The following is a 72,089-nucleotide window of genomic DNA, read 5'->3' as shown; positions in this document are numbered from 1 at the left end:
TTTCAAACTCCTGACACCAAGCTCGTTCCAGACAGTCCACAGCTTTCTTATACTGCTATGATCACAGCAGTTCAAACGGGTCAAGAAAAGAAACTTCATACAAGAAGATTTACCACAGGACATTCCAGAGCCTCTTAAGAAAGATAAAAACCCAATAGATCAGTATCATTATCATACTGTCCAGAATCATCCTGTCCAGAACCAATCTTCTGACTCCTCTGAGCCAGAAACAGTTGTTGAATCAAACCCATCTGAGTCCAACTCGTCTTCTTCAAACTCATATATAACCTCAAACGGAACCTCAACTGACTCTGAGTCCGAATATGCTGACATTACAGGCATATTAATGGCCACTGAAACTGCAGATCCAGGTGCCTCTACTTCAACACCTATTGTTGAAGATCATCCTTCTGATCAAGCATCTCAAACAGACCCAATGCCACCACCAGTTCATGAAAACCCAACAAAACCATCTTCAGCATCTTGGTTTACATTTGATGACATTCCTTGTCACAAATAGTCTGCCATACTTCAAGAATTTGCTGCATGGATTGATCTCCAAAGTACCAAACCTAATGCTCAACCCCAAGCCACTCTTCATGAATTCATGGCCCGATCCACAGGTTCTCTGCGAGACTGGCTAGAAAGCTTAGGAGAATACCGACAGATCCAATTCATGGAATCCCCAATTGGAACTGCCCTCAATATTATTCATGAAAAATTCATCGGTGAAAAAACTACTTCCACTGATGCAGACAGGAAAGACTATCACCAGATGAAGTGCTGTTCTCTCAAAAGGCACCTTCTAGATGCTCATTACAAAAGAATGAGTATTATATTTTACAAGGTGAATGGATTCAATGAGCCATCTCTTAAACATGTCTTCATAGCCTCTCTTCCTTCTGAATTACAACCAGATCTTCAAAGAAAACTTACAACCACTAATCTGAGCATAGCTGATATCTCTTTGGGAAAGATTTTTCAAATGGCCATGCTATCTCTTGATAAAATTTGTGAGCAAAAAGAATTCTTCAAAGATCTCATGGAAGACAAAAAATCCTTTTCTCAGGCTTGTCACAAACCTTATCTCAAAATCGAGTGTAAGGATGAAAAGAAATGTGTTTGTCCAACCACAAAGAAACGGCATTTCCAGAAACACTTCCACAAGAAATCATCCTCCAAAAAACCTTTTCGGTATTTCAAAAAGAAAGATGTTTCTAAGTGCCGAAAGAAAAAATCCAACCGTTTTTTCGTCTACAAGAAACGCGGTCACTTTGCCCGAAATTTTCCCCATAAATCTGCCAAATTTGTTCGTCTTATCCAACATCTTCAACATTCTTCTCTGTTATCTAAGAATGAGGATGTCGAATCAAATTTTTCAGAACAGTCAGCTCAAGATGACCAGACTGCTTTCCTTATAGCAGAATCCTCTGATTCTGAAGATATTTCCATCATCTCTACAGTTCAAACTGTTAATCATGTTTCCACCATTCCTAGACCTTCTCTCAAGATGTCCATCATTCCTTATAAATTCCATAAACATGTTCCTGTTATCGGGTTTATTGACACTGGTGCAGACACCAGTATGATTGATCCTTTTGTTCTTCCATCAGACTGTTGGGAACACCATTCCAAACTTTTCAGAGCAGTTAATGGTGAAACTTTTGAAACAACTTTGATTACCAAAAAATCCATTGGTATTCAATTCTTTCCGAATTGTATAATTTGGAAAAAGATTGTAGCCTCCAAACTTCCAGATAAAGATTTACTCATAGGTTTTGACTTTCTCCATTTGGTTAAAAACTTATTCCTCACCAGTTCTGGAGTTCGCTACAAACAAAAGTTCTTACCCTATACAGATATTCTTCGTTTGTATGCCCTTTCAGAAACACCATCTCCATACAGTCATATCTCACAAAAGTTCTTAGAGTTCTGTCCAAAAAACCATTCACAGTTCCACCATCCTTCACCTCTTTGGAAAAATGCACAATGAAGACATAAACCCCACAAAAGCATCACACTCGGGTATGTCTCCTTCAGACCTCCTGCTTGCCAAGCAAGAATGCTCTCAGTTACTCCAACAAGGCCTTATTGAGTCTACTGATTCAGATTGGGCTTGTCAAGCCTTTTATGTTGAAAAACGATCTGAATTAGTTCGTGGAAAAAAGAGATTAGTTATTGATTACCAGCCACTTAATTCTTTTCTTAAAGATGATAAGTTTCCCCTTCCAAAAATCCAGACCCTGTTTGTCCATCTTCAAGGGGCTCGTATCTTCTCTAAGTTCGATTTGAAAGCTTGTTTTTGGCAACTTGGTATTTCACCAGTTGACCGTCACAAAATTGCCTTCTTCATCCCTGATGCCTATTATCAATGTACTGTTATGCCTTTTGGACTTAAAGTCGCTCCCTCCTTATTTCAAAAAGCCATGACAAAAATCTTTAGTCCTATTCTTCATCATGCATTGGTCTACATTGATGATATTTTGTTGTTTTCCTCTGACCATGAGAGCCACCAGAAGCTCCTTTTGGATTTCTTTCACATTGTGCAGGCACATGGCATCATGCTTTCCGAAAAGAAAAGCAACATAGGCAAATAGTCAATTGACTTTCTTAGCATGGTGATTAAAGACGGCCAATATCAGCCTGGTCCACACATTGCAGTTAAATTATTAAAGTTTCCGGACACACATCTCAACAGAAAACTGATATAACAATTCCTCAGGATTGTTAATTATGTCTGTGATTTTATCCCAAAAGTTGCAATTCACACAAGCCAGCTGTCACGCATGCTCAAAAAACAGTGCCCTCCATGGGGCCCTGCTCAGACAGAAGCTGTCAAGCAGCTAAAGGTGATCGCACAATCCCCTCCTCCACTCAGGATTCCCACAAATGGACACCGCATCCTCCAGACTGATGCCAGTGATGATTACTGGAGTGCCATTCTTCTCGAAGAAATCAATGGCGTGCGTCATTTTTGTGCACATACAAGCGGACAATTCAAAGACTCTGAAAAGAATTACCATATGATCTATAAAGAAATGTTGGCAGTCAAGTATGGAATTAAAAAATTCGAATTTCATCTAATCAGCCACACATTTCTTATCAACATGGATAATTCTTCTTTTCCCAGAATCTTTGACTTCAAAAACAAGTTGCTCCATGACAAGCAACTGCTCAATCTCAAAACCTGGTTTGCTAAGTATGACTTCACTGTTCAACACATAAAAGGCAACCAAAACCTCATTCCAGACTTCCTCACACGTCCAGCTATAAATAAACCCTCACTCATTTCCTCAATCCAAACCATTCCAGTCATAGCTATGAATCGCCAACTTCCTTTCAAAGCTCTCAACCAGAGAAACTTTCCCATGAACATCTCTTTTCAATCGGCTTACCAGCTGCAGGATTTTGCAAAGAAATTCCTTTACAGGTTCTTCTTTAATGTTCAAACTAAAAAACCCGATCGTTTTCCTAATCTTTGCATGGAACGCCTGTTTCTCACAGGCCTCACTCTCTCCTCTCTATCCATCTGTGAAGATGAACTTTGGTACATGTGGTGTCTCACCGCCTTGTATGCTACAAAGTTGGTTCTTCCCATCAAACCAGTCCTCACTCACCTTACCACTCCTGAGTTCTCACCGGACCTCCTATGGACTCTCCTTGAATGGTATTCCCCACTCACTTGGTGGCGTAAATAACTCCAGCAGTTGATTACTTTTCATGGATTAGACAAAATGCTAGAACAAGAAGCTAACATGTGGACTACAGTCTTCATTGTCCACAGGGCTTACTTCCAGTACCTAGAAACGTAGGACTACTGGACACAACACATGGCATACGAATGGAGAACTTATCCTCATCCATATACCCTCATTCATGACACATCTGTTACTTCTGTTCTCAAAGCCTACCTTATGGAACTAAACAATGTTCTTTCCCCGGCCACAGACATTCACCACACCTCTATTGGACCATCACACACTCTTGAAATTATTCCCAAAACACAAAGATGTACTCCAGGTTCAAGTTCAAGCCCTCAAGGTGTCCTTGTCATGGAACAACGTCCTGACTATACCAATGTCTTATTCCAAGATGCTCAGGATCCATGGGAAGACTTTCAGTCTCTTCTCCATACTGAAAATCCCCATTATACTGTCACCACTCAAGACTCTCCTGCTGCATCTACATCTCATCACATGACTGAAGCTGATGAAATAAAATACCAGCAAATTGAAGTATACCTCGACCAACGACAAATCTGTCGGCACAAACGACAATACAAAAAAGACACAGGAGACATGTCACCATCTTGTTATCCATCTACTCCATGATAACGACTTATGAACAAGCTTTTGATACACCTATCCATGTGACTCCCGTTTGTCTTTTGTTAAAGTCCTTGTCAGTGTGCTTTACCTTTGTTAAAGTCCTTGTCGGTATGCTTTCCTTTTATTAAAATCCTTGTTAGTGTGCTTTACTTTTGTTAAAGTCCTTGTTGGCGTGCTTTACTTTTGTAAATGTCTTTATTGGTGTGCTTTGCTTTAGAATCATTCGAGAGGTCCTGTTCTCAATGATTTTCTATAAATAGCACCTTCAGCTTCAGTTGAGGGGAGCTCATCAAGAAATAAAATATCCAGTTCTATACATTATGTTTCCCTAAAACTCTCTCTCTCTTCTAGGAATCAAAGCAATTATTTAGATTAATAATGATACGCTCACCTCCAAATTTTCTAAATTGAGTATGCTCTGTACTTGCCTTCAGCCTAAGGATCCTGTGCATCAGAAAGGTCCTGCTTTTATCCTTCAAAACTGATTTTATAAAATGACGATATTTTCTCACAACGTTCACCCTCTTTGAAGGCCCTGCGTGACGAGTTTTCGGGTGGTATCTTGAAAAACTATTTTCAACTATGATTTCGGATTTGGTATTAAATGGATAAGTGTATATCGGCTGGAAACCAGAACTTGCGGGATACTGACCTTAAGAACAGACTTCGTTACGCCAAAAACAAAAAGGAAAAGCATAAAACACACTTTAGACAAGACAAGACCCTTGTCTAATTATTAAAGCAAACTTTAAAAAAGAAAAAGCTAAAGATTCCCATGCGTGTCTGCAATCATAGAGTGGATAGCTAGTGTGATGGAGACACATCGCCAGTTTCTTTCTCATATTGGCGTTTGGCATGATAGATCTATCTTTGATCAAGATAAGCTTCAGCTTGCAGATAGGCTTCTTTATCAGCGTTAGTCATTTCTTTTGGGGCTGATGTAGCAGGAGGGTCTGGGTCTGTAATAGTGTAATGAGAATTTTCAGTATGGAGAAGAGACTGAAAATCTTCCCATGGATCCTGAGCGTCTTGGAATAAGACGTTAGTGTAATCAGGATGTTGTTCCATGACAAAGATTCCTTGAAGACTTGAACTGGAACCTGGAGTACAAGTTTGTGTCTTTGGTACAATTTCTAAGGTGTGTAATGGTCCAACAGAGGTGTGGTGGATGTTTGTGGCAAGTGGTTGAACATTGTTGAGTTCCATTAGGTATGACTTAAGAACAGAGGTAACAGATGTATCATGGATGAGGGTATAAGGATGGGGATAAGTTTTCCATTCATAGGCCATATCTTGTGTCCAGAAGTCTCTTGTTTCTAGGTGCTGGAAGTAAGGTCTATGAATGATGAAGACTGTAGTGAACATGTTGGCTTCTTGTTCTAGCATTCTGTCTAATTCGTGAAAAGTACACAGATTTTTGAGTTGTTTTCGCCACCACGTGAGTGGTGAATACCATTCAAGGAGAGTCCAGAGAAGATCTAACAAGAACTCATGAGTGGTGATATGAGTGAGGACTGGTTTAACAAGAAAAACCAGCTTTGTGGCATACAGGGTTGTGAGACACCATATGTACCATAACTCATCATCGCAGATGGTTAGGGAAGACAGAGTAAGAACTGTGAGAAACATGTTTTCCAGACAGAGGGAAGGAAAACGATCAGGCTTTCTACTTTGAACATTGAAGAAATACCAGTAAAGGAATTTCTTTGCAAAGTCTTGGATCTAGTAGGCTGAGTGAAAAGGAATGTTCATGGGAAAAGTGCTCTGGTTAAGAGCTTTAAAAGGAAGTTGACGATTCATGGCTATAACTGGAATGGTGTCAATGGAAGAAATAAGTGAGGGTTTATTTATAGCCGGACGTGTAAGAAAGTCTGGGATGAGATTTTGTTTGCCTTTAATGTGTTGGATAGTAAAATCATATTTAGCAAACCAGTTTTTTAGGCTGAGCAGTTGTTTGTCAGGGAGCAACTTATTTTTGAAGTCAAAGATTCGAGGAAAATAGGAGTTGTCCATGTTGATAAGGAATTTATGGCTGATTAGATGAAATTCAAACTTTTTGACTCCATACTTGACCGCCAAGATCTTTTTGTAGATCACATGGTAATTCTTTTCAGATTCTTTGAATTGTCCGCTGGAATAGGCACATAAATGAGACACGCCATGTATTTCTTCAAGAAGGATGGCACTCCAGTAATCATCACTGGCGTCTATCTGCAAAATACGTTGTCCAGTTGTGGGGATTCGGAGTGGAGGAGGCGATTGGGCTATCAATTTTAGCTGCTTGACAGCTTCTGTCTGTGTTGGTCCCCATGGAGGGCACTGTTTTTTGAGCATGCGTGACAGCTGGCTTGTGTGGACTGCAACTTTAGGGATGAAATCACAGACATAATTAACAATCCCGAGGAATTGTTGGATATGCTTTTTGTTGAGATGGGTGTCCGGGAACTTTAATAATTCAGTTGTAATGTGTGGACCAGGTTGATAATGGCCATCTTTAATCACCATGCCAAGAAAGTCAATTGATTCTTTTGCTATGCTGCTTTTCTTTTCAGAAAGCATGATTCCGTGTTCCTGCACAATATGAAAGAAATCCAAAAGGAGCTTCTGGTGGCTCTCATGGTTAGAGGAAAATAATAAGATATCATCAATGTATACCAAAGCATGATGAAGGATAGGACTGAAGATTTTTGTCATAGCTTTTTGAAATAATGAAGGAGCGACCTTAAGACCAAAAGGCATAACAGTCCACTGATAATGGGCATCAAGGATGCAAAAGGCAGTTTTGTGACGGTCAACTGGTGAAATACCAAGTTGCCAAAAATAAGCTTTTAAATCAAACTTAGAGAAGATATGAGCCCCTTGAGGATGGACAAACAGGGTCTGGATTTTTGGAAGGGGAAACTTATCATCTTTAAGGAAAGAATTAAGCGGCTGGTAATCAATAACTAACCTCTTTTTACCACGAACTAATTCAGATCTTTTTTCAACATAGAAGGCTTGACAAGCCCAATCTGAATCAGTAGGTTCAATAAGACCTTGCTGAAACAACTGAGAACATTCTTGCTTAGCAAGTAGGAGGTCGGAAGGAGACATACCCAGGTGTGATGCTTTTTTGGGGTTTATGTCTTCGTTGAGTTTGAAAGGAAGGTGAATGAAGAATTGTTCATTTTTCCAAAGAGGTGAAGGATGGCGGAACTATGAATGGTATGGAGATGGTGTTTCGGAAAGTGCATATAGACGAATGTATCTGTAAAAGGCAAGAACATTTGCTTGTAGCGAACTCCAGAACTGGTGAGGAAAAGGTTTTTAACCAAATGAAGAATGTCAAAACCTATAAGTAAATCTTTATCTGGGAGTTTTGATGCTACAATCTTTTCCAAATTATGCAATTCGCAAAGAATTGAATACCAATGGGTTTTTTGGTAACCAAAGTGGTTTCAAAAGTTTCTCCATTAACTGCTCGAAAAAGTTTTGAGTGGTTTTCCCAACAATCAGATGGAAGGACTGAAGGATCAATTATACTCGTATCTACACAAGTGTCAATAAACCCGATGACGGGAACAAGTTTATGAAATTTGGAAGGAAGGATTGACATTTTGAGAAAATGTCTGGGAATGGTGGAAACATGGTTAGGGATGGCAAATATCCAATTATGGATCGATAATATCCTTCCAAATACAAATGCATAATTATCCATGATGGATATATCAATATCTATATCCAGTATTTAATATTGGACATGGATATGGATTTTATCCATAAAGATATGGACATCCATGGATATCCACGGATATCCATGAATATTTTATTTTTATTATATAAAAAATAATAACAAAATAAAATAAAAAATAATTAAAATCAGTATTAGATTCTAATATCAAATAAAAAATAATAAACATAACAAATATCAAAACTATGAATTAAAAAAATTATAATATGAAATTACAAATTAATTTCAAATTAAATACAAAAAGTTCATTCTTCTAACGCATCATTAATCTCCAATCTTCTAACACATCATTAATCTCCAACTAGATCATCATCATTAATCTGCAAATTCAAGCAAAACACAGATAATATTAAATGCACAATGAGCCAAATGAAAAATGAAAGAAGCTTAATAGTGTAAGTTCAGCTAGTTGTGACAGTTACCTACGGATATGATGAGTGTCTGACCAGTATAATTCAGGTTTGCCTTTGCCCAAGGAATTTTTCGAACTGTAACCAACTGATAACAAGAAGCAAATGAGAAAATGACAGAAAAAACTTACCTTGCGCAGGAGACAACGAACTGGCGGACGGACGACGGCGGTGGCAGCGACAACAGAGACGATAGCAGCTGGAACAAGGCAGAAAAGCGCTCAAGAACAGCTGGAAGCTGCAGTTACGGCTGATCAATCATTGGTACAGCGCCGGCGCACCTAAACGGAACCCCCGGACAGCAGCGTCGGAGTCGGGGAAGAGCGTCGATAAGCGAAGACCGGCCGGCAAGCGATGTAATAATCTTAGGTTTTGCTATCTAGACATTTGTTTATTTCATTTTAGTTTTAGGATTTTAAATTTTTAATTTCAAATAAGATATTAATTGGATATTGGATATCCATACCCATCCAAGTTTTACTTGGATATTTTTTTAAAATATCCATATCCATATCCATATCCAAAAAGTTTTGGATGGATATTATCCAATCCAATTGGATTGGATGTATGGATATCCAATTTAAATGGACCAAATTGCCATCCCTAAACATGGTTGACATTTTGAACTGTAGAGATAACTGAAATATCATCAGAATTAGGAGATTCTGCGATAATGAAAACAGTCTGGTCATCTTGTTCTGACTGTCCTGAAAAATTTGATTCAACATCTTCATTCTCAGATAACAGTGAAGAATGTTGAAGATGTTGTATGAGACGAACAGCTTTGGCAGACTTGTGAGGACAGTTCCATGCAAAGTGACCGCGTTTCTTGCAGATGAAACAATGGTTGTGTTTTTTCTTTCTGTATTGAGAAATATCCTTTTTTTCTGAAATATCAGAGAGGTTTTTTAGAGGAGGATTTTTTGTGGAAGTGTTTCTGGAAGTGCTTCTTCTTTTTGGTTGGACAAACACACTTCTTTTCATCTTTGCATTTTATCCTGAGATAGGGCTTTTTACAAGCTTCAGAAAAGGATTTTTTTGTCTTCCATGAGATCTTTGAAAAATTCTTTCTGCTCACAGATCTTGTCGAGACATAGCATGACCATTTGGAAAATCTTTCCCATAGAGATATCCGCTATGCTGAGATTAGTGGCTGTGAGTTTCCTTTGAAGATCAGGTTGTAACTCGGAAGGAAGTGAAGCTATGAAGACATGTTTGAGAGATGGTTCATTGAACCCATTTAGCATGTAAAATAGAACACTCATCCTTTTGTAATGAGATTCTAAAAGATGTCTTTTGAGAGAACAGCATTTCATCTGATGATACTCTTTTCTGTCTGCATCGGTAGACGCTGTTTTCTCACCGATGAATTGTTCATGGATGATATTGAGGGCTGTACCAATTGGGGATTGCATGAATTAGAGCTGTTTGTATTCTCCCAAGCTTTCTAACCAATCTCGCAAAGAACCCGTGGATCGGGCCATAAATTCACGGAGGACAGCTTGAGGTTGAGCATTTGGCTTTATTCCTTGGAGATCAATCCATGCAGCAAATTCTTGAAGTCGAGTAGGCCATTTGTGACGGGGAATGTCATTAAATGTAAACCAAGATGCTGAAGATGGTTTTGTTGAGAGATCAGGAGCTGGTGGAGGCATTGATGGTTCTGGTTCTGTTGGAGATGCTTTATTTTCAGCATCAGAAGAATTGTCTTCAACAATAGGTGTGGCAGTTGAAGTGCTTGGATCTTTAGTTTTGGTGGCCATTAATATGCTTGTAATGTCAGCATATTTGGATTCAGAGTCAATGGAGGTACCGGCTGAGTTTGTGGATGAGGAAGAGGAAGACGGGTTGGACTCTGATGGGTTTGACTCATATATTATTTCTAGCTCCAGAGGAGTCAGAAGATGTGTTTTGGACAGTATGATAATGATTTTGTTCCATTGGGCATTTGTCTTTTTTGGGAGGTTTGGGAGTGGCTTTTGGTGAATCTTCTAGTTGTACCACAGGAACAGATGAAGATGAAGTGGCCTTTGACTTTGGTTCTGAGATCTTGACTTTGGATTTTGATTTTTTGGGTGAAGATGGCTTTGGTTGAGGAGTTGGTTGAAGGTGTGAGAATCCAAAGAACTGATTGTAAACAGGTTGTTGAGGTCTGGATGGTGTATAGAAAGTTGCATAAGATTCAAACATCGGGGGAGGCACTGGTGGGGTTTGTGTTTGAGTAAAAAGGGAAGGTCGAGTCTTTTCAGCATCAATTCTTGTTAATTCAACTTTGAGCTTTCTGATCTCTGCTTCTTTTTTATTAAACTCTAGACCCCAGATGTGGTTGTTGATCATTCTTCTGAGATCGGTGTCTAGCTCAGAGATACGATCTTGTAGATGGATGTACATCTGATCAAGATGATTGCTGATTGAATCAACTTTAGTTTCAGTCTGAGAGACTTGACTGGTAACTCGATCAATTTTCTTACCGAGTTATTGAAGAGTTTGATTATGAGCACTGGCATTTTTGGTTTGCCAGTTTGAAATAGCTTCATACTGTTTTGGCTCTTTAGCTTGCCCAGAGGCCATAACTGGGGATTGGACAAAAGGTTTTGAGATAACTTTAGTTTGTGTGTCTGTCTGTTTTTCAAGTGGAGGGAATGATTCCTCATAAGATTGACTTGAAAACATGAGGCATGATCTTATTGGATGGACAAGAGGTTTAGGATATGTTTTTTCTTGTTCTTTCTCCTCATAACTTCTAATTCGTCATCAATATCCGTATCATCCAAGCAAGGACAATCCGGATTGCACATATGGGATTCAGGAACATCCCATAAGAAATGACCATTGATTATGTCAGGATATACTGGATACCCTTCTGATGAGAAACCATGAATGAGAAGTTTCTTTTCTTGACCAGTTTGAACTGTTGTAATCATAGCAGTATAGGAAAGCCTTGGAGTGTCTGAAACAAGCTTGGTTTCAGGTGTTTGGAAGGATAGTTTGACTTGACCATTTTATCGTCTTTCAAACGTGGCTTCTGTTGTTTGAACTGGTTCAGAGTTTTGGTGGAAATGCTCATAGTTGGTTAACCATTCAAGAGGCATAAGTTTGAGCAATTCTTGTTTCTGAATTTGTTTGGGAATTTGGATGATGGTTGGAATTGTGTCTGTGTCTACAAGGATCATTAAGGCATTAGATGTAGTGTGTGGTGTAGGAAGATCTAGTGCATGATTCTGTAATCAATACATTATTTGGTGATGGAGGGTTGCAATCTTTGATGTGGGTGTTTGCTCTGCTCCTTGGAGCTAGATCTGAACTTTAAGGGTTGTTGGTAGGTTGGGATCTTCGAGAGAGAGGTTGAAATTTGGGTAAAAGGTTAACAAGACACTGCCAGCATGAAGTGTGGTTAGGATGGTTCCTACAACAACATGTTGGTACTGTTTGAACCTGGTGTCGAGGAGAACAATTCTGGCTGTAACAGGTAAGCCTTTTCTGCCATGGAGGGTCAGAATCAATCTAACACTGCCAAGATGGAGATGTGTATACCCTTCTCGTTTCCAAACTGCTACGAGATCTAGGGGTATTTCTAGAGTGACATACTGCTCACTTTGAAAGGCTTGTAAAGCACACTGATCCAGTCTAGAGGACTAAATATATTCTTTTGGTATTGGTCTTTTGGTGGAGATAAGGGTCCGGATACTTCTGGTGAAAGAAGTTTTTTGTTTGTATAGATTGTAAGGACTCGTGATGGGGAACTGAGATTCATTGATTTGGGCAGACTCAGGGATATAGGAATATTCAAAAAGGTTTTCAATTTTGGAGGCTATGTGTTTTGAACATGATTTTGGAAGAGAGAGAGTATAGGAAAGAGAAATATGAGAAGAAGATGATGAAGGAGTTAAGATTGAAGATGAAGTTGTTTCCATGTTTGGTTAATCTTCTTCTAGGAGATCAAATAATATTATTTGACATTACTAATGATACCACCTCTGCGTGGGGTGTGGCTCTGATACCAGTGGGTAGTTGTACGTGGCGTTGTTACACCAGATCTGTAACAGAACAAAGTCTGTCCTAATATACACTTATCCATCAAATACCAAATCCGAAAATCATATACACTTCGCTGAGCACCCGTGTCAAGAAAACCAATGGCTGTGATAGGTTTGTGATATTTAGAAGGGATTATTTAGATTTTGACAAAAGGTATGGGTATGGTACGGTCATGAATGAGAATGGAGGAAGGTTGGACTGTATAAATGGGTTCAAAATTAGAACTGTCTAAATCATTGGATTATGCTGGTAAGACAAAGACTGTATCATCATTTGGCCCTTCTTGTTTAGAGAACAAGTGTTCAACCTGGTCTGTGGTCGGGGAAAATTCTATAGTGGATTCCAGGAGTTCGATAAGCTTTATTTCCTTTTGAGGTTTGACAGGGCAATCTTTGGAAAATGACCTTTCTTTTTGCAAATGAAACATCTACTTTTCTTTCTGTTAGGAAACCCTTTGGAGTGGGATTGCTTTCTTTTGAAAAAGCGAAACTGTTTAGAACGTCGTTTCCTGGAGGGAAATGGGAACAAGCATATCTTAAAGGTTCTTTGTCTTTGATGAGTTCTTGGAAGAATTTCTTTTGTTCACACAATTTGTCAAGACATCCCAGAGAAATCTGGAATAATTTTCCCAATGATAATGTGTCAATGTTGAGCTTGTGAGCAGCTAACTGACGCTGGATCTCTGGTTGTAATTCTTCTGGAAGAGAGGCCAAAAATACATGCCTAAGTGTAGCATCATTGAATCCATTTAGCTTATAGTAAAGACATCTGCTTGTAGTGGTAATGAAGATCTTTTGTGTTGAGAGAACAACATTTTAACTTTTTTGAATTTTTTTGCATGAGCTCTTATGCCGGATTCGACAGGAACTTGAATAAGATTTGAATATGCCTCATCCCATGTGCTTGGGATAGTTTTGTCCTCAATCTCATCATTACCCTCCTCTTCAAGAGGATTTGTCCTCAAATCGTCACCTACATCAAAAGGACTCAAATTAGAAACATTAAAAGTAGCCCTTATATTGTAATCTAGCTTATATAGATTGTCATGATCTGTTCCAAGACTTGGAATGGACCATCCCCTCGAAGTAATAACTTGGATTTCCTTTGTTCCGGAAATCATTCCTTTCACATGTGTACCCACACCCAATGGCTGGGTTCAAAAAATAGCTTGTGTCGCCCTTTGTTGGCTTGTTTAGCATATTGTTCAGTGCTCTGCTCAATGTTGAACTTTGCCAACTCATGTATCTACTTAACAATTTCAGTCTTTTTCTTGCCATCTAAGTTAACACCCTAAAAAATAGTTAATGGAAATAAATCCAATGGGGTTAAAAGATTAAAATCATAAACAATTTCAAACAGTGAATGCTTAGTAACAAAATGAATAGAACGATTATAAGCAAACTCAACATGTGGCAAACAATCTTCCCAGGTTTTGATGTCCCTTTTAATGATAGCCAGCAACAGAGTAGATAAAGTTCTATTTACAACTTTTGTTTCACCATCAATTTAAAGGTGACAAGTAGTTGAAAACAACTTAGTTCCTAACTTAGCCCACAATGTTTTCCAGAAGTAACTTAAACACTTGTATTTGGCATACCATGCAACGTCACAATTTCCTTAAAGAACCGGTCAGCGATATTGGAAACATCATTTGTCTTGTGGCATGGGATTAAATATGTCTTCTTAGAAAATCTATCCACAACCACAAAAATTGAGTCTTTCCCTTGTTTAGACCTATGTAAACCTAGCACAAATCCATCGAAACATCAGTCCAAGACGCACTAGGTATTGACAACGAGGTGTATAAGCCATGGGCCTGTACTTTCGATTTGTCGTGCCTACAGGTGACACATCTACCACAAAATCTCTCAACATCTCATTTCATATGTGGCCAATAAAAGTGTTCCTAGAAAACTGTTAAAGTCTTTACAACTCCAAAATACCCCATTAACCCCCCTCCATATGATTCTCTTACTAACAAATCTCTCAAAGAACAATTAGGCACACAAAATTTATTTTCCTAAAATAAGTAGCTATCATGCCTGAAGTACTTACCAACCACACTCACAAGCTTGGTATTCAACACTAAAATCATGGTCATCAATATAAAATTTCTTAATATTTTATTAAAGTTAGGCAAAGATAATAAGGGAGCATTGGTTAGCTTTTGCTTGATCATTTGAAACACATTCTCTGGTTCTTCTCCTACTTGAATCCAACATCTTTTTTTATTACTTCGGTAAACATTGAGGCCAGTGTACTTTAGTCTTTCACAAACCACTGATAGAAGCTAGCGAGCCTGTGAAAGCTTCTCACATTACTTACGCTTGTAGGACTTGGCCATTCTTAGATTGCCTTGTGCACTCACAACCTGTATACCTTATGCACTCACAACAAATCCTAAAAACACAAGTTTATCGGTGCAAAAAATATACTTCTTCATATTAGCAAACAACTTTTCTTTCCTAAAACAGATTTCAAATGTACTGCATGTTTGTCCAACTTTTTGCCATATATGAGGATATCATCAAATAAACAACAATAAACTTGCCAATAAAAGCTCACAAAACATTATTCATAAGTCTCATAAAAGTGCTTGGAGCATTAGTGTGAGGTACAATTTTCTTAAGTATTAAAATAATAATGATGATAATAATAATATAAGATATTTAATTCTAAGTAACAAGCAATGACTTAAGTGATGATGTAAGAGAAGTTTGTAGAATTTAGTACGATATTTATGAAGGATAATCTCAACCATTGATCAAGAGTTATGGTGGCAAAATCCTAACCATCCATTAGCCTTAAGAAATCCTATAAATGCCCCCCACCCCCTTTCATTTTCAATGCAACCTAAAAATTTCACCCTTTTCTATTCTAAGTCATAACATCCAGAGTAGGGAAATTTTCAATTTAGAAAGGTCTAGAGAAGTCAAGGTCAAAAGGTAAGTAACACTTTAATTGCAACGTAGAGGCAAAATTCTTTTTATAATTAACTTTAGCTTTAACTAATTCTTAATCTTGTGATGGCTACTATGATGTGATTGGTTATGATCTAAATTTTTAAATGGACGACTATGCTGCCTATATTATAATAATTTCTTACTTATTCTTATATTGTCGGCTATGCCGCCTAATCTCTGTATGGACGACACTGTCGTCTATATTAAAGATTATTGTCCTTAAATAAGTTGCATTGGATGCATGCATTTCATGGATTACTTTATGAAGAAGACATTTCAAAAAAATGAATATATGAAAAATGGGTGGTTGTACTACCAGGTGGGAAAGTTTCCAAGGAGGGCAAGCCCTCCAAGCATAGTAAAAGGTAAATCTTTTGGGGAAGGCGATACGTAAAGCCCAAAAGATTAACTAATTAGGCCCAAGGGCATGTTATTTTAAAGAATAAGAATGCTAGCCTTGTGGTACAACATGCCTAGGGCCCTAACAAAGTTGTTTTGTAGTTTCTAAGTTTCTTTTAAAAAACTTAATATGGTCATTTAATGCATAATAATTTATACATCCATCAAAGTATTATCTTACTAGGCATTGGCTCATAAAGTCCTTATGGGCATGTCAAACCTTGGGTTTAAATGTGAGGTACAATTTTCTTAAAAATAGTAGAATTTCTTTTTAAGCTAACAAGCCCCTTGAGTTTATAATATTTAATTTTAAGGAATGATGACATAAGCAATGACATAAGAAATGATGACGTAAGCGATGACATAAGCGATGATGTAAGAAGAAGTGTAGAGAAAGTTAAAGAATTCTAGAATTTAGTAAGTTATTTATGAAGTTTAATCTCAACCATTGATCAAGAGTTATGATGGCAAAATCCTAGCCATCCATTAGCCTTAAGAAATCCTATAAATACCCCCACCACCTCTCATTTTCAATGCAACCTAGAAATTTCATTCCCTTCTATTCTAAGTCATAATAACAAGAGTAGAGGAATCCTTAACTTAGAAAGGTCTAGGAAGTCAAGATCAAGAGGAAAGTAACACTTTAACTGCAATGTAAGGACAAAATTATTTTTATACTTAAGTTTAGTTTTAACAATCCCTTTATATTATGATGGATATTGTAGTGTGATTAGTTATATTCTAAATCTTTATATGGTCGGCCTTGCCGCCTAATATGTGATGCTATGGTTGGCTCTGCCACCTGATATGTGATGCTATGGTCGACTCTGCCACCTAATATGTGATGTCATGGTCAGCTCTGCCGCCTAATATGTGATGTCATGGTCGGCTCTACCGCCTAATATGTGATACTTATACTTAATTATGCTATGGTCGGCTATGCCGCCTATGCATCGAGGAATTTCAAATGTTATAAGTTGCCTTGGATGCATGCATATCATGGACTACATTATGAAGAAGACGTTTCAGAAAATGAATTTATGAAAAATAGGTAGTTGTACTACCAGGTGGCAAAGTTATAAGGAGGCAAGCCCTCAAAGCTAAGTTGAAAGAAATCTTTTGGGGACGGCGATACGTAACGCCCAAAAGATCAACTAATGAGGCCCAAGGGCATATTGTTTAAAGAGTAAAAGTTCCAGCCTTGTAATGCAACATACCTAGGGCCCAAATAAAGTTGTTTTGTATTTTCTAAGTTTATTTTAAGAGCTTAATATAGTCATCCATATGCATCATAATTTATACATGCATCAAAGTGTTATCTTACTGGGCATTAGCTCACTTAGTCCTTACATTGCAGGTAACGATGAGTAGGGCAAGCTGGCTCCAAGTCCTAACCAAGACGAAATGCATAACTGACCTTGGAATTTTATGATGGGCTCAGCTTTGTGTTAATAAAAATAAGTATCTTGGCTTTCTGTAATAATTAAGTTTTTAAATAAACTAAGAAATCTCTATATGACTTACTTTTCTGTAATAAGTTTTGTTGGATTGTGCTAAACTTTTAGAATTCGTATTTATATTAAAAGTAATTGTCTTTTTAAGCATTTTTTTTAAGTAAATAACATAGTGGAGTGTTACAAATTGGTAAGGGGAAGGACAAGGCTCAGCTTTTTAGTTATAATTTGAAATTAAGGTAATTAGAAAAATCTTACATTTGATTGGTCTGACCCGTGGAAACTAGATTAAAAACTCGTTGAGATGTCAAGCGCTAGGGGTAACAGAGGCAGAAGGGCGGAAAGAACTGCAAGGGAGCAATCTACAATTGATCGACTTACAAACATTATGGCACGACTCTTAGAAAGAGAAGTAAGAAGGGATGAACATGGTAAGGCAATGAACAACGCCGGAAGCGAATTTAGAAGATTAAATCCACCCACATTCGAAGGCGGTGTAGATCCTATCACAGCAGACCAATGGTTGCGAACCATGGAAAGAATGATAGAAGTAGCCAAAGTGCCAGAAGAAGAAAAGGTCACCTGTGTCTCCTTTATGCTACGAGGAACGACAGAATACTGGTGGGACTCAATTAAACGAATTCATGATGAAGCAACAATACAATGGGTGGAATTTAAAGAACACTTCTATAACAATTACTTTTCGGAGACTGTTCGCTCAACCAAAAGAAGAGAGTTTGTTTATTTACAACAAGGAAGGATGTCTGTCCTAGAGTACATCCAAAAATTTGATGAGCTCTCTCAATATGCTCCACATATGGTTGCAACTGAAGACTTGAAAAAGGACCACTTTATGCAAGGATTGCATAAAGATCTTGCAAAAGACTTAAAGGTGGCTGGAGTTCGTGATGCTTCCTTCAACGATCTCATCGATCAAGCCTTGGTAATTGAGCAAGTAGATGAAGAAAAGAAGGAAGGAAAACGAAAAAACAAAGGAAGTGTGGACCAGGGGAACTTTGTAAGACAACACACAAATAATAATAAGAGAAAGGGAACGCTAGTGGTCCAAGATCAAAGTAAAAGTAAATGCCAAAAGAATCATCAGAAGGAAGTCCCACAAAAGCCAAAGTGCAATCAATGCGGCAAAACTCACCCTGGGGAATGTCGAGCAAATACCAGAACATGTTTCAAATGTGGAAAGGAAGGACACTTCATTAGGGACTGCCTAGAAAATGGTACGCAACAAGAAAAGGCTAATGCTCGAGTATTCACACTCACCAAGACAGATGCAGAAGGAAACCCCTCAGTAATATCATGTGAACTATCTATCTCCAAAACTCCTGCATATGTGCTAATAGACTCAGGAGCTACACATTCATTTGCCTCACCACCTTCATTAAGAAAATAGAAAATGTCCCTAACATAATAAATAGGCCTTTTAGTGTCATGGTACCATCAGGTGAAATATTAAACTCGGGACAATTAGTTAAGACATGTGAGGTTAGCATTAGTGGTAATACACTATATGTTGACCTAATAATCATCGAGATGCAAGACTATGACGTAATTCTGGGCATGGATTAGCTATCGAAGCACTATGCCAAGATAGATTACAAGAAAAAAGGAGATAACTTTTCGACCACCACAAAAGGAATCATTTACATTTAAAGGAGAATGCAAAGAGAACAAAATGTCTATCATTTCTGCATTAAAAGCAGCCAGACTATTAAATGGAGGATGTTCGGGGTACTTGGCAAGTGTGATCATCAAAACAGAAGAGCAAACACCAAAGTTGGAAGATATTCTAGTGCCACCGGAATGAGAAATTGAATTCAAAATTGATTTGCTACCAGGAACTGCTCCAATTTCAAAGGTGCCCTATACGATGGCCCCATCAGAACTAGAGTTAAAGAGTCAATAGCAAGAAGTATTATACAAAGCTACATACGCCCAAGCCATTCACAATGAGGAGCACCAGTATTATTCGTAAAAAAGAAGGATGGATCAATACGAATGTGCATTGACTATCGAGAACTAAATAAGATGACTATCAAGAACAAGTACCCGCTTCCACGCATTGATGACTTGTTTGATCAGTTGCAAGGAGTAGCAGTATTTTTAAAGATTGATCTACGATCAAGATATCACCAGTTGAGAATCAGGGAAGAAGATATTCATAAAACAGCATTCAAAACACATTATGGACACTATGAGTTCGTCGTTATGCCATTTGGTGGTCTAACTAATGCCCTAGTAGCCTTCATGGACCTCATGAACAAGGTATTTAAAGACTACCTAGACAAATTCATAGTGGTATTCATCGATGATATTTTGGTCTACTCATAATCAAAGGAAGAGCATGCTGAGCATTTAAGGATTACTCTTCAGACCTTGAAAGAGAAGCAATTTTATGCAAAACTCAAAAAATGTGAGATCCCTCGAAGGTGGAAGCTAACTAATGCCAAAGAAGTCATAAGCTTCTTGGGTTTGGCTGGATACTACCGAAGATTTGTGGAAGGTTTCTCGAACATCACAATGCCATTGACCCAATTGACAAAGAAAAATGCCAAGTTTGCATGGATGCTAGAATGTGAGAAAAGCTTTGAAGAACTAAAACAACGGCTGGTCACTGCTCCAATCCTAGCCATTCCTAACAGCTCTAAGGAATTTGTCATCTATAGCGATGCCTCCAAAAATGGCATAGGATGTGTCCTCATGCAAAATAGGAAAGTCATTGCATACGCTTCCAGACAATTGAAGGAATATGAGAAAAATTAACCAACGCATGATTTGGAGTTGGCAGCGGTGGTGCACACATTAAAAATATGGCGTCACTATTTAATGGGGGCGCATTATAAGATTTACACTGATCACAAGAGCCTCAAAGTTAAATATGCGACAACGGCGTTGGCTACAACTTGTCAAGGGTTGCGATTGTGAAATAAACTATCATCCTAGAAAAGCAAACGTGGTAGCAGATGCACTAAGTAGAAAGTCAAGCCTGTCAGCTTTAAGGCATTACAAGATAACATATGCAATGCAGAAATCAAGCTAGTAGCAGGAAAATTAGCCAACATGACACTTCATTCAACTTTATTAGAAAAGATTAAAGAGGGGCAGGAAATTGATTCCTACTTGAAGAACTTGAAGATAGAAGCCAACTCAAAGGATATGTCGTTTAAAAAGTCAGAGAGGGGAATCATCTTGCTCAAGGACAGGATATGTGTGCCAAACAATAAATCATTAAAGCCATTAAAGTTGTAGTACATCGGAGACATTCGTTTGTAATGAAAGTCAAGATCTTTTATTTGCAAAGAACAACACTTCATTTGATGGAATTCACTTTGTGTTTGTTCATTAGCATTGCTTCTCCCAGAAATTGTGCATAAATGATACCAAGAACTTGTCGAATTTCAGCTTGGACCAATTGAAGTTGTCTGTATTGGCCAAGACTTTCGAACCAATCTTTTAAAGATCCAGTAAAATGATAACTGAATTCTTTAAGGACTGTTTGAGTTGTTGCTCCAGTTTTGAGCATCTGAACATCTATCCATGCTGAAAATTCCTAGAATCGAACGGGCCATTTGACTTTGGGGATATCATCAAAGGTAAACCATGGGCCATTTGAAGGTTTAGGAGGATTGTCATGGGAAGGTGTAGTGGGGTTGGTATCTAACTCTGCTTCTTCAACAATTGGTGTTGTTGGAGGAGATGAAGAAGATGGATCATTGGACTATGTAGAGGGTTGAACCATTAACAATTTTGAGATATCAGCCAAATCTTCTTCAGACTCTCGAGAAAGAGAAGATTCTTTTGAAGATTCATCAGAGGATTCTTGATCAGAAGAAGTATCTTCTGATTTAGATAAATGAGAATAAACTTGGGACGAATACTGATGTAAAGGTGTTCAGGTTTAGGAGTTTCTTCTTTCGAAGATTATGGATCTGGGACAGATGGTGGTTGTTGATAAACTGGTGGTGGTTCTGTTGTTTTAGTTTTTGTGGGTTTGGGTTTTTGTTTGGGTGGAGCCGGAGTTGAAGTTTGACTGTACAAAGTATGGGACAGTCCAAAAAATTTTGCACAATCTACCGGCTGACGGGACGAAGTTGGTGTATAAAATGGTTGATAGGTGTTAAAGGTTGGTGTATAGAGAGGCAGGGTAGGAGATTTAGCAAATAAGGAAGGTTGTTGCTTATCTACATCTATTCTGGCCAATTCAGCTTTTAGCTTTCTGATTTCTGCTTCTTTTTGGTTGAATTCTGGATCCCAGTATCTATTTTGAATCATTATCTGAAGTTATAAATTAAGCTGAGAGACTTGATTTTGCAAATTGAGGTAGATTTGTTCAAGTTGATCTGTGATCTTATCAACTTTGGTGTCAGTTTGCTTAACTTGAGACGCAACCCTTTCAATTTTGTCATCAAGGGTTCTGAAAGCCGAATTTTCTGCTCTGACATTCTGTGTTTGCCAGTTTAGGACAGCTTCAAAAGGTCTTGGATCCTCAAGTTGGCCTGTGGGAGTTACTGGAGACGGGACAAAAGGTTTGGTGACAACCTTTGTATGAGGATCTGTGTGCTTTTCTAAAGGTGGAAACTGCTCTTGGTATGAGCTGAATGAAAACATCATGCAAGACTAGATCAGTGCTAGTTGTATACTAGGCTGGTTAGCCTCATGTCTGCATGTCTTTTGTTAATACTCCTTTTGGATGAGCCTCAATTCTTTTTTATAGATTGGCAAAGGAGTTGTATTGTCTGGATCATCTGGAGGCAAAGGAGGCCTTTTTTGGCATGGTTCCATCTTATGACTTTTCTTTTTCCAACGTCTAGGCCGTCTATTAAAGTCATCTTCATCCTCTTCTTCTAGGCACGGACAGTCTGGATCACACATATGGGAACCTGGAACATCCCATAGAAAATGACCATTAATTTTATCCAGGTAAATCGGATATCCATCAAAAGCAAATCCATGGATGGGAATGTTTTCCTATGTTGTTGGAACAACGGTAATCATGGAAGAGTAAGAGAAAGAAGCTCTAGGTGGTGTTTGTTCAGTGGGTGGCTGAAAGGTCATCCTAACCGTTCCATCAGCTCTTTTTTCAAAAGAGCGTCAAAAGTTTGGACAGGTTGGGAATTTTGGTGAAATTTTTCATAATTGGATAGCCACTCAAGAGGCATAAGCTTAAGAAGCTCTTGCTTTTGGATTTGTCTTGGGATCTAGACTATAGAAGGGATGGTTTCTGAATCAGCAATAATCATTAAAGCATCAGATGAAGTTTGTGGTGTAGGAAGATCAAGTGCATGGTTTTGTAATCGATACACCAGCTGGTGGTGTAGCGTTGCCATTTTTGACGAAACTGTCTGTTCAGCTCCTTGCAGTTGGATCTGAAACTTTAGGGTTGTGGGTAAATTGGGATCCTCTAGAGAAAGGTTGAAATTATGGTAAAAAGTCAAAAGAACACTTCCTGCGTGTAAAGTGGTTAGGACAATGCCAATGACTGCATGTTGGTACTCTTTAAATCGGGTGTCTACCAGTGCTAGCCTGGCTGTGACTGGTAACCCTTTTCTGCCATGAAGAGTGAGGATCAATCGGACTCCGCCAAGATTGAGATGAGTATATCCTTCTCTTTTCCAATGGGAGACAAGATCTGTTGGAATTTCTAAGGTGACATACTGTTCCGATTGTGTTGCTTGAAGAGCACACTGGTCCAATCGAGATGACTAGACATATTCCTTAGGAGCAGGTCTTTTGGTTGAGATCAAAGTCCTAATACTCCGGGTAAAGGAGTTTGGTCTCTGATATAGTTTGTATGAGCTTATGAGAGGCATAGAAGATTCACTGATATGAGCTGAGTCAGGGACATAAGAATATTCAATAAGGTTTTCTATTTTTTAGGCAAGGTGTTCAGTATAGGATTTTGGAAGAGAAAGTGATGAAGAAAGGGTAACAAGAGCAAGAGTTTTAGAGTTGGATGAAGAAGCCATTAGAGAAGTTTTTCTTCTATTCACCAATTAAACAAACAGATCTCATATTTACCACTTATTGCTAGGGTTAGGCTCTGATACAAATCCTTATCAAGAAAGGGGAAATGATGATAACCAAGTTGCTAAAGCTCCATAAGATCCATTAAGCATCCATGAAGGTCTAATGACAAGGGTACGAACTAAGAAAACGAAGGAAGAATTAAATGGATTAATTAAGCACATCTCAAATTCATGCCCTGTCGAACACACTAATATGCCAATTAAGAATCTCAAGATAGTCAACGCTTTAACATTATTTTTCAAGCTTTTAAATTTGATTTGGAGTAAGTTAGAACAAACAAACCTTTTCAAATTAAGAATAGAAATCAAGCAAAATCTTGTTTCCTAATATGTTTTGGAAACAAGACCTTTTATTTCCCTTTTACTTTAAGATCAACAAGATCTTTTTTTTTTTTTTTTTACTTTAGGCTAGACGAGATCTTTTATTTCCTTTTTACTTTAGGCAAGATCTTTTATTTATTTTACGATCTTTTATTTTCTTTTTACTCTAGGTTATACTTAGCAATACGGAAAATCTTATTCCACTAGTAAAATTCAACTATATAAACCCATATAACCCTATTGGGAATTTCATATCAGAGTATAACAATAGTGAGAGATTTTATTCTTTGGTTTTTCAAAGAACTATCAAAACTTATCAAGATTTTATTTTGTGGGATTCTTTCTTGACTTATCATTCACAATCATCTCTTCTTTCTTGAATATGGCGTCAACCCTAAATTTCTTATACCATGGGTTGTTATCTTTATATATAAACGATTCTTAGCAAAAGAACCTCATTGAGTGTACGGTCTCACTTATCTTTGTGAGGTTCACATCATTAGTCCTTATATGTTTATGCACATGCCTTACTTGAGGATGGAACAAAGCTGACTGGGGAAGCTCAATGTTGATTGAACCTTCTAATGATGGAAGTTGTGAAGAAAGAAATTCTGAAATTGGTAGGTGTTGATGCGATCTATACTATTTCAGACAACAAGTGGTTGAGCCCAATCCAAGTTGTTCTAAGGAAATCTAGGATCATTGCAATTCAAAATGAGGAGAATGAGCTAGGAAGCTCAACTCTACTACTCACAAAGATCATTTTCCTTTGCCATTCATTGATCAAATTTTAGAAAGATTAGCTTCTTATACTCACTATTGCTTTCTTGAATTATAATCAGATTGTCATTGCACCGAAAGATCAAGAAAAGACAACATTCACTTGTTCTTCCAACACATTTGCTTATTGAAGAATGCCATTTAGCCTTTGCAATGCTCCAGCCATCTTCCGCTAGTGTATGGTTAGTATATTTTTAGATTATGTTAAAAACATTATAGAGGTACTTATGAATGATTTTAGTTTCTATAGTGATTCTTTTAACAAATGTTTAGATAACCTTACACTTGTTCTTAAACGATGCATGACAACTAATCTTGTTTTTAATTGAGTCCTTAGCATTTTAACCTTGTATCTAAGCATAAGCATTTTAAACATACTTTAAGGCTCTGTTTGATATAGCTTATTAAATAGAGTTCATAAGAGTAAAGCTTATACCAGTAGAACTTTTGACAAAAAGTTGTTGGATGTTTGGTACCTTTGGAACCATTAGACTGTTTGGTTCTGGAAAACTAAAGTTCTTTTGTGTAATTAAATTACCATAAAGGATATGTAAAAGATTTATTTCATAATTATATAACTTATAAAAAATGTATCCAAGCTATCAAATAATAGAAAAAAAACTAGTTCAACCACTTCTTCAATGTTCGAAATTAAGAACACATAAATTATATAATCTTCCAAACAAATAATACTATCCAAATTAAAATGTTAACCAATAATATAACTGAAATGTCAACGGTGAATGATAATTGTTGCAATTTGATCAGTTCTTGGTCCATTTCACGTACAATGAATGAACTTGTACCTTGTTCTTCATTGTTCTCTTCCCTTTAATTCTCACTTTCGCTTGTTGCAAGCAATTCATCATCATTATCAAAAGGTCAAAACTCTTGATCATTTTCTGCATATTTTCTTATAAAATTATGAAGAACCATTGAAACAATCACAATTTTCACTTTCTTACTAAAAGGGAAATTAGACATTTGGCACAAAATTTTCCATCTATTTTTCCAAACACTAAAAGTCCTCTCAATTTTGCATTCAAGGAAAAGTGGGTATGATTAAATGTTTCTTTTTTTTTTTCCTCTTAGTTGACTTTCATGTCAAAAATTTCGAAGATGATATTGTTTACCTTAATAATGACCTAAATAACTCGTCTCATGAGGATATCAAGTATCTGCTAGGTAACTTACTCACAAAATAGAAATTCTACAATTGAAGAACCAAAGAGAAAAGCTCTCACTATTAGTATAAACTTTGATCTGCAATTCCCAATAGGGTTGCATGGGTTTATGTAGTTGAATTTTTCTAATGAAATAAGATTTTCTTTATTGCTAAATATAACTTAAAGTAATAAGGAAATATGTGAGGTACAATTTTCTCACTTAAATATAGTAGAATTTACTTTAAGCTAACAAGCCCCTTAAGTATTATAATATTTAATTCTAAGGAAATTTTCTCACTTAAATATAATAGAATTTATTTTAAGCTAACAAGCCCCTTAAGTATTATAATATTTAATTCTAAGGAATGATGACATAAGCAATGACATAAGTGATGATGTAAGAGAAGTTTGTAGAGAAAGATAAGAATTCTAGAATTTAGTAAGGTATTTATGAAGGATAATCTCAACCATTGATCAAGAGTTATGGTGGCAAAATCCTAGTCATCTTCAAAAATCCGATAAATACCCCCTACCCCCTTTCATTTTCAATGCAACCTATAAATTTCAGTCTCTTCTATACCAAGTCATAAAAATCCGAAATTAAGAAATCCTCAATTTAGAAAGGTCTACAGAAGTCAAGGTCAAGAGGTAAGTAACACTTCAACTGCAATGTAGGGACAAAATTCTTTTCAAACTTAACTTCAGTTTTAACCATTCTTTTATGTTGTGATGGCTATTATGATGTGATTAGTTATAATCTAAGTTCTTATATGGTCGGCTCTGCCGCCTAAGCTATGATACTTAATTATGTTATGGTCGGCTCTGCCGCCTAATCTATGATACTTGATTATGTTATGGTTGGCTCTGCCGCCTAATCTGTGATACTTATACTTAATTATGCTATGGTCGGCTATGCCACCTGTATTAAAGAATCTTGTTCTTAAATAGTGTTGTGTGTTGATTTTGTTATGCATCTAGGAACTTCAAATGTTATGGCATAAGTTGCATTGGATGCATGCATATCATGGATTACATTATGAAGAAGATGCTTCAAAAAATGAATTTATGAAAACTATATGGTGATACTACCAGGTAGCAAAGTTTCTAAGGAGGGCAAGCCCTCAAAACTAAGTAAAAAGAAATCTTTTAGGGACAGCAACACTTAATGCCCAAAAGATCAACTAATGAGGCCCAAGGGCATATTGTTTAAAGAGTAAAAGTGCCAGCCTTGTAGTGCAACATACCTAGGGCCCTAATGAAGTTGTTTTGTATTTTTCTAAGTTTTCTTTTAAAATCTTAATATGATCATCCAAATGCATAATAAGTTATACATAAATCCAAGTGCTACATTACTGGGCATTAGCTCATAAAGTCCTTACATTGCAGGCAACGATGAGTAGGTAAAACTGGCACCAAGTCCTAACCAAGATGAAGTGCATATGGGCATAATAGACCTTGAGATTTTATGATGGTCTCAGCTTTATTTCAATAAAAAATAAATATCTTAGCTTTATGTAATAATTAAGTTATAAAATAAACTATGGAATCTCTGTATGACTTTTACTTTATGCAAGAATGTTTTATTTGTTGTGTTAAACTTTTAGAATTCGTATTTATATTAAAAGTAACCGTGTTTTAAACATTTTTTAAATAAATATTTTAGTGGAGTGTTACAAAATATAAGATCCTAAAGTAAATAAACGATCTTCCCTAAAGTAAAAAGAAATAAAAGATCTTATTGATCCTAAAGTGCAAAGGAAAAAAAAAGATCTTGTTTCCAAAATAGATCAGGGAACAAGATTTTGCTCGGTGTCTCTTCCTAATTTGATAAGGACTGCTTTGTTCTTTCATGTAAGTCACTCCAAAATAAATTGGGAAGCTTCGATATTGACAACTAAAATAAGGTGATTTATTTCAAAATATTTAAAATTTCATTAATTTTTGGTATAAATACAGATTTTTAAAAGTTTTACATGACAAGTAGAAACTTCATTACAAAATATAAGAGACAGGTAGGGATTCCTTAGTATATGTTTCAAAACATTGTTATTACGTAAATGATCTTAAGATGTTTATTTTTTATTTTTATAAAAACATAGCTAAGCCCATCACAATCCCATGGTTTGATATGCCCATATGTACTTTGACTCAATTGGGACTTGGTGCCAGCTTGACCTACTCATCATTACTTACAATGTAAGGGCTACATGAGTGAATGCTCAGTAAGATAACACTTTGATGAATGTATTGATTATTATGCACATGGATGGCCTTATGAGCATTAAATCTTTAAAAGAAACTTAGAAATATAAAACAATTTCATTAGGGTCCACAACATGCCCTTGGGCCTAAATTAATAGTTGATCTTTTAGGCATTACGTATCGCCGTCCCCAAAAGGTTATTCTTTACTTAGCTTTGAGAGCTTGCCCTCTTTAGAAACTTTGCCATCCTTGTAGTACAACAACCCATTTTTCAAAACTCATTTTTAAAATGTCTTCTTTTTAAAGTAATCTTAACATATTAGCATGAAAATGCATGTGTTCCAATGCAACCTATATCATAACGTGAAAAGTTCCTAGATATACAATAAAGCCAACCATACAAAGTTTTATAAATACAACAATATTTAATATAGGTGGCAGTGCTGATCATATAAAGATTAAACAAAACGTGATTATAATATAGGCGGCAGAGCCGACCATATCATAATTAAATAAAAATATCATAGTATAGGTAGCATAGTCATCCACATAAAGATTAAATACGAAAATATTACAATACAGATGGCACAACCGACCATATAAGGATTAAATAAGAAAATATCATAACATAGGCGGCATATCCAACCATATAAGAATTAAATAATAAGAAATCACATCATAGTAGCCATTGTAAGATAAAGAAATAATTAAAGATGAATTTAAGTATAAAAAAGAACTTTGTCCCTACATTGCAATTGAAGTGTTATTTACCTCTTAACCTTGACTTCTCTAGACCCTCTTACTTGAGGATTTCTCTATTCTTTGATGTTATTACCTAAAATACAAGATGATAGAATTTCTAAGGTGGTATGGAAAAGGAAAGAGTTAGGAGAATTTATACAATTTCTTAAAGTCAATGGATGTCTAGGATTTTACCACTATAACTTTTGGCTAATGGTCGAGATTTATCATTCCATAAACATATTTATAAATTCTAGAATTTCTAAATATTTTTATAAACATCTCTTATTGCATTATTGCTTATGTCATCACTTATGTCGTTGTCGTTGTCGTTGTCGTCGTCGTCATCATCATCATCATTATTATTATTATTAAGGGGATTTATTAGCTTAAAAATTATTTCTACTATATTTAAATGAGCAAGTTGTACCTCACATATTGACTATCTTGAAACTTAAGTAGATTAGCATCTTAGACAAGGCATAAAGTTGAGATGTGTTCAATTAATTCGTTTAATGCTTCCTCATTTTCTTGGTAGCCCTTGTCATTGGACTTCCGTGGATGCCTAATGGATCTTGTGAAGCTTTAACAACCTCGTTCTCATCACATAACGTATAAACTATTCTTATCTTCAATAAGTCTTTCTTCAACTAAGATTGCCTTAACCTTATATCTAACTAGGGATTTCTATAAACTTGGTCGTCAATAAATCACCAAAATTTTCAACATAATATTGTATCAACGCATAACTATTAATATTGGCTTTCATACTCCTAATAAGATCAATGAATACCTTGTGTTAGTGTTTAAAGTTCATATAATCCCAATGATACCCAATATCATCTTGACAAAATAGATAAATTACAATATCATGCCTAATAGCTACAACTTATCTACAAGCTTAGTAAAAAGTCTATAAAATCTAAAATCATGCTCTAATACCAACTGATACGACCCATCCCAAGCTCTAAGGGTGAGTCTGACTTGATCCATCTAATATGACTAAACAAAATCATCAATAAGAATCTTATAAAAAATTTAGCACAGTCTGCCCTATATTTTTGAAATTTCTAACTTGCAAATCTATAAAATAAGCACTTCCAAATAATCCATATTTAACCAGCTTCATTGATCAACCTTCCCAACCACATAACATCATACATCACTGTAGATAATATAACTAATTAATCTCATTCAAATGCCACCCAATTTTTCCAATAATGTCAAAAAATATACTATAGCTAATATATTAAATATCCATAACAATCCTATCATAATTATATGATCAAGATGCTCTAATAATATATTCTATAACTCTTAGTACCATCACATGGGAAAAACTCAAAATAACTAAAGTTGCAGGGACAAGTAATGTACCTACAATCTCCTGTGGGAAACTCAATAAGTGGATTGTAGTTTTTAAAATAAAATTTACTTAAAAAAAATATGTTATTGCAATATAAAATTTTCATCAAAATTGTGTATAAAAATGTAAGCAAAAATGTTTAAATTTTAACTAGCATTAAAAGGAAAACATGATATTGTACATAATATTAGTGAAAATGTAGGTATTAAAATCTCACATGCAATACCAAAATCAACATATATTTATGATTATAAAACTATCATTAAACAAGTACCTGACAGAAAGTCCTTGTCATATACGAACCTTGTCCTATCCAGATCTCATATGAGTGTTGCAATGATGTACTAAAAGTGTATTGTCATGCTCTGAGCTACAATGGGTAGACCAATGACATATTATCTCATATATCATCATATCTCATCATATTGAATGTGTAATAGCCTTCAAAGGACAAAAGCACCCAAGCATACAGCCTAAAAGCTTATGTGTGCTAAGAGGGGCCCTAACTATATCTATGTATTGTGTTTCTATAATTACATATCTATAATTTTATCTATATACTCATCTCTATATCTAGAGGCGAAGGCTAGAAATTAATAAACTTGTGCTTCGGAAAGGCCTAAGCTCAACTGGGACAATAAATGGGCCCATTAGGTGAGTCGACTATTGACTGCTGATTAATATCTTCAACTTAGGTGGTGAGAACCATCAAGTGAATATCATTAAAGCTTCAAGTGATCCTTTGCATATTCATAGAGGTTCAATTACAAGAGATAAAACCAAAATGATGCAAGCAGCTCTAAATGGACTAATTGAGAAAATAGGGATTGAAAATGCAATTCAAGATGCAAGACATCATGAATTGGGCTTGAAGAGAAGACAAGGCATTGTGGGCATTATTTAAGCTATTGGGCAGTCAAATACACAATTTGGATCAAATGCAGAAAGGTTAAATTCAGAATAAAACTGGTATTGATTGTAGCTAGAAGTAATGTGCAAGCTATATACCATTGGAAAGATAATTAGGTTAGCTTTCCAATACATTTTATAGAGCTAGATTTGGAGTTCTCTAGAAGGAGTTATGACCAATTCATTACAGCTTGTTCAGACTTGGGATTTTCAACGACTCCTTTGTTTTTCAACTTCATTTGTTTGTTTTGTTTCAAGTTTGTCAATGTGTAAGGTAAGTCTACCATCAATGATGGTGGGCTAACATTAAGTTTGTTAATGATAGCATTAATTATAGTAGGCTAACATTAAGTTTGTCAAAGATGGCATCAATTATGGTGGGTTGGTGAAGAATTTTGAAGCATCTTTTGACAAACCTACTTGAAGGATTGTTCCAATGTTTTCATTTGTATTTTTTAGGGTCTTGGGTTTCTATTGGTCTATTTAAGCTCAGCAACCTTGCTATGTAAGAAAAAATTAGAGATTAATGTTATTTGAATTTGAAAGAATTATTATTTCTTTGGTTCTTTTGAGAACTAGTGAACTTATCAAGAATTTGTATTTTTGTGGCGTTCAAAAACTAGACTTATCACTCACCTTCTCATGTACATCTTGAGTGTGGCGTCAATATCATTCTCCATATCTCTAGTTCATGTTTTTTTTTAGTATTGGGTCAAGGTTTTGTTTGTCATAAATATGTTTAGAACTTTCTTAGAAAGTTGAAACTACAAATTAAGTGTGAGTTTCAAAGTTTCATTGTGGGATTCGTATAATTAGAAATGAAAAAATGTCGGGCTTGACAAAGTTCAAGCTTGGCCCTAGGAGGTCTTTTGTTAGGGCGGGTGATAAAACCCAAATTCTACTACATTTTTTTTAAAATTATTTTCACTTTGTATTATAAATTTATAATTTATATAATTTCAATTTTTTATTGCATTAGGCTTTAAAAATTAGGTTTATAGGATTTAAAACTATAAATTTACGTTATGGGTAAATTAAACATTTGCAAAAGGTGTATTTTAATTAAAATAATATATATTTTTAAACTCTTAGAAATCCAAACCCAACCTAGATATTTATAAAAAATGTTCGGATCGAGCCAAAGCCGGCCCGAAGTATCTACACTTAGGGCGGGCTTTCTTTGCCATCCGTACATTAACTCAAGTTAGATTACAGTCGCGTAATCGAGTCTCCGCTTCTTTAACTGCTTTTGCCGTTGGGGGAAAATCGACGACAGAGGTCAACATTTAACTCGCACGTAATCCGTCAGATCTCCAGTTAAAACCGTAATATGTCCACGTCAGCTTTTAGTTCGAATTTGAGCGGGCAGAACCAGTAAACAACAAAATCTGTTAAAAACAGAAGAGGAAACAAAAAGCAAGTTTTGCTTTTCTTTTGGTTAATTAGTTAAAAAATAAATGAAAAAATGTCAATCTCAACTCTTGAATCTTGCAAGAAGAGAAAAAGAAGGCCGAAACTGTTCGGGTTCCATACGTTTATGGAATCGGGTTGCCCGATAAGCCCCACCGGTGCATTTCGCGATAACGTGAGACAGTTTTTATCAGCATGTGGCGAGCTTGAAGATTACAAAGTTGAAGGCATGTCCATTTGGTGCACTCTTCTAGTTCACGAGAGCAGCAGTATTGTTTTTCCTCTTTACACCATCGAAGAGCACGTCAAGCACTCTCCTCAGCCCTACTGTGATCAATGCCGATGCTCCGGTTGGTTTCTCTAATTTTTGCCCTGCCCAATTCTTGATTTTTCCCTATTGGGGTTTTGTTAATTTTGTGGAATTGTTTTTTTTATTTTCCCTGTTTGTTCCCCCTTTTAGGTTGGGCTAATCATTATATGTCAAAACGCAAGTATCATTGGATAATACCAATTGACTGTGACTGGAATAAGCCCCTTGAGGATGGTGTTTTTGATCTTCAGACCCATATCTTGCATGGGTTAATTCACTGTAATGGCTTTGGTCATCTTCTCTCTATTAATGGGATTGAAGGGGGTTCTGGCTACCTCTGTGGTAGAGAAATCATGGATCTTTGGGACCGTATTTGTACAAATCTTCGTACCTGGTAAATAAAAAATTTCGCTTGTTGATTGATTATTTCTTATAATCTTAATTGAATATATATAAATCTCCCCTAGTGATTGATTGCAGCAAAGTCACTGTTGAGGATGTATCAAAGAAGAAGTCAATGGACCTTCGGTTGCTTCATGGGGTTGCATACGGGCATTCATGGTTTGGTAGATGGGGATACAAATTCTTTCATGGAAGCTTTGGGGTGAGAGAGCAAAATTATAACAGAGCGATTGAAATTCTCAGCTCTTTGGAACTTGACAATATAATTCAAGATTTCTGTGGCACGGATCTGTGCAGAGAAATGAAGCAAATATTTCATCACTATCGAGATATGAGTGAAACTCTGTTGCTCACACTAAAAGATCTTCTCAGGTTTATGTTAACTGTCAAATCTTGTGCTTCTGCACAAAAGAAAACAATCATGACCACTACAAAGCCTTCAAAAAGAATGACCCTGAGGATTAAGTCTGTGGTGAAGGATAAATCTGTCAACTATAAAAGATTCAGTGCTGTTGTTGCTAAAATGGATAGCAGATGGTCTGCGAGAAGACTAGAATCTGCAGCAGAAGTGATTGTTAATGCATTACAAGAACAAAAGGCAGAGAACTTGGGTCGTGGTGGAGGGATGAGCCGGCAAAAATTAAGAGATGCAGCCAGGATGCACATTGGGGACACAGGGTTACTGGATTATGTGTTGAAGTCAATGAACAATGTAATTGTTGGGAGTCATATTGTGCATCGTGCAGTGAATCCAGCCACTCGGCTATTGGAATACACAATTCATGATCTCTGTGATGGTGCTGGAATCTCAGAGCCAGGACCAGAGATCTCTGACGAGCCCCTCCCACCCTTAGCTCTAGAGACAGGATCTGATGTTTACAGTGAAGTGGTCTATTTGTATATGAATGTACTATTGAATTACCCAGAATCAGAATTAGTGGCACTGGCAACACAGGCAGTTCTTGACAGCAAGCACTTTGTGAAGGAATGGCCATTTAGGGATGAAGATGACCAATTTCTGAGATTTAAATGCCAGGTGATGCCTAGTTTTGTTGATTCAGAAACTGATTTGACAGGAAAATTACCACCTGGGGAGTTGGTCATGATTCCATTGCATTCCACAGTTTTGGAGCTCAAGGAAGCTGCAGAGAGTGCATTGAGGGATACTTACTGTATTATGGAAAATCTTGTGGTAACAGATGTTGGAAACATGCAAAAACTGGATGATGGAGAATTGTTGTTTGGAGCGGTAGAATCAGGTTCACAAGTTTGGATACAAGGATATGGGATTGATTCAGACTCTAAATTGAGGTACGAAGGTGGGAATGACAAATGGATTGTAAAATGCGAATGTGGAGCTCAGGATGATGATGGTGAGAGGATGGTGGCATGTGACATTTGTGAGGTGTGGCAGCACACGCGTTGCCTTGGCATTGAAGATTCTGGAACTGTGCCACCACTGTTTGTTTGCCCAAGGTGCTGCTCTTCCTTTGCACCATCAAGAACCGAATCTTCTTTCAGGTTTTTGGGTTCCAATGATTTGCTGTTGGTCCCAGAAACTGAATACGGCACAGAGAGAGTTGTATTCAATGATGATATTGGGATGTCGCTTTGATGAGTGTCAAGATCATATGCTTCTGGCCTTCCATTAATGCCTTTCATAAAGATTTTGTGGGGTAGGTAAAATGTTCTGTTACATTGCATTCTGTAGATGTTTCTGAAAATCTAAAATCTAGAAGAGTTAGATACCATTCTAGAGCAGCAGATGTAGAACTCTAGGCTTAAGTAGATGTGAAACTGCTATATGAAAGAATTATGGTTAACGTTCATATTAGGTCAGAATTATGCTCAAATGAAACATATCATCTTTTGATCAAATAAAGAATTCAACATTTTACTTCTTGTTGCATTTGTGAATCTTGCTTATTATTCCTGATTCAATTGATCACACAATTCTAGCAGTTTGCTTTGCCTGAGTGTTGTCACATTTCATTAAGTCCTTTATTCCCCTTTATTTGTTTATTTTTCGAAAACAAGAGTTCCTTGTCTGCAAGCGGTCTTGATTTGTTTTGTCATTAAAGTTTGTTGATGCAGACATGTTTTGGTGACAATTATTGCTCAATCTTTTCATGTACCTAGGTAAAGCTTCTGAACTTTTAAAAGAAACAATGTTACTTTCTGGAGTACAGTCTTTTGGCTTGTGGTTTGTATTTACCGGTAACTGGTAACATTTCTAGCAGCACTGAGCTGGCTGCCACAGGTGTTACTATTCTTCTTCGCATTGTGATCGAATTAGTTTAATTTTGTCCCCAAAATAACAAATACTTCCCCATTGGTTTTTGGTTGAGCCTGATGTAAACATCTTTCTCTTCCTGTTTGCTTTACCTTATTGTAATCGCAGAATTCTGCGATGCAAACCCATTAAATAACAAGGTCTTGGTCTTGTACATACGAAGCCCAAACGTGATGGGTCTCCTAACCTTAGCTTGACGTCTCCTTTGAAAGAGCAGATACCTCAATATCTATCATATGAGTCACCACCAATCCCATCCATCACGCTACAACATAATTCACATAATTTTTATAAATAATCCAAAAATATAGATTAATTAGACTAAAATGCTTTTCTGACGTCAAGTGTTAACTCCAGTTCATGTCAAATTTGGTCAAGGACTTGAATGAAACAAAATATAATTATCAAGCACTTAAGTAATGCTATTCTTTTATTTTTTTAACTTTTAACTCATGAGTCATGATTGCCGTTGGTTGTGAGCTATTTTTAAAAAACAATAGGGAAGGAAGGACTTGAAGTGACAATAAGGTAGCGTTTGTTTTTTTATTTGAAATTTGAATAAATCTGAATACGAATATTTGAATAACATGTTTGTTTTTTTTTTAAATATTTAAATATAAGTGACTTTTTACTAGTTTTTATAAATAAAAATATTTTAAACATGGCTATTTAACATTTATATCCTTATAAATCAAATCAAAAAAAGAGATTATGTTTTATAATTTAAGAAATAAGTACATTGTATAGATATATATTTTGAATATAATATTTACCTCTTATTCAGACTTTTCTTCTTTCAAATAAAATTCACATAAATTTAATTTTTCTATTCGGATGTAAATGTGTGAAAATTAAACATAAGTTAAAAAAAGTAAAATAAAAAAAAAATCTGAAATTAATGAAATTTTAGACTTCAAACATTTAAAATCTAACTAGTGATGGTGAATGGATTTGGATCTAGAGGTAGGGGCATTCGGATTTGGATTCACATTGATATTTTCATATCTGAATCCCATCCAGACTTGTAAATGCAAAAAAATATGCGGATCTGGATGCGGATAATATCTGCAAAGATTGCAGGCAGAGATCCTGTATATCCGGATCTGCATCAATTCAACAATTTAGCATATAATTTAAAATTTAATAATTTACCTAATAATATTAGATAAAATCAAATCATAATTTAACCATTAACAATTCAATTCTTAAAATAACATATAACACCATAAACTCATAAATAAAAATACCATAACAAAAATCATATATCAAGAATAGTATAAAATTCAAGTTTAATACCACCACAATTCCACAAATAAAATTACATAAACACTACAAACCCGCATAAAATAATATAGATCCCTATATATTTTTTAATTTAATTTAACTTATATATTTTTTTAATTAATCCTATTATGTTTTTATTTAACTTATACATTTTTATTTAATTTTAATTTAATAAATAATTTAATTAAAAAATAATGTATATTTAGCTATTTAATTTTCTAGATGCATTTACATTCGAATTTATAGACTATAAGTTTTAGCATTCGCATCCAAATTTTTTAATGTGTAGATCTAAATTTTTCTATATTCAGATCTTCCGAACCTTTACAGTTCCCATCGAACCTAGATTGCTTTGCCACCCTTACATCCAACTCTTAAGACTATAAACCTATAATATTATTTAATACCATCTAACTGCGTTTTAGTTAAGTTTGTTGAGCCTCATGTGCCTCATGTGCCTCATGTGCATGTCTTTTACTAGAACTTTTGGTTGGGTCTCTCTCTGCTGTCATTTAACTTGAAAATACCTTAACTTGTTCTGTTGCTTGAAAAGCAAAGAAAAAGTATTACGTACACTAATTTTTCTTTTTCTTTTTATTTTGGGTAATTAGTTAGAAGTAAGAACACAGAACACTGTACACATGCAATGCGATACATGGTGTCCACAAAAGCAATTCCAAGTTGTTCTCATGGTCATCATGGAATCGGAATCAAAATACAAATAATACCCGCGAGATGACAGCCTTCGATAATCCGACCTGTGGTCCCCACGTCCATGTGCAATCTTTGCAATTTTTTAACTCTCAAATATCTCCTTTTTCATATCATGATTATCATTTTGTGATTCGCTTGCATTAAAGTCTTTTTATCTCTCCATTTCAGCAGTTGAGCTGGAGCTAGAGCTCTTGCCCTTTACTTTTCAGTGAAATGCATTTATTATGTATATGCATTTAATTATTTAAAGCTCTGTAAAGAAAAAGTTAACAATTTTGTTTCCTTTCTTAGAGCTTAACTTAACTGAGAGAAATTATAGGAGGGAGATGAAGGAAAAAACTTGTGTTGGGTTCAAGCTGCTGACGCTTTATGTTGGGTTTTGTTCAATACTATTTGTGAGTGCAAGTGGTGATAATGGAGATGCTGCAGTAATGTTGGCTCTGAAGAAAAGCCTCAACCCACCCGAATCTCTTGGATGGTCCGACACGGACCCTTGCAAATGGAACCACGTTGTCTGCATTGAGGATAAACGGATCACTCGGATCCAAATCGGTCACCAAAATCTGCAAGGTACACTTCCTTCAAATCTCCAAAACCTCACAAAACTAGAGCGTCTAGAGCTCCAATGGAATAGCATTTCAGGCCCTCTCCCAAGTTTAAATGGTTTAGCTTCTCTTGAAGTAGTTATGCTAAGTAACAATCAATTCACTTCAGTTCCCAGTGATTTCTTTACGGGCTTATCTTCACTTCAGTCCATTGAGATCGATAATAACCCGTTTTCTTCCTGGGAAATTCCTCAAAGTCTGAGGAATGCTTCAGGTTTGCAGAATTTCTCAGCTAATTCTGCTAATATTACTGGCCAAATACCTTCCTTTTTTGGCCCGGATGAGTTTCCTGGCTTAACCATTTTGCATCTGGCCTTTAATCAGCTCATTGGTGGCTTGCCGGCTAGCTTTTCCGGTTCGCAGATACAGTCTTTATGGGTTAATGGACAAAATGGTAATGCCAAACTTGGTGGTGGCATTGATGTTATACAGAACATGACATCGTTGAAAGAGATTTGGTTGCATTCCAATGCGTTTTCTGGTCCTTTACCTGACTTTTCTGGAGTGAAACAGCTTGAAAGCTTGAGCTTGAGGGATAATTTCTTTACTGGTCCTGTTCCAGATTCTTTGGTCAAACTTGAATCTTTGAAGATAGTGAATCTGACCAATAATTTGCTACAAGGGCCAGTACCTGAGTTTGATAGATCTGTCTCATTGGACATGGCTAAGGGTTCAAATAACTTTTGTTTGCCAAGTCCTGGTGCATGTGATCCAAGGCTTAATGCATTGCTTTCAGTTGTGAAATTGATGGGTTATCCTCAAAGGTTTGCTGAGAATTGGAAGGGAAATGATCCATGCTCAGATTGGATTGGGGTCACTTGTACTAAGGGGAATATCACTGTCATCAATTTTCAGAAGATGAATCTTACGGGAACAATTTCTCCTGAGTTTGATTCGTTCAAGTCTCTGCAAAGATTGATTCTTGATGACAACAATCTCAGTGGTACGATTCCTGAGGGGCTCTCTGTTCTGGGTGCTCTTAAAGAACTTGATGTATCAAACAATCAGCTTTATGGGAAAATCCCATCATTTAAGAGTAATGCAATTGTGAATACTGACGGTAACCCAGATATTGGAAAGGAGAAGAGCAGTTCATTCCAAGGCTCTCCATCAGGCAGTCCAACAAGTACAGGTTCTGGAAATGCTTCTAGTACTGAAAATGGTGTCAAAAACTCTTCGGCTTTAATTACAGTTATCTTGTTTTGTGTTATCGGGGGTGCCTTTGTGATCTCCTTGACTGGTGTTTTGGTTTTCTGTCTTTGTAAAAAGAAACAAAAGCGGTTCAGCAGAGTGCAGAGCCCCAATGCAATGGTGATACATCCTCGCCATTCAGGGTCAGAAAACAGCGAGAGTGTTAAGATCACAGTTGCTGGCTCAAATGTTAGTGTTGGTGCAATTAGTGAAACGCATACTGTTCCTAGTAGTGAGCCTGGTGACATCCAAATGCTTGAAGCTGGAAATATGGTAATCTCTATCCAAGTCTTAAGGAATGTAACAAACAATTTCAGTGAAGAAAACATATTGGGACGAGGAGGTTTTGGGACTGTCTATAAAGGGGAGCTCCATGATGGAACAAAGATTGCCGTGAAGAGAATGGAAGCTGGGGTGATTTCTGGCAAAGGATTGACAGAGTTCAAATCTGAGATTGCTGTTTTGACCAAGGTTAGGCACCGGCATCTTGTTGCTCTTCTTGGGCATTGCTTGGATGGGAATGAGAAGCTTCTTGTATTTGAGTACATGCCCCAAGGCACACTCAGCAGACATATCTTTAACTGGGCAGAAGAAGGATTGAAACCACTGGAATGGAATAGAAGGTTGACCATTGCCTTAGATGTGGCAAGGGGTGTTGAGTATCTTCATGGTCTGGCCCATCAAAGCTTTATACATAGGGACTTAAAACCTTCAAATATTCTTCTTGGGGATGACATGAGGGCTAAAGTTGCAGATTTTGGTCTTGTACGTCTTGCCCCCGAGGGAAAAGGCTCAATTGAAACAAGAATAGCGGGAACTTTTGGGTATCTAGCACCAGAATATGCAGGTAATTTTGGTTCAAGTTGATTTGCTAACATAATTTTTCCCCTTTTGTCTTCCATAGATACTTTTACAAAGTAGTTGGGAATATTTCAACCTACATGCCAATATATATTTTTGTAGATGAAACAGGAGAACATTCAGAAAACTGTTTGGTGAGATTTTTGCATTTGTTATTTATAAGTAGAAAGCAAGCTCAAGATACCACTCAAATATTGTTTTTCACAAAAATTAAGTATTTTGCTTTGGTTTTTGCTCAAATTAGGTTCTATTAGCTTAAAAGATATAAGAATATTTAGTTGAGTCATGTAAAGTAGATTGTGTTCGGCTTTTAATTGTCATTTAATCGTCTTCTCTGATATCCAGACTTGTAATTGCTTTTTTTGAGTCATGTAATTTATTTGTTTGAATTTCTTTCTAGTTCACACAAGGTGGTCTTCTTGCAGTTACTGGGCGGGTAACAACTAAAGTAGATGTGTTCAGCTTTGGAGTAATACTAATGGAGCTAATCACAGGCAGAAAAGCACTTGATGAGAGCCAGCCTGAGGAGAGTATGCACCTTGTCACATGGTTCCGAAGGATACACCTCAGCAAAGATTCGTTCCACAAGGCCATTGATCCCACGATTGACCTCAATGAGGGAACACTGGCAAGCATCAGCACTGTTGCTGAGTTGGCTGGTCACTGCTGTGCTAGGGAACCATATCAAAGGCCGGATATGGGACATGCTGTCAACGTATTATCCTCTTTGGTGGAGCTCTGGAAACCAACTGACCAAAATTCTGAAGATATATATGGCATTGACCTTGAGATGTCCTTGCCACAAGCACTCAAGAAATGGCAAGCTTATGAAGGTAGAAGCTATATGGAATCGTCGTCTTCTTCATTACTACCTAGCTTAGATAATACTCAGACCAGCATACCCACACGCCCATATGGATTTGCTGAGTCGTTCAAATCAGCAGATGGGAGATGAAGACTGTAAATGATGGTGGTGGTGTTTTCTCTATATGTCCATTTGTATCGCTTGTTCCTAGCATGTCGTCAAAGAACATTCATTTAAATTTTTCATGTTTTTACTCCTTAAGGGCATGGTCTGGTATTCTTCACTAAAATGTAATTTGGATAATCATGTCTTAAGAAATTTTGAAAATGAATTGAGATTAATTCGGAGAGTATCGAGGGTTGATCTCTTGTTTTTGTTGGAACCTGCGAGCTATGATGAAAGGAAACAGAACTGATAGTAATTAAAATTAACAGTAGAACCTTGGTCTTGCAACATGTGGTGCAGTTTGATTGTGATAACTAATTTTTACGGGTGGGCGCGGATCAGTTGGGTTTTGAATCAAACTGAACCGATCAGTTTTCGGTCATTATATAAATCGAACCAAATTAAAATGGTTCAGTTCCAATTTGGTTCCTTTTTTTTTATTACTTTTTTTGTTTTTTATTTTTTTAGAAGCGACAGTTCAGTTTAATTTTTTAGTACGAACTAGTTTTTTTGTCCACCTCTTCAGATATCCTTAGTTCCACTATCCTCTATGCCTTATGGAAAACCAGCCATTGGATACATGCAGTTGAAACTAACTTTTGAAGTTTTCATGCACCAGTATCTTATTAATTTTGTATGTGACAAGGACTATATGAAATGGTTATAGAATATCTCATACCGACTGAAAATAGATACTAGGTTAAGGATATAATCTTGAATTGAAATTAATTTTTGAAGTTTAGATGATCATATATAAATAGTTTCGTGTTACTTTTCTATGTAATAAGAACTAAATTAAAAATTTACCCTATGCATGACGGAAATGATAGGATATCCATATTGATTGGAAATAGTTACTAGCGGTGATAGGATATATCATATCAATTGAAAATAGTTACTAGGTTAAGAATATAATTTTGAAGTAACCCGTTAAATTTTGAGTTAATTTTTCAATAAATTTGTTATGATATTGAGAATTTATAGTACTGCTAATAGATTTTATGATGGAGTGATTTATCGTCTAGTTAAGAGAATTTTGTATGATAAGAGATTATTTTATATATATGTTGGTTGTATTTACTGCTAGTTGGATTGTTATTTGGCTCTCTTATCTTGAGCTTTTGGTATGTAATTGTATTTAATGTGTATAGTTAGTGCAGTTGCTTTGCTTGTTAAAAGGCAGGGAGTTGGGTGTCATGGCAAACTAAAGGTGACGGACGTCGGTTGTTAGTTTTAATGATTATTCAATAAGTCCTATAATTATTAGTAGATTAACAATTTATTTAATGATTATTCCCTAATGTTAGTGGTGGTTGTATATATTATGAAGCCTTGATCAAACTTTTTGACTCACTTTTATAATTTTCGTTTCATTAAGAAGGGAAAGTAGACCATGAATTCCGGATGTGCATGTGGATCATTTCGTGATGTGTGAATTAATTAATTTCATTTATTAAACACTAGATACCAGCAAAAGGACGAGTAGTTTATTAAGCTTGGTTATATGGTTCCTTTTTTTATTCTTTGGGCTTAGATTTTAAGTTTATGCGGATCTTACCGAGTAAGAATTGCTCAAATTTTAGGAAAATCCATGAAAATGATCTGCCATTAGAATTCTGTTCCGGATATTATTATCTTATATAATTACGTAAGATATATAATTTTTTTACGATCGTTTAATAAAAATTTAATAATTATAAAAATATAAAATAATAAAATCATATTATTTGTATAACCGTTAGATGAGCTGTGGAAGAATAATGTATCATCTAAGATAACTAAAGCCTTCTATTCTTTGACTTGCCGAAAAAATATGTTGAGCTGTCCTGTCAACTTAGCACAAGTCTGTAGCCCCAGATGAGTACTTCTCCTAGCACGCAGAAATTAATCGCCTTCAATTTTGTGTGGAGCTGTCTTTTTTAACTTAGCACAAGTCCCATAGCTACGACTCGGGTCAATCCGACCAATCCGATGGGATTGCATTTAAAAAATAATTTAAATATATATAAGTAAAAAAATTAAAAAAGCAAACATAAACTACCAAATTCCCAAATTAGAAACGGATTGAACCTCGGCCACCCACGAAGGCAAAATTCTAGCCAACTGTCTAGGCCGGCCATCGACTTTTGCGCTCGCCGGCAAATTGCACGCCAACGACAGCAACCAATTGAAGATGACAGGAAGTATTGCCTCTTAAGATTAAGAAAATACTATTGTCTTTCATACTTTCTCCGGTCTTCTTTGTTCCTTCACATGTGAGTTAGCTAACTAATTATTTAATCTCATTGCAAAGGTCATAATTGCTTTCGTTTTTGCACATGTCGGACCTCCTTGGCCTTATTCGATATCTATTTTCAATTTTGCATATCAAAATTTGGATTTTGCCTTTTTTTTATTGAGAAAAGTAGTTCGGTGGAATGGATTAATTTGATGCAAACTTTATATTCGATGGGTGTTTTCATTTTTTTTTGTTTAACTGGTTATTTCCTTAACACATTCATCAAAATCCAATTTTAATCCAAAATTATTAATCTATTTCATTCCAAATTAATCTGAATTAATCATATGATCCAAAATTGATTGAAAATTAATGGGATCAGATCGGATATGATAGAATTTAATGTTTAGTTTATATTCAGATAACCTTTTTTTCTTAATCCAAACCGTCCAAAACCGATTGGATTAATCCGGATCCAATGTGAATCCATTTTTCCCACCCCTACCTATAGCCCTACAAAAGTCCTTCTCGTGGCGCGCACAAATTACTCTCCATCTAATAGATTGAAAATGAAGTCGACCTTGATCATTTATGGTACGTTTACTTCTCGAATTAGGGAATCAGAATCCGAAATTGAAATGATTGACGACGTTTTCTTCACAAAAATAGAATAGGAATCAGAATTGTAGGGCCCACCACTATTTAAGAATGAAGAATAGGAGATTGATTCCCATGGAGAAAATGGAAATCAATCTTCCATTCCCTAGAGTTCCCATTTGGTCCCCATTAATATTCAAATTTTCCTAAAATGCCCCTCCTTTAAATTAAAAATATAAATATCAAAAATAAAAAGCTAAATATATAATTAATTAATATATTATTATAATTAATTAATTAGTATATTATAGCTAATTAGATCTAATCTCCTAGCCTCCAGTTGTGGACCCACTACTACAACACAAGTTCCAGTTCCACTACCTGCTGCATTATTTTTATAATGCGTATAAAAATAATGTTGCAGGTAAGCGTACCTCTTTTTTAAAATATAATAAAAATGAATATTCAAGCTAATTAATTAATATTTTTTTAAAAAAAGCTAACTAATAATTACTACTTAGTGTTGAATTGAGCACTTTATTATAGTCAAATAGGCATCAAGTCATATCAAAGGCAAAACAAATCATTATTAGAGAAGCTTACGTACACTACATTTATCTTCATCTGTAAGTGACATGCAATGGATTCCTCCCCTCGTAATAAACCCAAATCTCTCTCAACGAATCTCTTTTTTATCTTCTTCCTCTTGTCAACAAATTTCTTAACATTTTTTCTTTCATCCATCCTTAACTCCTCTTCCTGTTACCTCATCAACCCGCCAGGTATCACCATCCCCACCACCACCACAGCTTCCGTCTCTGTCAGTGAGGGCGACTCAGCCTCCGTCCCATCAGAATTCCTTGCCTTCACTTCCGGCCAAAACCTTCCTTTCGGATTCAACACAAACTTTGATTCGGACACCATCTACCCTCCCGTAGGCCGTGCTTGCACCCTCTTTCCGGATGAACTCCGTCGTTACATGTCCTACAAAGTCAACGCTTCTTGCCCTGACGACGAGCTTCTAGCCCAGAAACTCCTCCTCAAAGGCTGTGAGCCACTCCCACGCCGCCGCTGCCGCGCTGTAGGCCCCTCTCATTACATTGAACCGTACCCTCTGCCCAAAAGCCTTTGGACCACTCCTCCCGATTCATCACTTGTGTGGACAGCATACACATGCAAGAACTACACATGTCTTATCAACCGAAAGCATACACAAAAGGGTTTTGATGACTGTAAAGATTGCTTTGATCTGCAAGGAGTAGAGAAAATTCGTTGGACACAGAAGAAAGGTAATGGTGGTCTTGATTTTTCCATTGACGAAGTGCTTGCAACAAAGAAACCCGGAACCATCAGAATCGGGCTTGACATTGGTGGTGGTGTTGCTACGTTTGCTGTAAGAATGATGGAAAGAAACATTACTATAGTTACAACTTCAATGAATCTGAATGGTCCCTTCAACAACTTTATTGCTTCAAGAGGTGTTGTACCTTTGTATATAAGTATATCTCAGAGGCTTCCGTTTTTTGACAACACATTGGATATTGTTCACTCTATGCATGTGTTGAGCAATTGGATTCCAACAACGCTGCTGCATTTCTTGATGTTTGATATCTATCGGGTGTTGAGGCCAGGTGGGTTGTTCTGGCTTGACCATTTCTTCTGTGTGGGTGCGCAGTTGGAGGATGTTTATGTACCGCTTATCGAGAGCGTTGGATTTAACAAGTTGAAGTGGGTTGTAGGAAGGAAACTTGATCGTGGGCCCGAGCTTCGGGAGATGTATCTTTCAGCTTTGCTGGAGAAGCCATTCCTTGATGCTTAAAAGATTTTCGTTAGTTTTAAGCTTGTATTTGCTTCTTATCCAATAGATTAATTTATTATAAATTAACTTACGCTTTTTTTTAATACTGAAATAGAGGATTACTACTAGATCACAACCGTTTTGACCCTCATTAATCGAGAGATGTTCACTTTACTCACATTTAATGAGAGAGAAGACCTTATTAATTAAGGAGTGTCTACTCTATTCACATTTCGTGAGAAAGAAGGTTGTCTCCACTGAGGGGCAACCACTCTACTCATATTTAGTAAGAGAGAAGATTGCATCTACTCATTAATCAAGAGGTGTCTACTCCAGTCACATTTCGTGAGCAAAAAAAAATATCTCTACTCAATTATGAAATAATTAAGGAAAGACTAATACTAACCCCATAATACTTTTATGGAGGTTCAAACCTTTAATCTCGCACATTGTAAGTACGTAAGACCTCTCCCACTAGACCAAAGCCCCATTAGTATATATTAATGTACAATTGATTCTCTGCTTAATGATATGTTTTTATAGACTCTGATAATAATTAATTTGTTTTCTATAATTTTGATAATAATATAAGCAAAATTACCAATTTTCAATTGAAAATCAATATATACCATTTATTTTCATACTATTTTTAAATACACAGTAACCCCTTAGCACTACAATTTTACAATATTATCTTGATTTTTAAACACATTTTATTTATACTGGTTATAAATTAAATAAATCATATAAATAAATAAAAAGATTTAAATAATAAGAATAAGAAATATAGGTTTCGATGTAAATAAACAATTAATAACAAGACATTTTTCTTGTACCTTTTTTTATTATTTTTTAAATATTTTTATTATAATAACTATTATTTTATTTTCTCAAAATAGTTATCAAGCAAATGACCATTTACGCTCTCTTTTTTTTTTAATTTTTTGTGTTAATGGGATTTTAGATATTATGAAAACAAGAGACAGTAAATAGTATATATTAATTTTAGTATGTGGGAAACTGACAATCTCCTTTTTTATATACTAAATCAAGATTATTCTCTTATATTTTCTTTCAAACTCATTTTATTGACCATCATATTGGCATGGCAAACCCAATAAAGAAGCAACAAACCAACTATGTAGTCTAAAATATTGTTGGTAAAATAACATAATGAGTTGCTTAATTAGGGATGGTAATTGTATTCGTTCATATTCAATATCCAGAACATTCATCCTTATTGAAACAAATAATATCCATTCAAAATTATATTGATGTGAATATGAATATTTTAAGATAATATTATTGTTTTAGGGAGGGGAGAATTATGGGTGCAAATGTGTGCCAATGGCATGATAACAGGTGGCAGAAAGAGTCAAAAAAGTTAAGGTAAATCATTTGACCAAGACACCAGGATAACATAAAGTAAGCAAGGAGGTAAGCTATCCGAAAGAAGGGTAGTACCAATAAAACAAGTGATATATATATATATAATATAAAGGGCATAATCGAAATTTAGATTTTTGGTGGTTAGGGGCACACATGAACAATACATGCCATCATTCGTGAAATAAAAAATATCTCACTTTTGGCTAAATAAATGGACTTAATGGAAGAAGAGATTCTTAAGATGAGGAATGAAGGACTACCACATCAATTACCTTCTGCAGTGGTCTAAAAGGGAGATTGGCTATAGGCAGAAGAGGTTGCCACATGTATAAAGCAAGAGACAAAAGGGCGGTTGTTGTTTCCTTTGCCTACTATACCCAAGTGTGTCACCAGCATGGGATCACAAGCCTAATTACCAAAATGTCCTCACTTGAAGGAGGACCGCCATTTATTAAGCGCCATGTGTACAAAATTATTGAAATGACCCTTAGGCACACTCCACAAAAGCTTTTCACTCCCAAACGGTAACAAACTTTTATAACAAAAAAATGGTGCTCTTATCTTCTTCCACAGGGGATATTAACCATTTTTTATAGCCACTCTTCACTTAAAGCCTAACTTGAGTGTCATAGTATGGTTGCCTGCCATCGGCGGTTCCACCTCTAGTGTTAGTTGTTGCTCTATTTTGCAAGACTCTTTCAGCTCAAGCTTGCTGGCCTTCATCTCCAATTTCGTCCTCTCTTTCTCCTTTTATCACCAAACACTCAACCTACTAGCTAACCTCCCCTATCTTGTGATAGAACACCTCTAAAATGAGGTAGCATCCAACATCCATTCTCTTTTACTATTTTATTGCTTTATTTGGATCATCCTAAGTCTAGCTAAAAAAATTATATTTACCCGATGGATATCCATCTACCCATATTCAATTTAAAAATTTAATTTTATAAAATTAAAATTGAAAATTATAAATAATTAAATATTTTAAAATATTTAAAAGAGTTAAGAATATAAGAATATCTTTAACTAATATTTATGGTACAAGATCCTTAATTTTGAAACATAGAAAATAAATATATTTCAATTTCAGAAATAGAGAAAAAGTTACTGCCGAAATAGCTTCAACATTGTTGCTGTCGTTGGTGACATAATGTGATGCAAATTCCACAATGAAACTTTGAAATCCACACTTAATTTGTAGTTTCAACTTCCCAAGAAAGCTCTAAACATATTTATGACAAACAAAACCTTGACCCAACGCTTAAGAAAACATGAACCAAAGGTATAGAGAATGATATTGACGCCACACTCAAGAAATAGATGAGAAGGTGAGTGATAAGTCTAAATTTGGAACGTCACAAGAATGCAATTTCTTGATAAGTTCACTAGTTCTCAAAAGAACCAAAAAAAGAATAATCTCTCAAATTCAAATAACATTAATCTCCAATTTCAAAACATAGTAAGGTTGTTGAGTTTAAATAGGCTAAAAGAAACCCAAGATCCTAAAAATACAAATGGAAACATTGGAACAACCCTCCAAGTAGGTTTGTCAAAGGATGCTTCAAAAGTCTTCACCAACCCACCATAATTAATGATATCTTTGACAAACTTAATGCTAGCTTACTATAATTAATGCTATCATTGACAAACTTAATGTTAGCCCACTATCATTGATGGTAGACTTACCTTACACATTGACAAACTTGAAACAAAACAAACAAATGAAGTTGAAAAACAAAGGAGTCGTTGAAAATCCCAAGTCTGAACAAGATGTAATGAATTGGTCATAACTCCTTGTAGAGAACTCCAAATCTAGCTCTATAAAATTCATTGGAAAGCTAACTTAATTATCTTTCCAACGGTATATAGCTTTCACATTAACTCTGACTCAATAAATACCAGTTTTATTCTGAATTTGACCTTTCTGCATTTGATACAAATTGTGTATTTGGCTGCCCAATAACTTGAATAATGCCCATAATTCCTTGTCTTCTCTTCAAGCCCAATTCATGATGTCTTGCATCTTGAATTGTATTTTCAATCCATATTTTCTCAATTAATCCATTTAAAGCAGCTTGCATCTTTTTGGCTCTAGCTCTTGTAGTTGGGCCTCCATGAATGTGCAAAGGATCCCTTGAAGCTTTAATGGCATTCCCTTGATGGTTCTCATCATAATGTTGTCAAATGGCAACATCCATACAACATTAGATCAGAAATTTTTAGAACTATGCAAGGCTGGTACTTTCAATGAACACCAAGGAGCGTGTGCCTCATTTCTTCCCTTTTTTTGATGAAAAAATTTTATTAGATAGACCACACAATTTTCAATCTATTGCTGTTGATGCTATCATATTTGGACTAATTTATGTCACCAGCAACGGTGAAGGTGACAATGTTAACAATGGCAGAGCTATCACTATTGAGAACATTTTTTTTTAATTTATGTTGAATGTATTGTTCTCATTTCCAAATAGAAATCAAAATTATTTTTATAATAAAAATAAAATTTCGAAATTCATGGGTATTCATGATAGTAATCAATGTAAGGAGAGTGGTGAATGTTGAGTTGTTGTTTGGGCATGCTAAGAGAGTGAGTGGCATCTTGAGTTCCCCAATTGGCTCAAGGGTGGTGGAAACACCTTGGATTTTCTTCTAAAATCATTAAACTTGCTATAAGACAAAGGATTGGTGAAGATGTCTTATAATTGATCCTTACAGCGAATCAACTGGACAACAACCTTATTGTTCATCACATTATTTCGGACAAAATAAAAACGTATCTCTATATGTTTTGTTCTTGAGTGGTAAATAGGATTTGTAAATATACCTGCTGCACTTTCCCTGTCACTCTATAAGATTGGCACTCTTAAAGGAACAAAATTTATCTTATTTAGTGATGACATGATCTATGTTATCTCTATACTTGCATGTGCCATTGCTTTATACTTACATTCGTTGCTGGATCTCGCAACAAGCTACTACTTTTTTGAGCTTCAAGAGATCAAATTTCCTAAAAAATATATGCAATACCCTAAATTTGATCTACAATCATCAGGACTTGTTCCCCAATAGCATCTGTATAAGTTAGTAGTCTATATTACTTGTTTTATTGAATTCAAGCTTAAAGTTTATTGTTTCCTAGGTGTACTTAGAATTCTCTTGCATGTAGTCCATTGAGGCTCTAGAGCACATTGCATAAACAAACTTAATTTGTTAGTTCTGAATGAGATCTCAAGTCTAGTTAAAGTAGCATATTGCAAAGCTCCTATTACACTTCTATATAGAGTAGGATAAAAAATGCCTTGCCTTTCTATCTTGACAGTTTGACGGTGCTTAATGGTGTTGAGATTCCCTTGCAACTTGCCATTTCAAGTCTTTCAAGTAGATTAGTCAAGTATTTTCCTTATGATAAGGTAAAAAGATCATTATTTCTTGTAACCTATATCCCAAGAAAATAATGTACATTTCCCATATTTTTAAATGTAAAGGTATTCTTTAGTTTCTGAAACAATTTGCTAAGTGTTGTTTCATGTCATTTCCATATACATTGAGACCAGCAATAATTTTGATTCATTCCTTTCCTTGAGTAATAAAACCCCAAGAAACTAGAATTGTTTTAAGTTTTTGAAACTAGGCTCTAGGTGCTTTGCTTTATGCTTATGGAGTCTTTTTGAGTTTGTAGACATGCCTTGGTTCCTCAGAAAGTTCAAATCCTTCTAGTTTTACCATGTAAAAAATTTCGGTCAACTCACCATTAAAAAAAGCACATTTGAGATCAACTTGTCCTAATGGCCAATTATAAATAGTCGTAAGGCTTAAAACAACTCTAATGGTACAATGCTTCACCACTAGGCTATAGGTTTATGTGAAATCTATCTCTAGAATTTGAAGAAATCCTTTTGTTACCAATCTAGATTTGTACTAATCAATGGTTCCATCAGGGTTTCTTTTCACCTTATACACCCATTTGCTTCTTGTTAACTTCATCTCTGGTGAATAAAGGACCAGTGACGAAGTCTAGTTTTTCATTAATGTGTCATGCTCTTATGATTTTTCATTTTTCTACAATCGATTTCTGGGATGTTTTAGGTGTAGAATTTAGGTTTGAATGTTCCAATTTTAGATCCAGTTATCATATTATGAGTTCATTGTGTAGGTTATAGTTGAGAGATTTATGGTTTTTGAGTAGGTTTTGGCTAAGTCTATAATAACATACTTTGTGGTGATGAAATCTCAGTAACATACTTTCTTCTACAAGTGGTTGTTTTTCTATGTAATGATGTGTGTCATTGATATGAGTAGTAGAGATGTTACCTAAATCTACAGTTGTAGGAAGAGCTTTATCTATTGCTGGGAAGTCATCAACTTGACATGTTATTGTATAAAACTAACTCATAAGGTTTGAGATTTCTATGTGCCTTGTTTAACTTAGGATCATCAGTAAAAGGATAACATTCTTTGTAAAGTTAACATGTCTTACTATATATATTCTTCCATTGTGTTGTAGACGTAGGTGGATTTTGATTGAAGGAATTGGTATGGCTGGTTGGGTTGTGTGCATTTGTTGTATTGCTTGGATTACTGAGACACTCTCTGGGTCAGAGTGATCTTCTGTAAGAACAAAAGCAGTTACATACTTTAATTTATGAAAATCAAACTTTTGTGTGCAGTAAGGTCTTAATATGGGTAACACTTACGTCCAAATGTTTTAATTAAAGAACATTGAGATTTGTTCTCATATAACTCATTTGTTTCCACCAGATGCCTATGTTCTCTCTCAATTGTACAATTCTGGCTGTGAGTGCATGGACAGGAGTATTTGAGCTTAATTCATTTTATACAAGATATTGATTTCTTAATCAACTTTAGAAACACTATTTATTGACTCTTCAACTTGAAAAAAGAGACACCTTAGACATAGGATTAGACAAAAGATTATTTCTTAAACACAATACCAATGCAAACATGGTATTCTTACTCCACTTTATTAGATGACTTTGCAACTAATATAGGTCCTCTCTAGACAACCTTAAAGAATGAATCAATTGAAAAAATGGTAGCTTGGTACAAAGGCGAGTGTCAAAGAGCACCCCAACTTAGCAGAAGATCTATGCAAGGCATTCCAAGAGTTCCTTAATGTGGGGTTCATATTTATGGATAGATGGTACTTCAGAAACCAACTTCCCTTCTATACCAATCCATCCAATGGCCCAAGGGTGTATGGAGCGTAAGTGCACAAATGGTGCCAATCCCACATCGCCTGCAAGCGAGGTCCTGGCATTGCTTATAAGCTCTGGGCAGCCCTCACCCTTTGAGAGCTCTTTTGGGGCTGAGTTAGGCCCAGGCCCAACGTGGTATCAGAGCCTTTGCCCGAGAGGGGGCAACAATGGCCCAAGGGTGTGTGGAGCGTAAGTGAACAAATAGTGCCAATCCTACATCGCCTGCAAGCGCGGTCCTGGCATTGCTTATAAGCTTTAGGCAGCCCTCACCCTTTGAGAGCTCTTTTGGGGCTGAGTTAGGCCCAGGCCCAAGGGTAGTTGTACGTGGCGTTGTTACACCAGATCTATAACAGAACAAAGTCTGTCTTTAGGGCTAGTAGCCCGCAAGTTCTGGTTTCCAGCCGATATACACTTATCTGTCAAATACCAAATCTGAAAATCTCATTTGAAAACATTTTTTCACGATACCACCCGAAAACACGGCACTCATAGCCTTCAAAGAGGGTGAACATTGTGAGAAAACAATTTCATTTTACAAAAATCAGTTTTGGAGGATAAACAGGACCTTTCTGATGCACAAGATCCTTAGGCTTAAGGCAAGTGCAGAGCATACCCAGTATTGAAATTAGAGATGAACGTATCCTTATTATTCCAAATAGGTTTCTTGACTCCTAGAAGAGAGAAGAGTGTTTAGAAAAACATGATGTAAGAAAACTTATATGTTTGATTGATTTTTCTCCCATCCTTGAAACTTTCATGTTTTCTAAATCCCTGTTTTCTTGCTTAAAATGGTATAATTTAAGTCTTTATCCCTGATTTGCTCTTTAGACTTCAGGCGCAAAGAGAACTTCTCATTCATGGCTTCCACTTCATCTTCCCCTCTTGTTACTCTCTTCTACTCTTTCTTTGCCCCGCTCTTGCACTTCTCATACCACCAATAAGATTGAAAACCTTGTAGAATACTCCTATATCCCTGAATTAGCCCAAATCAGTGAGTCCTCCTACCCTCTTATTAGCCCTTATCAGTTGTACAAACGACCTAGCTCCTTTACCCGCAGTATCCGCATCCTCATCTCTACCAGACGCCCTCAACCTAAAGAATATATCCAGTCTTCCCGCCTGGATCAGTGTGCTCTTCAAGCCACCTCTGCTGAGCAATATGTCACTCTGGAGATTCCCTCCGAGTTGCTTTCTAACTGGAAAAGAGAAGGCTACACTCACCTCCATCTTGGAGGCATCAGATTAATCCTTACCCTTCACGGGAGAAAAGGATTACCGGTTACAGCTCGCCTTGCTATGCTTGATACCCGGTTTAAACAGTACCAAGATGCTGTTATTGGCACTGTCCTCACAACTCTCCATGCCGGCAGTATTTTACTCACCTTCTATCCCAACTTTAATCTTTCCCTTCAAGACCCCAATTTGCCCACAACCTTGAAAGTCCAAATTCAGATCCAAGGTGCTGAACAAATTTCTTCTGCCAAAATTGCCACCTTACACCACCAATTGGTCTATAGGCTTCAAAATCATGCCTTAGATCTACCCACTCCTGAACATCACTCTGATACCCTCATGGTCTTAGCTGAATCTGACCAGATCCCAACCATAATCCAGATCCCACGACAAATTCCCCGTCATGAGCTCATCAAGCTTATGCCTCTTGAATGGATCTCCAACTATGAACAATTCCATAACAATACAGCTCCAATTCAGACCTCTGAAAGCATGTTCAAAAGACGCCAAGATGGAACAGTCCGAATGACTTTTAAACCACCTCCAAGTGCTCCACAAGAGCCTCCTCGGCTCTCCTTTACCTATTCTTCAATAATCACAGCTGTTTAGACAGCCCAAGAAGATCTGCCCATCTCAGGGTTCAATTCTGAAGGCTACCCTGTTTATCCAGCCAAGCACAATGGCCATTTCCTATGGGATGCCCCTGGCTCAGGCATGTGTGACCCAAATTGTCCCTGCTGGGATGATTGGGAAGAAGATGACGATTATGCCACCACAAGGAAAAAGAAACCCAAAAAGAAAAAACTTCCAGTTTCCTGCCACCACTATGATCCCAAACCACCACAAGATCCTCCACCTCCATTAGCTCCATTACCCTTTTACAAAAAGGAACTCAAATGGATTGCAAAGCATTGCAAATATGAGATTCCATCACCAATCTCAAATCCCACACCACCACTGGCTTGTATGATGTTCTCATCTACTTCATCCGCCTATTCTTCCTCTTTTCCTCCTTTAGACACTCACACAGATTCCCAACAAAATGTCGTGTCCAAACCCTTTGTCCCTTCACCAATTACCTCATCTGGCCACCCAGAACCTCCCAAACCTTTTGAATCAATCCTCAACTGGCAAACCCAAAATGCCAGAGCACAGAATGATACTTTGGTAAATATCAATTCCAAAGTTGAGAAAATCAGTTTACGAACTGAACAACTTGAGACAAAAGTTGACTCCATCTCTGCACAGATGCAGCAGATCCACCAAAATCTCCAGTCCATAATTGCTCAACTCGATTATGAGTTACGAGCTATGCTTGCCCAACGCTATTATGGCCCAGAATTTGACCAAAAGGAATGAGAAATCAGACGTTTAAAAGCTGAGCTTGACCAGATTGAATTTGAAAAACAGCGACCTACCCTTTTCACCACATCACCTCCTATTCCTTCCATTGGCCCAACTTACCACCCTTTTGCCTCTATGCTTTCCCCCATCAGACAATATGAACCTTCCAAGTTATTTGGCATGACTCATACTCTCTTTCAGGATAATCCCTTACCACCATCACCTAAACCTAAACCAAAGCCTAAACCTCAATCGCGACCCGTCACATTCCATCCCTCATCCATTACCATCCCTGACCAACATTCTCCTGGTCCTACTCCAGCATCGTCACCAGTACCTCCACCAACAACTGAATCCCAACCACCTTCTCAATCCAAGGATAAATAACCCATGCACCAGTTTAGTGCCCATACAGTCGCCCATTCTTCTACCATAGATGACCAAACTTCTGATTCCAATCTAACTGTTTCTGATAGCCATACTGAGATGGACACAGAATCTTCAGTATCCACTAGTGATTCTGAAAAGTCCTACGCTGATATTACCAGAATCTTGATGGCCCAACCTGATCAACCTCCTCAAGGCCAAACCTCCCATACAAAACCATATGTTGATATTCCCTCAGAAGTTGAAGAAGAAATGCCTGAATCTTTAGCCACAAATCAACCTCCTCCCGCCCAAACCCAGACCGGTTCCACCAGTCAAAAATCATCGAATGGTCCCTGGTTCACATTTGATGATCTTCCATCTCATAAATGGCGTGATCGCCTTAATGAAATGTCTGCCTGGATTGACCTCCAAATGCTACGTCCAGGAGCCATAACCCAATTAGTCCTTAGAGAATTTGCTACTCGTTTTATGGGTGCTCTAAGAGATTGGTTTGATTCTTTAGGCCGATATCGCCAATTACAGTTTATTGATCTACCAGAAGTCTCAAGTGCCCTTGCGGTTCTCCATGATCAATTCCTTGGAGACCCCTCTGCAGTCTTTGAAGCTGCACGACGAGACTATCTCAACATGAAATGTTGTTCCCTTAATGTTAAGGATCTTGATTTCCATTACAAACGCATGTCCCTGCTGTTCTATAAGCTTAATGGATTTAATGAGCCGACATTAAAGCATGTATTTCTGGCTTCCCTTCCAGATGAACTCCAACCAGATATACAATGACAACTCACAGCATCCAATCTTTCCCTTGACAACATCTCTCTTGGCAAAATCTTCCAGCTTGCCAAAACTTGTCTTGATAAACTTTGTGAGCAGAAGCAGTTTTTTAAAGAACTGTTGAAAGACAAAGAGCCATTTCGGAGTGCTTGCAAAAAGCCTTATTTGCAGATCAAATGCAAAAAGAAAAAGGATTGTGATTGCAGTCCTAAAAAGAAAAGGCATTTTAAGAAATTCAGAAATCCAGAATTTTCATCCAGACATCGTCGATCCAGAATCCCTTACAGATTCTTCAGAAAGAAGTCATCCTCTTCCAGAGATTTCCAAAGGCAAAAATCATGCAGATGTTTTATCTGCAAAAGAAAAGGTCATTATGCCAAAGATTGTCCCAACAAGCGAGAAAAATCTATTCGGTTAGTTGAGCATCTCCAAGCCACTACAGATTATTCTCCAGAAAAGGATGAACTGGAATTCTATTTCTCTGAGTAAGATGAACCCAATGATGAAACTGTGTTCGCCCTACAAAATTCCTCTGATGACTCAGACAGTGATCAGTCCCAAGTCATTTTCCATCAACAGTTACTGTCCCTTGACACTACTATCCCTATACCTTCCATCAAACTCCAGATTTTACCCTCAAAATTCCAAAGGCCCATTCCAGTAATTGGTCTCATCGACACTGGTGCCCAGCGCAGTACGTTAAACCCCCATATTCTCCCACCAGACCACTGGATAGAATCTGAAGAATATTTCAAAGCTGTCAATGGCAAACTCTTTACCACTTCTTTGATTACCAAAAGGCCCATTGATATTCAAATTTTCCCCAATTGTGTCATTTGGACCAAAGTTATTGGTTCAACTCTTCCTAATAAGGACATCTTGTTAGGTTTTGACATCCTTCACCAGATCAAACACCTCCAGATCATTCCCACTGGAATCCGAGTCAAGTCCATGTTCAAACCATTTCCAAACATTCTGAAGCTCTACAATCTGTCTGAAACTCCTTCGTCCTACCAGGATATTTCAACCAAACTTTTGAGTTTCTGTCCAGAGTCCCATATTGAGTTCACCCATCCAACTCCATTGTGGAAAAACAAGTCTTTCTTCATTAAGTTACCGTTCAAACTAAATGAAGATATTAACCCAACCAAAGCTACCCATCCAGGAATGAGTCCTTCTGACTTACTCCTAGCCCAACAGGAATGTTCCCAATTGTTAGCCCAAGGCCTTATCGAACCCACAAATTCTCAATGGGCTTGCCAAGCCTTTTATATTGAAAAACATTCTGAGATTGTTCGAGGAAAGAAACGCCTCGTCATTGACTACCAGCCATTAAACACGTTTTTGCAAGATGACAAGTTTCCTTTACCCCGTTGACAAAGCATGTTTACTTTTCTCAAAAATGCCCAGATCTTTTCAAAATTCGATTTAAAATCAGGTTTCTGGCAATTAGGCATTGAACCCTCTGAACGGTACAAAACTGCTTTTTGTATCCCAAATGCCCATTTTCAGTGGACAGTCCTTCCTTTCGGCCTCAAAACAGCCCCATCCATTTTTCAAAAATCCATGGTCAAAATCTTTCAGCCAATTCTGCATCATGCATTGATTTACATTGATGATATCTTACTTTTTTCAGGATCACATGATGAACATCGCCAGCTGTTAACTCAGTTCTATGATATTGTCCAAAGTCATGGAATAATGTTATCGGCAAAAAAAAGCACCATTGCTACAGACAATATTGAATTTCTTGGTATGGTCATAAAAGATGGCCATTATCAGCCAGGAAAACATATTGCCCAAGAGTTGCTCCACTTTCTAGATCAGTAACTTTCCAAAAGGCAAGTCCAACAGTTTCTCGACATCATCAATTACATCAGAGACTTCATCCCACATGTGGATCACTACACTCATCACCTCTCGGCTTTATTGAAAAAGAAGCCCCCAGAGTGGAATGCTGACCACACAACTGCTGTCACTACTCTCAAGCAAATTGTGCAAAATTCGCCTCCATTAAAGTTGATTACTGATGGAAAGCGCATATTGCAGACAGATGCAAGTGATGACTCATGGGGTGCCATCCTCCTTGAAGACATCAATGGAAAAGAACACTTTATCGCTTACGCTAGTGGACAATTTTCTGACACACAGAAGCATTACCATAGCGTGTTCAAAGAAATCTTAGCGGTAAAGAATGGCATCAAAAAGTTTGAGTATCATTTGATTGGACACCACTTTCTCATCCGAATGGACAGTTCAGCCTTCCCCAATATTCTCAATTTCAAAGGTAAAACTGTTCCCGAAAAAATGTTACTCAGATTAAAAGATTGGTTTGCCAAATATGACTTTTTGGTCAAGCATATAAAGGGATCCCAGAACCTCATTCCTGATATGCTCCCCAGACTCTCAAAACCAGAGAAACCTCTAACCCTATTTTCCACTACATATCACTTTCCGATCATCTTCATGGCTACATCTCTACCCCCAGAAGCTCTCACCAAGAAAACTTTTCCCTTTAACAAAAACTTCTCCTCTGTCTTTGCCATCCAAGAATTTGCATAGAAAGCTCTTTTTCGTTTCTTCATGAAAGCCTACCTTGTCACCGAACTCTTTCCCTTTTCCACCTTCCACCCAAAAAATCTGTTCCTTACAGGTCTAACCCTTGATCCATCCAGAGAAACCACTGAAGATGTGTTATGGTACATCTGGTGCCTAACAGTCCTTTATGCAACCAAGTTAGTCCTACTAATTACTCCCACTTTGGAACACCTCCTTGACCCAGACAAAGCCACCTCTCTTACCTGGACATTACTTGAATGGTTCTCCCCAATACCATGGTGGAGAAAGAAGCTCCAGCAACTGTCAGAGATTTACAATCTTGAACGAATGCCTGCCTCAGAAGCACAAATGTTCACATCAGTCTTTATCATTCACAGGTCATACTTCCAACATCCAGATACAAAACTCTTTTGGACTCAAGACCAGGTATATGAATGGTTTACTGCACCACATCTCGCTGTCATTGAAAATGAAATCCAATCCACCTTGCACAACTACCTTTGTCAGTTAAACCACCAAACTCTGCCACACAAAGACATCTTCCACACCTCCTTAGGACCTCAACATGACCTCATCATGATTCCTACTCCATCCGCCATATCCAAACCAAAGTCCACAGGTATCATTATCAAGGAAGAAAAACCAGACTACACTGACTTCCTGTTCCAGGATTCCCAAGACCCATGGGATGCATTTCTCCCTCTAAGTCAACACCTCCACCACTTTCCCCAACCAACAATGGATGAACCCGGACCCTCTCAACTAGGACCCTCCTTCCAACCAGCACCACCAACTTAACCTACCAAAGTTGACAAAACCACCCAAACTTCCCCTCAGTATACTCCAAAGTATACTCCCAGAGACTATAATTGCCCTCGTCCACCATGCCGTGGTCCCTCCTGTAAGCATCCAAAGCTCTCCAAAACCTTTTTCCCAAAGCATACAGACCCAGATGCAACGGACAGCTCATCCGACGATGACTACCTGAATCTCTCCTCTCCATAAAGTAGTTTGTCTTGTTGTAATAATTATGTTTTACTTTATGGTTTTGTCTTGTATAATTATTGCACTTTGCTTTTGTCAATGTCATGCTTTAATTATTAAAGCACTTTGTCTCTTTGTAATAATTAAAGGTGTGTCATGATGTAACTTTTACTTTTACTTTTGTAAAAGATAGGGATCCTGTCCTATCTTCCCTGAGATTTCTCCTATATATAGGAATCTCCCCTTTGCTTGTAACATATAGAAGCTTGTAAGAAGTTTGAAGCAATAAACTCGTGTTTTTCCTCAAACCATGAATTTCTAAACTCTCCTCTCTCTCTGCAAATGAAATTCTAAAGAAAGAAAAAGAATAAAGAATTAAATTTGTTCATTTTGAAACCTAAGGAAGTATGCTATGCACTTGCCTTATTGCAAGGATCCTGTGCATCAGAAAACTTTTGATCGTTTTCTTATCTGGTTTGGTACCCTGTTTTAGACAAAAGGAAAGTCTGTTTTGGGTTATATAACCCGAGATGAAAAATATTTTAGAGGTTTTTCTGATTCCCCATTTGAGTATATCGACGGGAAACCGACGACGTAAATTCCAGAGGTGATCCTGAATAGGCACTAGTCTGGTCTGCACTGTCGGATAACAAGTCACATACCTAAATGGTGTTATCCGTCAGTGCAGACCAGACTAGTGCCTATTCAGGATCACCTCTGGAATTTACGTCGTCGGTTTCCCGTCAATATACTCAAATGGGGAATCAGAAAAACCTCTAAAACATTTTTCATCTTGGGTTATATAACCCAAAACAGACTTTCCTTTTGTCTAAAACAGGGTACCAAACCAGATAAGAAAACGATCAAAAGTTTTCTGATGCACAGGATCCTTGCAATAAGGCAAGTGCAGAGCATACTTCCTTAGGTTTCAAAATGAACAAATTTAATTCTTTATTCTTTTTCTTTCTTTAGAATTTCATTTGTAGAGAGAGAGGAGAGTTTAGAAATTCATGGTTTGAAAAACACGAGTTTATTGCTTCAAACTTCTTACAAGCTTCTATATCTTACAAGCAAAGAGGAGATTCCTATATATAGGAGAAATCTCAGGGAAGATAGGACAGGATCCCTATCTTTTACAAAAGTAAAAGTAAAAGTTACATCATGACACACCTTTAATTATTACAAAGAGACAAAGTACTTTAATAATTAAAGCATGACTTTGACAAAAGCAAAAGCAAAAGCAAAATGCAATAATTATACAAGACAAAACCATAAAGTAAAACACAATTATTACAACAAGACAAACTACTTTATGGAGAGGAGAGATTCAGGTTGTCATCGTCGGATGAGCTGTCCGTTGCATCTGGGTCTGTATGCTTTGGGAAAAAGGTTTTGGAGAGCTTTGGATGCTTACAGGAGGGACCATGGCATGGTGGATGAGGGCAATTATAGTCTCCGGGAGTACACTTTGGAGTATACTGATGGGAAGTTTGGGTGGCTTTGTCAACTTTGGTAGGTTGAGTTGGTGGTGCTGGTTGGATGGAGGGTCCTGGTTGAGAGGGTCCGAGTTCATCCATTGTTGGTTGGGGAAACTGGTGGAGGTGTTGACTTAGAGGGAGAAATGCATCCCATGGGTCTTGGGAATCCTGGAACAGGAAGTCAGTGTAGTCTGGTTTTTCTTCCTTAATAATGATACCTGTGGACTTTGGTTTGGATATGGCGGATGGAATAGGAATCATGATGAGGTCATGGTGGGGTCCTAAGGAGGTGTGGAAGATGTCTTTGTGTGGCGGAGTTTGGTTGTTTAACTGACAAAGGTAGTTGTGCAAGGTGTATTGAATTTCATTTTCAATGACAGCGAGATGTGGTGCAGTAAACCATTCATATACCTGGTCTTGAGTCCAAAAGAGTTTTGGATCTAGATGTTGGAAGTTTGGCCTGTGAATGATAAAGACTGATGTGAACATTTGTGCTTCTGAGGCAAGCATTCGTTCAAGATTGTAAATCTCTGACAGTTGCTGGAGCTTCTTTCTCCACCATGGTATTGGGGAGAACCATTCAAGTAATGTCCAGGTAAGAGAGGTGGCTTTGTCTGGGTCAAGGAGGTGTTCTAAAGTGGGAGTAATTGGTAGGACTAACTTGGTTGCATAAAGGACTGTTAGGCACCAGATGTACCATAACACATCTTCAGTGGTTTCTCTGGATGGATCAAGGGTTAGACCTGTAAGGAACAGATTTTCTGGGTGGAAGGTGGAAAAGGGAAAGGGTTCGGTGACAAGGTAGGCTTTCATGAAGAAACGAAAAAGAGCTTTCTTTGCAAATTCTTGGATGGCAAAGACAGAGGAGAAGTTTTTGTTAAAGGGAAAAGTTTTCTTGGTGAGAGCTTCTGGGGGTAGAGATGTAGCCATGAAGATGATCGGAAAGTGATATGTAGTGGAAAACAGGGTTAGAGGTTTCTCTGGTTTTGAGAGTCTGGAGAGCATATCAGGGATGAGGTTCTGGGATCCCTTTATATGCTTGACCAAAAAGTCATATTTGGCAAACCAATATTTTAATCTGAGTAACATTTTTTCAGGAACAGTTTTACCTTTGAAATTGAGAATATTGGGGAAGGCTGAACTGTCCATTCTGATGAGAAAGTGGGGTCCAATCAAATGATACTCAAACTTTTTGATGCCATTCTTTACCGCTAAGATTTCTTTGAACACGCTATGGTAATGCTTCTGTGTGTCATAAAATTGTCCACTAGCGTAAGCGATAAAGTGTTCTTTTCCATTGATGTCTTCAAGGAGGATGGCACCCCATGAGTCATCACTTGCATCTGTCTGCAATATGCGATTTCCATCAGTAATCAACTTTAATAGAGGCGGATTTTGCGCAATTTGCTTGAGAGTAGTGACAGCAGTTGTGTGGTCAGCATTCCACAATGTGGGCTTCTTTTTCAATAAAGCCGAGAGGTGATGAGTGTAGTGATCTACATGTGGGATGAAGTCTCTGATATAATTAATGATGCCGAGAAACTGTTGAACTTGCTTTTTGGAAAGTTGCTAATCTGGAAAGTGAAACAATTCTTGGGCAATGTATTTTCCTGGCTGATAATGACCATCTTTTATGACCATACCAAGAAATTCAATATTGTCTGTAGCAATGGTGCTTTTTTTTGCCGATAACATTATTCCATGACTTTGGACAATATCATAGAACTGAGTTAACAGCTAGCGATGTTCATCATGTGATCCTGAAAAAAGCAAGATATCATCAATGTAAATCAATGCATGATGCAGAATTGGCTGAAAGATTTTGACCATGGATTTTTGAAAGATGGATGGGGCTATTTTGAGGCCGAAAGGAAGGACTGTCCACTGAAAATGGGCATTTGGGATACAAAAAGCAGTTTTGTACCGTTCAGAGGGTTCAATGCCTAATTGCCAGAAACCTGATTTTAAATCGAATTTTGAAAAGATCTGGGCATTTTTGAGAAAAGTAAACATGCTTTGTCGACGGGGTAAAGGAAACTTGTCATCTTGCAAAAACGTGTTTAATGGCTGGTAGTCAATGACGAGGCGTTTCTTTCCTCGAACAATCTCAGAATGTTTTTCAACATAAAAGGCTTGGCAAGCCCATTGAGAATTTGTGGGTTCGATAAGGCCTTGGGCTAACAATTGGGAACATTCCTGTTGGGCTAGGAGTAAGTCAGAAGGACTCATTCCTGGATGGGTAGCTTTGGTTGGGTTAATATCTTCATTTATTTTGAACGGTAACTTAATGAAGAAAGACTTATTTTTCCATAATGGAGTTGGATGGGTGAACTCAATATGGGACTCTGGACAGAAACTCAAAAGTTTGGTTGAAATATCCTGGTAGGACGGAGGAGTTTCAGACAGATTGTAGAGCTTCAGAATGTTTGCAAATGGTTTGAACATGGACTTGACTCGGATTCCAGTGGGAATGATCTGGAGGTGTTTGATATGGAGAAGGATGTCAAAACCTAACAAGATGTCCTTATTAGGAAGAGTTGAACCGATAACTTTGGTCCAAATGACACAATTGGGAAAAATTTGAATACCAATGGGCCTTTTGGTAATCAAAGAAGTGGTGAAGAGTTTGCCATTGACAGCTTTGAAATGTTCTTCAGATTCTATCCAGTGGTCTGGTGGGAGAATATGGGGGTTTAACATACTGCGCTGGGCACCAGTGTCGATGAGACTAATTTCTGGAATGGGCCTTTGGAATTTTGAGGGTAAAATCTGGAGTTTGATGGAAGGTATAGGGATAATAGTGTCAAGGGACAGTAACTGTTGATGGAAAATGACTTGGGACTATCACTGTCTCAGTCATCAGAGGAATTTTGTAGGGCGAACACAGTTTCATCATTGGGTTCATCTTGCTCAGAAAAATAGAATTCCAGTTCATCCTTTTCTGGAGAATAATCTGTAGTGGCTTGGAGATGCTCAACTAACCGAATGGATTTTTCTCGCTTGTTGGGACAATCTTTGGCATAATGACCTTTTCTTTTGCAGATAAAACATCTGCATGATTTTTGCCTTTGGAAATCTCTGGAAGAGGATGACTTCTTTCTGAAGAATCTATAAGGCTTTCTGGATCGACGAGGTCTGGATGAAAATTCTGAATTTCTGAATTTCTTAAAATGCCTTTTCTTTTTAGGACTGCAATGACAATCCTTTTTCTTTTTGCATTTGATATGCAAATAAGGCTTTTTGCAAGCACTCCGAAATGGCTCTTTGTCTTTCAACAGTTCTTTGAAAAACTGCTTCTGCTCACAAAGTTTATCAAGACAAGTTTTGCCAAGCTGGAAGATTTTGCCAAGAGAGATGTTGTCAAGGGAAAGATTGGATGCTGTGAGTTGTCGTTGTATATCTGGTTGGAGTTCATCTGGAAGGGAAGCCAGAAATATATGCTTTAATGTCGGCTCATTGAATCCATTAAGCTTATAGAACAGCAGGGACATGCGTTTGTAATGGAAATCAAGATCCTTAGCATTAAGGGAACAACATTTCATGTTGAGTTTCGTCGTGCAGCTTCAAAGACTGCAGAGGGGTCTCCAAGGAATTGATCATGGAGAACCACAAGGGCACTTGAGACTTCTGGTAGATCAACAAACTGTAATAGGCGATATCGGGCTAAAGAATCAAACCAATCTCTTAGAGCACCCGTAAAACGAGTAGCAAATTCTCTAAGGACTGATTGGGTTGTGGCTCCTGGACGTAGCATTTGGTGGTCAATCCAGGCAGACATTTCATTAAGGCGATCACGCCATTTATGAGATGGAAGATCATCAAATGTGAACCAGGGACCATTCGATGATTTTTGACTGGTGGAACCGGTCTGGGTTTGGGCGGGAGGAGGTTGATTTGTGGCTGAAGATTCAGGCATTTCTTCTTCAACTTCTGAGGGAATATCAACATATGGTTCTGTATGGGAGGTTTGGCCTTGAGGAGGTTGATCAGGTTGGGCCATCAAGATTCTAGTAATATCAGCGTAGGACTTTTCAGAATCACTAGTGGATACTGAAGATTCTGTGTCAGTCTCAGTATGGCTATCAGAAACAGCTAGATTGGAATCAGAAGTTTGGTCATCTATGGTAGAAGAATGGGCGACTGTATGGGCACTAAACTGGTGCATGGGTTGTTTATCCTTGGATTGAGAAGGTGGTTGGGATTCAGTTGGTGGTGGAGGTACTGGTGACGATGCTGGAGTAGGACCAGGAGAATGTTGGCCAGGGATGGTAATGGATGAGGGATGGAATGTGACGGGTCGCGGTTGAGGTTTAGGCTTTAGTTTAGGTTTAGGTGATGGTGGTAAGGGATTATCCCGAAAGAGAGTATGAGTCATGCCAAATAACTTGGAAGGATCATATTGTCTGATGGGGGAAAGCATAGAGGCAAAAGGGTGGTAAGTTGGGCCAATGGAAGGAATATGAGGTGATGTGGTGAAAAGGGTAGGTCGCTGTTTTTCAGATTCAATCTGGTCAAGCTCAGCTTTTAAACGTCTGATTTCTCGTTCCTTTTGGTCAAATTCTCGGCCATAATAGCGTTGGGCAAGCATAGCTCGTAACTTATAATCGAGTTGAGCAATTCTGGACTGGAGATTTTGGTGGATCTGCTGCATCTGTACAGAGATGGAGTCAACTTTTGTCTCAAGTTGTTCAGTTCGTAAGCTGATTTTCTCAACTTTGGAATTGATATTTATCAAAGTATCATTCTGTGCTCTGGCATTTTGGGTTTGCCAGTTGAGGACTGATTTAAAAGGTTTGGGAGGTTCTAGGTGGCCAGATGAGGTAATTGGTGAAAGGACAAAGGGTTTGGACACGACATTTCGTTGGGAATCTGTGTGAGTGTCTAAAGGAGGAAAAGAGGAAGAATAGTTGGATGAAGTAGATGAGAACATCATACAAGCCAATGGTGGTGTGGGATTTGAGATTGGTGATGGAATCTCATATTTGCAATGCTTTGCAATCCATTTGAGTTCTTTTTTGTAAAAGGGTAATGGAGCTGATGGAGGTGGAGGATCTTGTGGTGGTTTGGGATCATAGTGGTGGCAGAAAACTGGAGGTTTTTTCTTTTTGGGTTTCTTTTTCCTTGTGGTGGCATAATCGTCATCTTCTTCCCAATCATCCCAGCAGGGACAATTTGGGTCACACATGCCTGAGCCAGGGGCATCCCATAGGAAATGGCCATTGTGCTTGGCTGGATAAACAGGGTAGCCTTCAGAATTGAACCCTGAGATGGGCAGATCTTCTTGGGCTGTCTGAACAGCTGTGATCATTGAAGAATAGGTAAATGAGAGCCGAGGAGGCTCTTGTAGAGCACTTGGAGGTGGTTTAAAAGTCATTCAGACTGTTCCATCTTGGCGTCTTTCGAACATGCTTTCAGAGGTCTGAATTGGAGCTGTATTGTTATGGAACTGTTCATAGTTGGAGATCCATTCAAGAGGCATAAGCTTGATGAGCTCATGGCGGGGAATTTGTCGTGGGATCTGGATTATGGTTGGGATCTGGTCAGATTCAGCTAAGACCATGAGGGTATCAGAATGATGTTCAGGAGTGGGTAGATCTAAGGCATGATTTTGAAGCCTATAGACCAATTGTTGGTGTAAGGTGGCAATTTTGGCAGAAGAAATTTGTTCAGCACCTTGGATCTGAACTTGGACTTTCAAGGTTGTGGGCAAATTGGGGTCTTGAAGGGAAAGATTAAAGTTGGGATAGAAGGTGAGTAAAACACTGCCGGCATGGAGAGTTGTGAGGACAGTGCCAATAACAGCATCTTGGTACTGTTTAAACCGGGTATCAAGCATAGTAAGGCGAGCTGTAACCGGTAATCCTTTTCTCCCGTGAAGGGTAAGGATGAATCTGATGCCTCCAAGATGGAGGTGAGTGTAGCCTTCTCTTTTCCAGTTGGAAAGCAACTCAGAGGGAATCTTCAGAGTGACATATTGCTCAGCAGAGGTGGCTTGAAGAGCACACTGATCCAGGTAGGAAGACTGGATATATTCTTTAGGTTGAGGGCGTCTGGTAGAGATGAGGGTGCGGATACTGCGGGTAAAGGAGCTAGGTCGTTTGTACAACTGATAAGGGCTAATAAGAGGGTAGGAGGACTCACTGATTTGGGCTGATTCAGGGATATAGGAGTCTTCTACAAGGTTTTCAATCTTATTGGTGGTATGAGAAGTGCAAGAGCGGGGCAAAGAAAGAGTAGAAGAGAGAGTAACAGGAGGGGAAGATGAAGTGGAAGCCATGAATGAGAAGTTCTCTCTGCGCCTGAAGTCTAAAGAGCAAATCAGGGATAAAGACTTAAATTATACCATTTTGAGCAAGAAAACAGGGATTTAGAAAACATGAGAGTTTCAAGGACGAGTATGGCATTGAACCCTCGGAGCATTACAAAACTGCCTTTTGTATCCCAAATGCCCATTATCAATGGACAGTCCTTCCCTTCGGGCTCAAAACTGCCCCATCCATTTTTCAAAAATCTATGGTCAAAATCTTTCACCCTATCTTGCATCATGCATTAATTTACATTGATGATATCTTGCTTTTTTCAGGATCACATGATGAACATCACCTGCTGTTAACTCAATTCTATGATATTGTTCAAAGTCATGGAATCATGTTGTCTGCCAAGAAAAGCACCATTGCCACGGATACCATTGAATTCCTTGGTATGATCATAAAGGACGGCCATTATCAGCCAGGTAAGCACATTGCCCAAGAGTTGCTTCACTTTCCAGATCAGCAACTTTCCAAAAAGCAAGTTCAACAGTTTCTAGGCATTATCAATTACATCAGAGACTTCATCCTGCATGTGGACCGCTATACTCACCACCTCTCGGCTTTATTAAAAAAGAAGCCCCCAGAGTGGAATGCTGACCACACAATTGCTGTCACTACCCTCAAGCAAATTACGCAAAATCCGCCTCCCTTAAAGTTAATTACTGATGGAAAGCGCATATTGCAGATAGATGCAAGTGATGAATCATGGGGTGCCATCCTCCTCGAAGAACTCAACAGCAAAGAATACTTTATCACCTACGCTAGCAGACAATTTTCTGACACACAGAAGCATTACCATAGCGTATTCAAAGAAATCTTAGCGGTAAAGAATAACATCAAAAAATTTGAGTATCATCTTATTGGACATCATTTTCTCATCCAATTGGACAGTTCAGCCTTCCCCAATATTCTCAATTTCAAAGGTAAAACTATCTCAGAAAAGATGTTACTTCGATTAAAAGATTAGTTTTCCAAATATGATTTTTCGGTTAAGCATATAAAGGGGTCCCAGAACCTCATCCCTGATATGCTATCCAGACTTTCAAAACCAGAACACTCTCTAACCTTGAAAACCTTGTAGAATATTCCTACATCCCTGAATCCGCCCAAATCAATGAGTCCTCATACCCTCTCCTCAGCCCTTATCAACTGTACAAACGCCCCAGTTCCTTTACCCGCAGTATCCGTACTCTTATATCTACTAGAATGAGTATCAAAACTTAAAAACGTTTCTTTTAAGGTCATATAACCCAAACCAGACTTTCCTTAGTCTTTAAAACAGGGTACCAAACCGTGTAAGAAATCATCATAAGTTTTCTGATGCACAAGATCCTTATTGGAAGGAAAGTGTAGAGCATACTTCCTTAAAGGTTCAAAATGAACAAATTTAATTCTTTATTCCTTTTCTTTCTCTAGATCTTCATTTGCAGAGAGAAAAGAGAGTTTAGAAATTCATAGTTTTATGGAAGCACACGAGAGTTTATTTCTTCGAAAACTTCTTAAAACTTCTTATTCTACAAACAAAGGGAGAATTCTTTATATAGGAGAATTCTCGGAGAAGATAGGACAAGATCCCTATCTTTTACAAAAGAAAAAGTAAAAGACACATCATGACAGCTTTAATGATTACAAAGGACAAAGTGTGCTTTTCGCCACCACGTGAGTGGTGAATACCATTCAAGGAGAGTCCAGAGAAGATCTGACGAAAACTCAGGAGTGGTGATGTGAGTGAGGACTGGTTTAACAGGAAAAACCAGCTTTGTGGCATACAGGGTTGTGAGACACCACATGTACCATAACTCATCTTCGCAGATGGTTAGGGAAGACAAGGTAAGACCTGTGAGAAACAGGTTTTCCAGACAGAGGAAAGGAAAACGATTAGGCTTTTTGCTTTGAACATTGAAGAAATACCTGTAAAGGAATTTCTTTGCAAAGTCTTGGATCTGGTAGGCTGAGTTAGGCTCGGCCTAAGTTGGTATCAGAGCCAAGGCCTGAGGGCGAGGGTAAAGTGAATGATAAGCTCTTATCCCACATCGCTGGCAAGCCAAAGCTACCCCATCTATCCTGATAAATTAGATGGACATTTCTTATGGGATGTCCATGTCTTGAAGAAGAATCAGGCAATGATGATGCGATCTATTACCAAAAATGTCGATCACGACGTAAAAAGAAGTCTGTTCTTTTGTCTCTATGCAAGCCTCAACCTCCATTTTCTTCCACATGATCTAGAAGCCAAAACTAAAACCTCATTTCCTTTGTATAACTCCACACCCTAAAAACATAAGCCAATATAAACCTGTCGACAGCAAGCAAGTTTCATTTATGCTCCTCAACCATTTTCTTGTATGATGTTCTCATCTACATCAGCATCATATCAAAAACAATTCCCATCCTTAGAAAAAAGGACAGACCCTCAAACAAAAGTCACTACAAGACCTTTTGTTCCATCACTAGTAACTCCCAATGGTTAGACTGAAGAACCTAGACCTTTTGAGGCAGTCCTCAACTGGCAGTCTGAGAATGCTAGAGCCCAAAACAGTGTGTTGCAAAGGCTTGATGCTAAAACAGTGTTTTAAGCTTTCGAATCTCAACTGGACTTAGATCTTCATCAGATGATAAGAAACAAATATTGGGGTCCTGAGTTTGACCAGAAAGAAGCTGAGATTCGAAAGCTTAAAACTGAGTTAGAATGAATAGATGTAGAGAAACAACAACCCTCCTTGTTTTCTCCATCCCCCTCTTTACCATTACCAACACCATCTTTTGGTTCATACCAATCCTTCTACTAACCAACAATGTATGCTCATCCGGTGAATTATAAAAAATTCTTTGGAATGACGCATACTCTGTTCCAAAACCTACCTACCCAATCTCCACCAAAACCAGATCTTTCACTTCTTCACAACCCATATTAGATCTTCATGTTCCTCCACTATCAACGCTAGACCCTACAGCTAAGGACAAAGCCCCTATGCACCAATATTCTTCTCAGTAGTTAACAAGATCAGTGGCAATCTCTCCCTCTACTTCTGACCCTGACACTTCAGAATATGAGCAAATAGAATCAGTTTCTAGTTCTGACTTAGAATTAGAATATGCTGACGTCTCTAAACTATTGATGGCTCAACCTACTGATGAACCATCTTCTTCCTCTTCTCCCCTAGAGACGCCAATTGTTGATGAGTCAGCAGTTGACAACGAACCAACTGCCCCTGCTCCTAATCCTACACCAAGACCTACCACTGGTCCATGGTTCACATTTGATAATATTCCAAAATCAAAATGGGCAGATAGATTCCAGGAGTTCTTAGCTTGGATTGATGTCCAAATGATTAGACCCGATGCAAACACTCAATCAGTCCTCCGAGAATTCATGTCCAGAACTATCGGATCTTTGCGTGACTGGTTTGAAAGTCTTGGCTAGTATCGCCAATTACAATTTGTCCAAATCCCTGACACTCCTACTGCTTTGGGACTCATCTATGAGCAATATCTAGGTGAACCATCTACAGCCCAAGAATTGGCAAGAAGAGAGTTCCATCAAATGAAATGTTGTTCTTTACAACAAAAAGATTTGGATTTTCATTACAAAAGGATGTCCAGTCTTTATTACAAGCTCAATGGCTTCAATGATCCAACACTCAGGCATGTTTTTGTAGCATCCTTACCTAAGGAGTTGTTACCTGAACTGCAACGACAACTTAAAGTGCACAATCTGGAGGTATTCAATTTATCTCTTGGAAAGATTTATCAATTTGCTATAGGTTGTCTTGAGAAACTCTGTGAGCAAAAAGAATTCTTCAAAGATCTCATGAAGGATAAACCACCCTTTAAGAGTGCATGCAAAAAACCATATCTTGAGATCAAGTGCAAAGATGACAAGCATTGCACATGTTTCCCAAAGAAAAAGTCTCATTTCCACAAGTACCCAACAAAACCCAAACACAGGTCTTCCAAACACAAAAAACCTTATAGGTTTTTCAAAAGAAAGGACCCAGCTCGAACCCACAGAACCAAAGGCAGTCGATGCTTCATTTTTTCCACTTTGTAAAAAATTATCCTAACCTACCAACCAAAGCTGTGCGCCTTATTAGTCACCTTCAACAATCCTCTATGATTTCTGATCATGAGGACATTGAGTCTCTCTTTACTGAGCAAGATGACTATGATGATTTCACTGCTTTTGCATTAGATGATTCAAATGAATCTTCAGACTCTGATAATATGACCATCATACACACAGTCCAACAACTCTCTGTTTCCCAACAAGCACCCATACCTTCAGTCAAGCTTCACCTGCTGCCTTCTAAATTTGATAAACCAATCTCATCTCTCTTATTAGTTTCATTGATACAGGTGCTCAAAGAAGCATGTTAAATCCTTTCATACTTCCTTCCCATTACTGGAAAAACAATACTGAATATTTCAGAGCTGCAAATGGTCAGTTGTTTCAAACCAAACTTATTACCAAAAAGCCAGTTGGAATTCAGTTCTTTCCCAACTGTCCTTTGGGTAAACATTATTGGTTCGGATCTACTTGACGATCTTCTCATAGGATTTGATATTCTTCATCTCATAAAAAAACTTCAAATCATTGCATCTGGAATCCGATTTAAGCAAATATTCCAACCATATACAGATGTTTTACGTCTGTTTGCTTTGTTTGATACACCTCCTTCCTACACTTCCATCAAAAACCAACTTCTCCCCTTTTGTCCAGAAAGTCATAATCTATTCTCCCATTCCAGACCGTTATGGAAAAATCAAAATTTCTTCATTAAGCTTCTATTTAAGCTCAACGAAGATATCAACCCCACAAAGGCAATCCATCCGGGAATAACACCCTCTGATCTCAACTTAGCACAGGCAGGATGTTCTCAACTCCTAGCCCAAGGTCTCATTGAACC

The 72,089-nt window shown here is 37.4% G+C and overlaps 4 protein-coding genes across 7 annotated transcripts; all 4 read left to right on the top strand.

The window, feature by feature from the left end:
- The first annotated feature begins 17,626 nt into the window (after window positions 1-17,626).
- Window positions 17,627-18,730, top strand: LOC127899881 (uncharacterized). The gene has a single exon (XM_052434023.1). It carries the CDS (start codon window positions 17,627-17,629, stop codon window positions 18,728-18,730), a length of 1,104 nt encoding a protein of 367 aa, XP_052289983.1.
- A 13,263-nt stretch (window positions 18,731-31,993) lies between these two features.
- Window positions 31,994-34,872, top strand: LOC102619384 (PHD finger protein MALE MEIOCYTE DEATH 1). Of its 2 annotated transcripts, none has more exons than XM_006494599.4 (3): window positions 31,994-32,608; window positions 32,719-32,962; window positions 33,049-34,872. In XM_006494599.4, exons 1-3 carry the CDS (start codon window positions 32,314-32,316, stop codon window positions 34,583-34,585), a joined length of 2,076 nt encoding a protein of 691 aa, XP_006494662.2. In that variant the 5' UTR covers window positions 31,994-32,313; the 3' UTR covers window positions 34,586-34,872. The 2 variants fall into 2 exon arrangements, with proteins under 2 accessions (XP_006494662.2, XP_006494663.2); XM_006494600.4 differs by having other exon boundaries at window positions 32,459-32,608; window positions 33,036-34,872.
- Window positions 34,873-37,280: 2,408 nt separating this feature from the next.
- LOC102619874 (receptor protein kinase TMK1) lies at window positions 37,281-41,070 on the top strand. 3 transcript variants are annotated; one of them, XM_052434304.1, is made up of 3 exons: window positions 37,685-37,831; window positions 38,064-39,904; window positions 40,344-41,070. In XM_052434304.1, the coding sequence occupies exons 2-3, from the start codon at window positions 38,302-38,304 to the stop codon at window positions 40,871-40,873; spliced, it is 2,133 nt and encodes a 710-aa protein (XP_052290264.1). In that variant the 5' UTR covers window positions 37,685-37,831; window positions 38,064-38,301; the 3' UTR covers window positions 40,874-41,070. The 3 variants fall into 3 exon arrangements, with proteins under 3 accessions (XP_006494665.2, XP_006494664.2, XP_052290264.1); XM_006494602.4 differs by having other exon boundaries at window positions 37,281-39,904; window positions 40,319-40,513; XM_006494601.4 differs by having other exon boundaries at window positions 37,287-39,904.
- Window positions 41,071-44,259: 3,189 nt separating this feature from the next.
- LOC102620342 (probable methyltransferase At1g29790) lies at window positions 44,260-45,554 on the top strand. The gene has a single exon (XM_006494603.2). The coding sequence runs from the start codon at window positions 44,344-44,346 to the stop codon at window positions 45,520-45,522; it is 1,179 nt and encodes a 392-aa protein (XP_006494666.2). The 5' UTR covers window positions 44,260-44,343; the 3' UTR covers window positions 45,523-45,554.
- The last annotated feature ends 26,535 nt before the right edge of the window (window positions 45,555-72,089 follow it).

The sequence above is a fragment of the Citrus sinensis genome, chromosome 9 (genome assembly GCF_022201045.2).
Source record: "Citrus sinensis cultivar Valencia sweet orange chromosome 9, DVS_A1.0, whole genome shotgun sequence".
Classification (NCBI taxonomy): Eukaryota; Viridiplantae; Streptophyta; class Magnoliopsida; order Sapindales; family Rutaceae; genus Citrus; species Citrus sinensis.
This window is presented reverse-complemented; position numbering and strand designations above follow the sequence as displayed.

What these genes read in the sequence shown, in the direction of transcription:
- LOC127899881 (XM_052434023.1), top strand. Translation starts at nt 17,627, where the DNA reads ATGTCAAGCGCTAGGGGTAACAGAGGCAGAAGGGCGGAAAGAACTGCA.
- LOC102619384 (XM_006494599.4), top strand. Translation starts at nt 32,314, where the DNA reads ATGTCAATCTCAACTCTTGAATCTTGCAAGAAGAGAAAAAGAAGGCCG. An exon ending in TGATCAATGCCGATGCTCCG is followed by an intron (nt 32,609 to 32,718) that starts GTTGGTTTCTCT and finishes TCCCCCTTTTAG; the next exon opens with GTTGGGCTAATCATTATATG. An exon ending in TGTACAAATCTTCGTACCTG is followed by an intron (nt 32,963 to 33,048) that starts GTAAATAAAAAA and finishes GATTGATTGCAG; the next exon opens with CAAAGTCACTGTTGAGGATG.
- LOC102619874 (XM_006494601.4), top strand. Translation starts at nt 37,588, where the DNA reads ATGAAGGAAAAAACTTGTGTTGGGTTCAAGCTGCTGACGCTTTATGTT. An exon ending in TCTAGCACCAGAATATGCAG is followed by an intron (nt 39,905 to 40,343) that starts GTAATTTTGGTT and finishes GTCTTCTTGCAG; the next exon opens with TTACTGGGCGGGTAACAACT.
- LOC102620342 (XM_006494603.2), top strand. Translation starts at nt 44,344, where the DNA reads ATGGATTCCTCCCCTCGTAATAAACCCAAATCTCTCTCAACGAATCTC.